Source organism: Aedes aegypti, chromosome 2 (assembly GCF_002204515.2).
Source record: "Aedes aegypti strain LVP_AGWG chromosome 2, AaegL5.0 Primary Assembly, whole genome shotgun sequence".
Classification (NCBI taxonomy): Eukaryota; Metazoa; Arthropoda; class Insecta; order Diptera; family Culicidae; genus Aedes; species Aedes aegypti.
The window spans coordinates 266323413-266395501 of record NC_035108.1 but is presented as its reverse complement, the minus strand read 5'-3'; the positions used below and the strand labels follow the sequence as shown (position 1 = coordinate 266395501).

General features: G+C 37.0%; 2 protein-coding genes across 4 annotated transcripts; one reads left to right on the top strand and one right to left on the bottom strand.

Moving 5' to 3' along the window:
* Nucleotides 1-23203: 23203 nt before the first annotated feature.
* LOC5574733 (cilia- and flagella-associated protein 251) lies at nt 23204-49662 on the top strand. Of its 2 annotated transcripts, none has more exons than XM_021845014.1 (13): nt 23204-23385; nt 33784-33939; nt 34000-34267; nt 34335-34847; nt 34907-35108; nt 40293-40432; nt 40489-40640; nt 40707-40841; nt 40901-41140; nt 41204-41409; nt 42465-42624; nt 47304-47378; nt 48454-49662. In XM_021845014.1, the coding sequence occupies exons 2-13, from the start codon at nt 33859-33861 to the stop codon at nt 48775-48777; spliced, it is 2496 nt and encodes an 831-aa protein (XP_021700706.1). In that variant the 5' UTR covers nt 23204-23385; nt 33784-33858; the 3' UTR covers nt 48778-49662. The 2 variants fall into 2 exon arrangements, with proteins under 2 accessions (XP_021700706.1, XP_021700705.1); XM_021845013.1 differs by lacking the exon at nt 23204-23385 and adding an exon at nt 33466-33728.
* Nucleotides 49208-66022, bottom strand: LOC5574737 (wee1-like protein kinase). 2 transcript variants are annotated; one of them, XM_021845015.1, is made up of 4 exons: nt 65582-66021; nt 63975-65513; nt 63765-63907; nt 49208-50090 (listed from the first exon to the last, which is right to left on the bottom strand). In XM_021845015.1, exons 2-4 carry the CDS (start codon nt 65507-65509, stop codon nt 49945-49947), a joined length of 1824 nt encoding a protein of 607 aa, XP_021700707.1. In that variant the 5' UTR covers nt 65510-65513; nt 65582-66021; the 3' UTR covers nt 49208-49944. The 2 variants fall into 2 exon arrangements, with proteins under 2 accessions (XP_021700707.1, XP_021700708.1); XM_021845016.1 differs by having other exon boundaries at nt 49480-50090; nt 63975-65509; nt 65582-66022.
* Nucleotides 66023-72089: the final 6067 nt, after the last annotated feature.

Here is a 72089-nt window from a genome sequence, read left to right as displayed (position 1 = left end):
CACGGGCTTTATTTTTCGTTTTCATTTGAAAATTTGTTCTTAGCTGTGCGGCTATTGGTACACTGACCCTTATTATTGAATGAGATAAAAATGTCCATATACAAATTTTGATTTTTTTGGAGAAACACGCTATATGTAAACGTTAACGTAAAAAAGGAGTTTTCCAAATTTTGTATGGAAGCCCGCCACTGTGCTACGGCGTGACTAACCACGAGAGCGATCATTGCCTTCTTGAAGTCACAGTCTTCGTCCATACACCGAGCGCTGTGGTATAGTGCCCGGCTCCAGTAGCATTGAATAAATGTCAGCGGCCATCTTTTGCGAGTTCGAGGTTACGTACGCGGAAAATGAGCGATCGTTGACTCCACTGTTGTTGTTGGCAGCACGAACGTTTGTGGTGCTAAGCCTCTGGTCTCTTCTCAACTACGCTACTCTCCGGAGATGCATGTTTCAGCTCGTGTACGCGATCAGCAATCGCGGATAAGCGAATGAGCGAGAGAGAATTGCGCGCTTTTTCGTTGGCGATCATTCACTACTGGCCGCGCTCCACTCGCAGGTTACATGTGGTCAGACGAGAGATGCAGGAAGCGATCGCACATGCGATGGAAATAAAAGCTGTCGTGGGTCTCTCTGTAGGTGGTTCGGAGCCAGGAACTGGCCGAAGAACTAAACCTTAGCGCGTAAGGTTCAAGTTCAAAACCGATTATACGGGTGCGCATCAGTTTAATTATGTACACTCAAAAACATATAAAATCTCAAAATTTTAGGGTTTATTTAGGTATGTCGCTTTGCTTTATATTATATCGCCATTTTCTCAACCTGCTAGAATTTATGTGAAATTTTTCTGGAATGGAATGACGCAATGATTAAAACCATTGGAAATTCTGGATACAATAGTGAACAGAATAAAACACGCATGAGCTGTTTTTCATAAAAAACTATCCAACTCCAAGGTTAATGGGATCTATTGGCGCACATAGATGAGTATATTTTGTTGAAATCGCACCACCATAAGCAGATATTGTTAGAAATAAAGGTTATTGAAATCCGTTTCCGTGAACATGATGAAAATCGTTTTGATACACAGTATACAAAAGAGCTAATTTTCTGACAAATATTGGATGTTTATTCACGTTATATATCTCCAGTCTCAAATATTCTTCGATACATATAGAATACTCAGTAGGGTGCCCAAGGACAAAGATATTACACATATTGGCGTATGAATAGGGGGAGGGAGGCAGGGAAAAAGGATTTTAGTATAATCAAATTCCTTAACAATACCGTAGGATGGTATCTGAATTGTTGCTCAAATCTCTCTGAAATGTTGCTCAAATAGGTCAAATCATATTGTAAGATTTACTCATATTTTCAACGTGAATTCCTCCTGGTGGATAATCATTCCGTTTATGTCTACTTTTTATCCACAAAATAAATCAATTAAAAAAAACAACCTTTCAAAAGTTTAAAGTATTTTCTCACAATTCCTCTAAAAATTAATTGATTCTGTAAAATCTCATACTGAGTTATTTTGCTCTAAATTCTACTAGAATCTTTTAGTAAATTCTTCAAATGGGTTTCTCAAAAAAAATATCCAACATCAACAGAGTTTCAGAGTTTTTTTTTTCCAAAGTACGTCACAAACACTTCTATGGTTTTTTTCTTTGAAATTCTGTTTTAAATCCTCGAATTATACAAGAAACATTTACGAAACGTGTTTTTGAAATGTCTCTTGGCTTAGAATTTTCAGAGGGAATTTATTACAAAGCCCCTATTATACTTTTGCTTCTGAAATTAGCAAAGCGGTTAAAAAAACCTGTGGAGAAACGTTTATAAAAATAACTGGAAAGGAATAAGAGGTTTATAAAGATATCGCTTGAAACTTTGGTTTGGAAATAGTTTTATAAATAGTTGACAGAATTCATTATACGATATTATTCTGCGATTGAATTCTTGTGAAATTCCAAAACGGAATTCCTAGAGGCTTTCTAAAATAATGCTGGGGAAACCAGAAGTCAAGGAAGGTACTCTGATAGATTTCAAGGATAATTTCTAAATAAAATTCTGAAGGGATTAACTGATATATTTTTGATGATTCATTAGATTTCATTCATTTGATTATGCTGTAATCATGCATTTCTAGGGGAAAGATTAACTATTATCACTCATCTTTTGTTGTCCCGTTGTCTTTCTCTAGCATCTACCGGTTTCAATATGTTGTTGTTTCCTTTTCCTTCGCATGACTAATTTTTACAAAAATAATGGACAAGGTCTTTTTACAAAAACATTTTCATACTCCAGAAAGCAATGGCTTGGAGCATCTAAAGAAATTATAGGAATTTCCAAAATTTTCAGAATTATTATACGTAATTACTGATAGTCCATTAAAAATTCCTCAATAAACTATAGAAGTTTTGCAAAAATTTCCTCCAAGGTTAAAATTTAGTAAAATCTTCTATCTTGACAATGATCTTGAAAAATACTGCCAATATTGTCGCATTTAACTTCTGCAGTTCTGCCACAATAATCAAAAATAGTTCCTCCTACAAAGATTGTATAAAATTTCTGCTAGTAGATATTTTTTTCTTCATTAACAATAGAAGAACAATAAAGTTTGTACTAAATCATATAAAAAACACTTGAGTTTTTCTGTGAGGTATATGGTCAGGAATTTCATCAAATGTTTCGGCAACGCTACGGTAGATTCTAGATCTTTCCGGCAGGTATTTTACCGAATTCAATTAAAGCTGATATTATCCAAAAAAATTTCATTGAAAGCTTTTCCAAAACTTTTGTGTCTGTTTTACTCTAGAAATCTGCATATGAACATAGATATTAGATATGGAGTGATTCGTTGAGTTATTTGTAAAAAAAACCCTTATAAAATTATTGAGATATTCTTGGAGTAGTTTAAGAACTTAAAATGAAAAATGATTAGATTTTCAAATTATACAACATTTAACAATTAACATTTAGGGAAATTTATGGAATTATATCCAGTCCCAAAAGAATACCTGATGGAATTTCTGCAGATTCAAGAAGTTCAAGAATGAATTGCTTAATCTTTAATTAAATCTATTGATATTTTAATATCCCCGGTACATCAGTAGTGCCGTTTCAAGAAAAAAAATCCCTACAAATACTGGGATAAATATGTGGTGATTTTTTCGTAAGAGTTCTAGGATGACATCCCAGGGAAAACAATAGTATAATTATCTAAAGAAATCCCTGGACAAACTACTCGATTTTTTTTTGAGTAATCTCGCGGAAAAGTTTTTGAATGAACTGTTGAAAGTATTCCACTAGAAACTTGATAGAAATGCTTGAATTTTTGACGATTTTCTCAAGTAGGAATTTTTTAACTTCAGAAAAAAAATCTGCTGAATAGTAATTACTAAACTCGGGAAAAAAATTCCATGGGTATCCCAGGAGAAACCCAAAGAAAACTGGTAAAGCAGTTCTTGGAGAAAACACTGAAAGAGTACGGAAATAATTGAAGAAGAAATCCCCAAGGGAATCGGAAGAGGAATCCCTTAAGGTGATTAAAGAACGCTCTTGAAAATTTTAGGTGTGGCTTCTCAAATTTTCAAGAGCGCAAGACTTGAGAATCAAACAGCGCTCGCGTTGAAAATCTATCCCATTGATCACCACCAGCAAGCAAGCAATTTGATTGGTTTTCAACGCGAACTTTTGTCAGATACTCTCGTCTTGTGCACACAAAATTCAAAGTTTGGCTTCATTTTTTAATCACCTTAAATGTCCATGGTTACCTGAATGATCGTGAAATAATAACAAAGGTATTCCTCGTGAGTTCTTTCCAAGAATTTTTGAAAGATTCTTTACTGGATTAGACAAGCAATGAATATTTTGCGTAGCGAATATTTATATTTACAAGTATTACTGATGTGCAGCAATATGAGACAAAATCACAAACAAATTAAATCAAATCTATGCCAACTGCGACTGAACATTTTGCAAATTTTTATTACTCATTTTAACTTAAATACATTTATACACCATACAGAGAGATGACCAAACCTTTTGCGCTATGACTCGAATGCCTATTTTATTTCAAATAGTTCTCAGATTTTTTCGTCAAAATGTGGAAAGTGTTTTTTTTTTTTAAAGAAAAGTAGATTTCGGTTCCAATGCAGCAATAATTTAAAATATTGGTCGATGAAATACTGAGAAAAGAACATATGTTTTTTCAGTGCACTTTTTGAAAAGTCACAACTACAAGCAAAAATTCCGTTGACAAAAAATTTCGGTCGAAATATTTACGAAGAATTCCAATTAGATGTGTTATCACAAAGATATGGACAAAACACATTTGTATGCTTTTAGGGGTGAACCAAAATATTTGTACCGGAGTGTATATGATAGGACCTACTACCCCAGTAAACACACCATCGTATATAATAGGATATAAGAGTACAAATGTGGAGGCGATATACGTACATATTGCATGCAGTCTTATGGCGCATGTACGTATATCGCCTCCACATTTGTACTCTTATATCCTATTATATACGATGGTGTGTTTACTGGGACACCTTTGCATAAAAAAATGAATAAGGTTTTATTTTTATTTTGTTCTATATTAAGGAAGTAAGATCGAATATCACAATTTTTGCCTCAAGAGAACAATAAGAAACCATAACTTTTCCAAATCCAAAATTTACCTTGAATTGAGCTAGAAACCTCTCAAAGAAATATTTGCTCCACTCTACATATATAAGGTACCCCGGGGCAAGTGGGACCAACAAAACGATAGTTCAAACAAATCGTTCAATAAAATTTTCAAATGTAAATATTTTTCAAATTCAACAACACAATCACATTTCGGCAACATATTTGCTGGTGTGTATGTGTGTGTGAATCTGATCGACTAATTTAGAAATTGTAAAAACCTTAGAAAAATAAGTATTAGATTGAACCATTAGACGCAGTTACCTCGCTAAACGGGGCAAGTGGTACACATCCAGTTTCATGCGTCAATCCACATCAATCAGTCAACCATTACAATAATAGGATTGATAAATCATAGATTTTCAATTTTGAGTACATTTTTGATGTACATAAACCATAAAATACGCAACGCTTTAGGAAGTAAACGTTTATTTAATACTATGTCACTTAATCGCATATAATTTTAACTGAAAATTTCTCAATAAAAGCTTAAAGAGGAATAAAAGAAATAGTTAATTGTTTGGAGAGGAACTCTTCAACAGTTCATCAAACACTTTCTTAAAACCCTGTTTTTCCATGGTATAATTATCTTCAAAATGAAACCAAAATTAGGGAAAATCGAGAGAAGCTACCAGATAATGCAACACAGGAATTTTGATAATTTAAATCAATTCATAGCTCTCTTGACAGACTACACATGCCCCGAATTACGGTAAGAATAATTGTGCATGCAAGACTATGAATTTTCCAGTACATTCTTATTTTAAATCATCAAATGTGTGTGTCAAATTTAACGCTGGAATAGTTAAAAAAATTATGAGGAAAGACATATTTTAAAAATAACACCCACAATTTCTATTTATTCAAGATTTATTGTGGGCAGAATTGTGACTTTATAATTTTTATTAACATCTCAAAAATTTGCTTTAGCATCTAGCATATAGCATAGCACTTGCATAAATCGTGGGTGAAATTGCAGACATAATAGTATCCTCTATTACAAATTGTGGATTTTGTCCTTACATTTAGATTAAAGTGGGGTAAAAGTTCGACCTTTAATTCATTCTAGAAAAAATAATATAACAGTTGAAACGGAATAAGTGTTCTACCAGTGGACCTTCAACATATTTGCTAAAATTTAGATAGACAAAGCTGTGTCAAAATATTTCTCTATTTTAAAATAATATTTGATAAAAAATTATAATTGATTGTTACCCTTTAACTAATCATAAAGTACTGTTTGCATCAAAATGCACAATACATGTTGACGAGAGATTTTCTCAAAATAGGGTTAATTGTAAAATACCCACAAATAACAGTTTTTTTTTTTTTTTTTTTTCAAACTAAGTTTAAGCGTAAAATTGTGGTGACTTTTTTTTGCACGATCAGGCAGGTTTCTTTAAAATTTAAGGGTAATTTGTTGCTTTTAAGCAATTTACAAATTCTTCCGTAAGAATATATATGGTTCAAACTTTTGCCTCGCTGATTCGAACTTCGCACCACTATGAAACAAGAATGTTTTTCTAAGATTCATGCAAAAAGCTTATAAACCTTAAAGCATCGTTACAATATACCTAACTACGTCCTTACATAAAAAGTTGGAGAAGCTTTAATTTTTATGTTGTTCCATGCGATAGAAGCTCGATCAAAAATTGCAATTATTACAACCAAAACAGCAAATAGTCATAACTTTTTCAAATCTCGATCGTTTCCTATGATATTTGGAGCGAAAATCTCTCACTTGAGTAGCATTCGTACCACCAAAATATTCTTTCATTAATTTAATGAAACTCTTAGAACCAAAACTAAATAAATGTTGAAACAAAGAGTAAACTACAGTCGGAGCTTGCTATAACGACATCGCAAGAGACCGTCGTTATATGGAGATATCGCTATAAGTGACGTGCAGTCGAAGCTCGTTATAACGACAACTTTTATAGCGACAAAAGCACTCTATACCAACATTTTTCGGTCCCTTGAAAAATATTTTGATGTTATAACTATTCTCTGTAATAACATTTCTCTATTACGACGGTCCCTTGCGATGTCGTTATAACTAGCTTTGACTGTAGTTACAAAGAAATTGAATGTCGTTATAAAGAGTGGAGTCATAATTCCTTGTTCAATTTCTTTACGTATGATTCAAATTTCAAATAGTTAAATTACAAAATATCAATTGAATATAACTTCAATTAAAACGTTAGAACTAGTAGACGTATCGTTAGAATTAGTAGACGTATCCTTGTGGGGCCCAGATAGCCGTGGCGGTAAACGCGCAGCTATTCAGAAAGACCAAACTGAGGGTCATGGGTTCGAATCCCACCGGTCGAGGATCATTTCAGGATTGGAAATTTCCTCGACTTCCCAGGGCATAGAGTATCTTCGTACCTGCCATACGATATACGCATGCAAAAATGGTCATTGGCATAGTAAGCTCTCAGTTAATAACTGTGGAAATGCTCATAAGAACACTAAGCTGAGAGGCAGGCTCTGTCCCAGTGGGGACGTAATGCCAGAAAGAAGAAGAATCCTTTTTCCAGCACATTTTAGCGTTGTGGCCATTAGGTCACAGTTGAATATGTTAAATGTTCGCATTGAATGCTGCTGATGCTATATTTATTGTTATAGTATTGTTATAGATTAAAAATATCTTGATATGTATAAACTTGAAGTATTTCTTGCTTTAAAGTTCAATCAGTGTTTGAATTTTGATCCGAATGAGCCAATCGAACTATATTCAGAGAGTTTAAAAATTCGTGAACCATAACAGTTCGCGGCACATCGCAATTGGTCGCTATAAAACCCAAGTAACCACTAGCCCGCTGATTCACCTTTTTGGTCTTATAGGGCTAATATACGGCTAATATAAGGCATATCATCAGTATAATAGTACTATATTAGCACGCAGGGTGAATTATAGTGCTATTTGTTTACTTGGGAAAATACATATAGTATGGGAATTTGAAGGGGCCGTAGGAAATGTCGTTATATAGAGAGCTTTGTCGAAATAAAAGTTGTCGCTATAACAAGCTTCAACTGTAATCATTCAATATTTTATTTAAAATCTTGAGGAGCCCAGATAGCCGTAGCGGTAAACGCGCCGCTATTCTGCAAGACCAAGCTGAGGGTCGTGGGTTCGAATCCCATCGGTCGAGGATCTTTTCGGGTTGGAAATTTTCTCGACTTCCCAAGGCATAGAGTATCTTCGTACCTGCCACACGATACACGCATGCAAAAATGGTCATTGGCACAGTAAGCTCTCAGTTAATAACTGTGGAAGTGCTCATAAGAACACTAAGCTGCGAGGCAGGCTCTGTCCCAGTGGGGACGTAATGCCAGAAAGAAGAAGAAGAATAAGAAGAAGATAAAATCTTCACAACTTTATTGGAACCTGGGAGGGAGGCACAGATACTACACACGAAATTATGACACAAACTTTTTTCTAACTGCAAGAAAACTAAAGCTTGGCAACGAAAATCAAGGCAGCCTTGTTGAAAATCGCTAGTTTTCTTTCGTTGTGTACCTTTGATTTTTTTGGACAAACATTGAAAAAGGGCCAAAGTTTTCTCTGCATTTAATTTTCGTTTTTGTTTGAAAAAGTAAAATGATGCTTGTTTGAATACTTTATATTCAATCAGAATAAAAGGGGCTTTCGTGGCATTACTTTTCAATAAGCATGTATAGATTCTCAATCGACTTTTTGTCAAATTTTATGAAATTCAAAAATATGTTTTGATCAATTAAGCGCTTTTCGCATGTTTGTCCATTCCTTAAAATCCGGGCTCACAGTGACAGTTCGTGACAGCAGAATCTCGACTCACCTTGATGTACATAAATTGCGTATCGGTTTCTCCCTCCCAGATTGGAACTATCTTATCAAATTAATTAACCACAAAGAACGATGTTTAGCAAATTTCTTATCCTGATCGACATTATTGGAGGGATTTTTCTTCCGGAAGCCACTTGTTCTCCGGAGAATATATTCTCATTCGGTTGCCATGGCAATCATTATTATAAACCGTTAAATAATCACTATCACCTACTACCACGTAGCATTTCTAACTAATACAAACTAACAATCATGTAAAACAATAACCTGAAAAGAAAGTTTTGTCACAGTTGGAATATAACATCAGGAATAAGCATTAAACTTAATTTTAATTTGATAAAATTTCTAGCTTCAGCTACTGAGCAGGATGAAAAAATACAATGATTCGTTCTGTGCCGCATTTGCTTTAAAGCCCACATTTGATAAGCATCGGTGTAATGAAATAAGACCAATATGAACCGGTCTTACGATTGTAAAAGCTGTTACTCATTCGGATTCATACGCTGAAGATCTTCTCTGCCCCTTCCCTAAGCCTTATGCACTTTCCATTCCATGTCAGTAGCGCGCTTCTTTTACTAGGTTAACCGGGCGGCTTGAGAGTGTCACTGTCATGTTCATGATCAAGACCACCGAATGCCGCTGGTTGTTAACTCTACCGGTGCTTGTGTGGTACCTACGCCGATCCCGACCGATGATGTTAATTCATTTTGTAATGCCTTGCTCACGAGCTTCAGCGGTAAATAGCTGAATGATGGTTCCATTCGAGGGGCGGAACGGGATGCTCTTCGGAATCGCGCAACCGACCATGATAAACACGAATCATAGTGAAAGAGGCAAATGGGGAACTGAGAGAATCGATGATAAAATAAAGCACCCGATTGCAAGCGGGAAAAAAGAAGAAAGTATGTGGGTCAGCTACATTATTTTTCCAACATAGTGCAGCATAAAAAAAACACAATCGGATGGAAAAAGAGAGTTGTTTATGTACAAATATCTGGTTTTCCTACGGTGAAAGTGTACCGCCTGATCCGGCATTCCTCCGTTGGGTACCTACCAATGTTTGGTGCAACAATTCAATGCGTAATGATGGAGCGTCGGTGTGAGAAATAATTATATTACTGTTGCATGAAAATTCCAAACACCAGTCAAATGTTGCATGATTTTGTTGTTGATTATAATGCATAGATGTTTATGAGATATGTATAAACAAATTTAAACAATATTGATATGTTTCATACTTGAGTACTGTAACATGAATCCTCGAATTTGCATAGAAGCGATTACAAATAAATTAGAAAATATCGAATAGAGGCATCATACAAACATTCTTGAAAAGACAACCATACGATAACATTAAAGGTAAAACGAAGGCAATTGTCACAATGACGACATTTAAAATTTGGCGGGAGAATACAGATTAAAAATACGATCTATTTTTTGCTATTATGTATTAATGTCTTGACATTTACAGTGAAACAAAATTGTCTGAGCAAATAAGATAAAATGACGTACTCATCATGAAAATTCCTCTTAACAATGGAAAAGTTTTTAGCTAATAGATATTGGATCAGAAATTACGTAATTCGTTTATGGATCTTTTTATTCAAAAACTGAACGACAGATTGAATCTAGTATCTAGAAGACGGCCTTACAGTTGAGGTCAAAATACGCGTATCTGTCAAAGGATACAAGCTCTAGTGGAACTAAATGGTATAGTACTAAATTCGGGTTTTCATCTACTTAGGTATTTCACTAAATAGCTCCAAGATTTATTATGAAAACAGTTGATGTCCAAAACTAAGATTTTGACAATCTATTTTTCCAGCATTATTCACCTGAATATTCAAATTTAGTTCCGAAAACAAATTAATAATAAATACATCAGTTTGGGTTTACAATTTAGCCATTGGTACTTTTTGTCAATGTTAGCTTCCACAAAGTCTAAATTTAGCAATAATTAACGAATGAAGAGGTTAAATATTCCAAAAATATCGAAAATCAGATTTTTGGCTTGAAATTTTGCGTTCAGTAAGCAAGCCAAGGTGAATGAAACCCATTCTTTACTAATGTACTTATAACAAAAAAAATGGAAGGAAAACGACCGCTAATTAGCCATTCTCAGCTTACCAGTTGCTTTAACTCTTTTTGGAAACATTTTAACTACGCTGTAGACCTTTTTTCTACGGGAGGGGCATATTGCTCGGGTTGTTTAAAAACGTCAAGATTTGAACCATTTACAAACGTCTTTACCCATTTTAAAAGCTACCTGTTAACAGAAAAATGAATGCAGAGCATAACCAACCTAATAAACAACACATTGACATAAAATTCTATAGAAGTAATGCCTTTGCAACTGCAAAAGAGCCGTTTTGCTCTAAGGGGGGCGGATTATGCCTTTTTACCTTGCTGCTCTTCTTATTTTCTCATTATTCTTTTTCTACTGATTCTACTTTTACTCTCTCTCTCTCTTTTTTGTGGCCTTACAACCTTGCTTTCGTTAGTGCCCCATGAAAATACCCCCAGTAAGAGTATTTCGACAATTTTTGGACAACTATAATACTCGTTATTTAACGAGCACGCCATAAGGAATACACAATAGGCAGTTCAACAATACGCGATATATTTGGTTGTTCAACAATAGACGAATAGGGTCCAACAATTTTTGATAAAAGCTTGTTTTTATTAAATAACACGATAGAGCGTGTTCTTTCTTCTACTTTCTTCGACGAAGCTTGACACTTTTGACCATGTTTGACGTTAACTAAGTCTAGAAAAACGCCACAGGGGCTCAACTTTTTTACACTGGGGTTGATCCTATTTGACATTTCGGAAGGGGCACGCTAAACAAAATACACCCAAAATTTGAGTTTAAAGCCAGGGATGTGACAAAATCTCAAAAATCAGAAAAAATGTTTTGTGGCCGTACACCAAAGAAAAGCATTTAAAAATTGAGTAAACATGTGTTTTTGGACAGAATTTAAGCGTATGGTACTAAAACTGAGACAGGGCTTTAGGACCATATTATCCCTATAGGCCAAGAAATTCATCGCCAATCGACTTTTTTTTTCGCATGTTTATCGTAAGGTAAATTCAAAGCAAAAACAATTCTTTATTTTTCTCGCAAATTCAATTGTATTTGCCATTTTTATTTTGTTTGCACATGATTTTTTTAAAATCTTTTACTGTTTTTCGCGGTCCGACAGGAAAAGTAGAAAGTGCCACATTTCTTATAAGCTACAAAACCTGTCAGAAACACATTCTGGAAAATGATGGTAACCTGGGATTGTTGGCTGGCCATTAATTACGTATGGCAATTTTCAGGTTTTTTAACCTTTTTTTCTCCCATGGTAAGTTTTTTTGTGTGAAAATTAAAAATAAATTGTATGGCGCTTAAGAAATCTCAAACCACAAACCACCAATTATCCCCTAATTAATGAACGGCTCCTAATGCTTTGTACGTGAAAACCTTGCTAAACTGGTTTGGTGTTCTCACTCTTTTTTGAGCTATTCCAAATCTTTATGTTTTCAGAAATCAGTCCGTATATCGAAGGATAAAATATCGAAATACAGGTAGATAGTTGACAAATGAGCGAAAATTTCAACAAAAATTTCCTTCTTCATTTCCTCTTAATTTATTGTCTATGATGTGCATAAATGATGTATGTGTTGCTCGTCGTTTCTGAGCAAATAAATGCATTTTAATTCTATAAATTCATTTAAATGAATAACCACACAAACTATCACTCTCCCTGAATCCAAATATGCATGCCAAATTCTCAACAATACTATGTTTATGAACATAAGAAGTAAATAAATTTCCATGTGAAACTTTTAAATGTAGGCAATTTCCAATGAGTTTTCCTAACATTTAATATAAATTCATCAATTTCAACAAATTGTGCTAATTGGTACAAATTTCGATGACAAAATCTGTTATTGGGTTATAGGGGATATATTTTATACATCCTCACAAACTTTCAGGCTGACACCATGCCTAAATATTTGATTATAACTAAAAATTTATTAATGTCTATTAATACTACCTTTTTTTCTTGAGAATCCTCAATCTTTGGATCGGAAGTGTTTGTAAAAAAGATAATTTTGAATTGGCTGCAGATAGTTTAGAGATTATTTTTAGGAACTGAATGATATATTTGTATCGTCCACAGTGACTCCCTCTATCCTATTGTAGGAAGAGGGCTTCAAGAATTTGAATAATACTTCACCACTCTCTGACACCAGGTCACTCCAGTGTTATCTGGTTATGATGTAAAATAAATCTAAAAATAATCCTGAGCAAGCTCTTCAGTTGCCGCAATGGCCCTGATATTTCTGTAATAAGTCATAGCCCTGCATCACATTGGCGTTAAACGTGACACCTTGCCGAATCAACGTGGATAATTAAAATAGAAGCAATATAATAGGTTCTCTACTGGAGTGGTTCGCTATATATGTACTAAAAGTGCATTACTGCTTCAACCACGTTCCTTCTACATGTGTTGTATTTCCGTTGTATTAAATAACCAGGCAGCAAGGAATCTCCTATTTATATTGTGTCATAAACAATCAATAAAAAGTAATTAACGTCGGCATACTTCCGTTTCGATTACTCTGGTCCGTTACGCATTATCAGTGAAAACACCACCGCGTGCAGCCGGTAAACACAGATTTTACAATACACGCGTACGTATGACAGCATCCCAGTGATTGTTGTTACGTTGGCTGTCGGTGAAAGTAGCAAGAAAATTGCCTCCGGATCGTGGAAAGTCGTGGAAGAAAATGTAACATCTGCCTGCACAAGCCGTGAAAGTGGAATTTCATTCCAACAAATCTCGGCAAAATTCAAACCTTCACCAGCGAGTGCCGCAACTCGTGCGCGTAGAAAACTACTATCGGAGCTGAAGCAATAGAGGCAGCGTTGCTTTCCGAGGAGTTGTATGCATTTCTCCTCAGCAGATTGGAAAGTGGAACAATTCGTTAATAGAAGCATATCTCCCCATCGAAGTTGTGGAAGCAACATGCAAATCCATCTGCGCGCACTAGGTGCTTTTCTCTTAGGTATGTGACAGTCTCTTTTGAAAACTTAAATACTGGAATGTTATGTTTCTGGGTAAGTTCTAGTCCTCTCAAATCGTATACTCCTAGGGGATGAGCACTAATTTTCGACTAGTTTTTGACCCATTCATACGATTTTCGCCTACCGTGTTGATTCGAATTGCCCGAACGCTTCGAATCCCGGACACCGCTCTCAATTCACCCAAGAATTATTATTTCGTCAACTTTAATTAAGAATGTAGAAATCATGGATCTTAAGCGAAAAAAACAGCATTTAGTCTAAAAACGCAATTAAAAATTAGAGTGTACGGCAATTCGAAGTAGCACGGTACTTTGTACTTTAAGGGTCGAAAATTAGTGCTTTTCTCCTATATGATCTTTCAAAATCATATAACGTATTTTGGGTTGCTCAATTTCTGGGATATCAATCATAAAATCATCTGGAAACTTAAATGTTACAAGTTTTACATTTTTAAAACAAGTACTGAAACCCACCACTCGTGACTATATAATGTATTTGCTTTATGGAAGTTTTAAGCATGTTCGATTTTTTTTAAGTTGATTTGCAGTAACAATGAATATCATAAATTAATGCTTATATTGAGCTGTTCGGTAATCGAATCTGCATGGTTATTAAATTAATTAACTCATTACGCGTGGTAAAGATGGACAAATTATGGGTGAAATTATGAAAAAAAAATCCACGTGCTCGGCTGGAATTTGAGCCCAGGACTCTTGTATGCTAGACGAGCGCTTTACCAACTAAACTACCGAGCCACTTGGTGACCCAATAATTGAGTTGGTTACAAGTTCAGAATTCAAATCCCCACAGATCACACAGACCCCTCCCAGACAACCAAAATGTACGTATAACGAAATCACCTAGAGGCTTCATATGTGCAAAATTTTACTTATAAGATGTCGCGAAAAGGCCTTCTACGTACAAAAGTGGAGGCGATATGCGTGCATATATTATGTGATGAATAATAACATACAATACGAGTGTATAAATATTCTACCGAACCAACCTGTGATCTTATGCGACTTAACTTATGATAACAAATGTTGATTTGACAGCTGCTACGGATTGATGCGACTTACTTTGTACGAGTGTACGAGACGAAACAAAATGTATAAATGAACTCAGAAAAGAAGTGTTTTATGCAAGGAAACTCATCAAACTGATGAGTTTATCCACGGTGTTTGGCGGGTTTGATGTAATTCATAACCCACATCCATCCATTTCATGTTACTACACACGCGGGTCTGTGGGGATTTGAATTCTAAACTTGTAACCAACTCAGTTATTGGGTCACCAAGTGGCTCGGTAGTTTAGTTGCTAAAGCGCTCGTCTAGCATACAAGAGTCCTGGGCTCAAATCCCAGCCGAGCACGTGGATTTACTACATAACTTCATCCATAATGTGCCCATCTTTACCACGCGTAATGAGTTAATTAAATTAATGAATACCAGTTTAAACAATGCACAATGATCCGAACCGACAATTAAGCAGGAAAAAAGTTTTCTCTGTACTTGTTAATTTTAGATTTAAGAAAATAGAGTCGACCATGTTTTGTTTTTAATTTTAAATAAAACTATGTTTGTTTGAATTTGCTGCAGACACTTTTTATGATACTCCTCTTCATATGAGCGTAGTGGATTGATTCTGGAAGATTTTACTTAATGATAACAAAAAAAATCAGATATTTTGTTATATCGTTTTTGTTTTTTTTTATGTGAATGTGGTCTTCAGAAAATTTGTAGAGGAAGTACTGATACAAATTTTTGTTGACCATTGCAAGTTTGTAATTCTTGTCATTTTGTTGATTTTGTTGGTATAACCAAATTTAGGTGAAGGGGGTTATTTTGATTATTTTTTCTTTTAGCGGCGTTCAATTGGCTATGTAAACACAAAAAAATTTTACCAAAATGACTACAGTCAACTCTCCATAACTCGATATTGAGGGAACCATCGAACTAGGAAGGTATCGAGTTGCAGAACTTAAAATTAGTGCAATTGCGCTCCAAAGAGAGCCATGAAAAACAATTTTTTACTATGGTTCTCTAAATCGATATCGAGATACGAAATCTCGAGTAAGGGACAGTTGACTGTATTTTTAGTTAAAACTTTCAGAATACATCAAAATCATTTTTGAGCTCAAATGAAGAGTTAGATAACAAGTGTCTACGGCAAAGTTGTTCAAAATAACGTTTTTTAAAAGCTTGCTAAAGAGCTCAACCACAAATTTCTTCAAACAAGAAAGTTTGATTCAAAACACTAAGATTTTTTTTCAATGGGCTTCAAAACTCAATTACGAACAACTTATCGGAAGCTGATGATCAAAGATGATCAAGGAGAACAATGACAACATTTTTTTCCTGCTAAATTGTCGACTCGGACCATTGTGATTTTTTTTTTGTATTATTGTCAATGCCGTTACTAACTAAATTCGTGGCTCCTGAAACCGAATATGAAGGTCAAACTCTTACAAGTCATTTGCAATATCCATATATGAATTAATCCATTCGAAAAAAAAGAACAAATTATAATCGACCATTAGCGATTTCATATAAATGCAAAAAAAGTCCTATTTATATGCCAATCAGTGCATCCCTCGATCTACGAGACCACCAGTGTTGCCAAAACAACGAAAAAAATTGTTTAAAAATTACATTCATTAGATTTCTATGAAACCTTGTACATGTTTTTCAAATTCTTTTTTTCATGATTTTTTTCTGAAATTCGTCAAGGAATGTGAGGAAATCTACAAACTCACTTATAAACGCAAGATAATCCGGAAACATAATCGCAAATTTCGAATAACAAATAAATACCTCGCTAAACATATGGTAAATGTATCGAGTAAGCTCAAAATAGTTTATTTATTGTAAGTTTTTTACAAGTTGATTTTGTTTTATTATTATTGCTATTGCCTTTCTTATCGAGGCTTTCAGCCCGTGGCTGATTCGCCTCGAATGATGTAGGTTATTCACGGTTGTGCAATAAAAACGATGTTTTTTTATAACCTGAGAAACTAATACATTTGTGTTCAGAATAATAGTAGTGAAAACCGATTTCCATACAGAATGCTCAACTTAAGCATGCTGTAACTGCAGAGAACTACAAATATACTCAATTTTATTACCACAAAATTTGGTTAAAAAGGTAAGCACCAGGTATAAATCGCTCAGAATAATAGTAGTTGTTCTTTTGAAAATTTTTATTCAGTGAACATTTTGTGGACTTTTCTATACATTTATAACATGGGTGAAAATTGATGAAACTATGAGTAAAGAAAAAATCAAACACCCAAAATACATTAAAATGAAAATTACTATTATTTTGTGCGATTTTACCTGGCGCTTAACTTTTGAATCGGTACTATGAAAAATTTCATATTTTGTGATAATCAAATTGAGGATCAGTGTAGTTCTCTACGGCAAAAAATCACTTAGACGCATCTATTACATTCAACATTGTTGATTGATTGACTCATTATTATGAGGAAATTGTGCCCGAGGCTGGTTCAACCCCGAAAATCCAACATTGTTAGTGAAGACTCCAGTATTGAGCGCAAAGAGAACACTCTTAAAGAAGGTTGCTAGCAAAACTACTCCCTTCAGATTATTTTACAAAAAAGAGCATTCTTGTTTGCAATTTTACTGTCAAGATTTAAGAAAGCATACAATATTGGCGAATGTTGGATTCAAGGACATGAAATGTTTGAGTTACGAAAAGCTCTAAACGATTTATTTGAGAACATGAATGTGCTACACAAAAAGTCTTCAACAAGCATGTTCATTTAGTCGAGATCTACAATTTTATTGAAAGTCTTAAAAAGCTATTTCTTCTATGTTTTAACTTTTCAAAAAATTCACTTTGGCCAAACCGTTATTTATTTTAAACTTGCGATTAAAATATATGTTTAAATTCAAATTATGTCTAACGTGCTGTTCATTTAAATCGGTCCATAAATAACTGAGATTTAGACCTCTAAAGCTGATCATTCTGTTTGAAAATTGAAAAGCTTTCAAATGTTTTATCAAATAATGTATTTATTTATGATAATTGTTCTTGAGCTGTAAATATTTCCATCAGCAATTTTCCTTTTAACTAACTTATGAATGATTATGTGGATACTACACGGGCATCCCGAAAAGTTCTAAGGCAGATCTTTCAACTGTTTTAGCGAATGTGGAAACTAGGTAAGGTAAACATATCTGACCAATACATATAAAAACATTTGAATATATATCAAACTCTTTGCTAGGTTATAATAAACTGAAAATCAACAAAAAATATTAATAGAGAAGGCAAAGGAAGTTTTCTTACAACACTAAATTGATGAGCTAGCACGAAATGGGAATGTACGTAAAGTACATCACCAGAAAACTACAGTTGAAGGCGGTATTGCAAATCAAGTTGATTGTTTGATTAAAATTTGCACGATATGTACAGAGAAATATAACACATATAAATGTAATTCACTCACGAATACGAATAGCACTTTGATTGAGCATCTCAAAAATAACTGACAATTCTTGAAAATGGGTCAAGAATACACTAGCGCAGAAAATAATCACTTTAAACACCCACCTACCCCTCCAAAACCGTTTTGTTAACCCGTATAGGCCTGAGTGAAGGCAAAAATTCTAAAACCCTCATCGCTCAGCGAATTCTCAATGGATTCAAATGATTTTTTTGTCATTGTACTGGCACACATATCTAGTTTCTAGCAGTGGACAGAGGAACGCGGAAATATTCCTGTGGCCGGAGTTATTCCGGTGGATCACTGGGTCAGGTCGGGTGAGAAGGGTACTGTGCTGTTGTGCCCCTGAAGGTAGGCAAATTTCAAATCACGGATAATTTCCAGAGTCGGCTATAATGTGACCACTACATGACGGAATTTTAAGAAAATTGCATCAGTGTAAACCTCTTATGAATCGATTTAATAAGATAACTATGAGCTTTGCATTTGATTAATCCTACAAATGAACATTTTCGGGTCCTGGAACGCCTCCAACTTACAATAAAGTGGCCAATTTGTATCTGGTTATCTGTGCCAAGCTTATAGGAACGCATTTTAATGCACAGTTATGTTTGATATCTACTTTTCGAGAATGAAAACGGTTTAGTATCCAACAAATCTATAGCCAGTTCTTCCGGGCATTACGTCCGAATTGTCACATCCGGTATATTTTGAACGGTGCAAAACTCTTCATTTATAATGTTGAATATCAGATCTTAATAAATTGTGCAAATTAAAATGATTGTCATTTCAAATAAATAAAGGTAACTTGACATGTCCCAAAAAATAGCCCTTTTTTACCCGACTTGACCCAGTGACCCACCGGTATAACTCCGGCCACAGGAATATTTCCGAATTCCTCTGGCTACTTCTAGAAACTAGAAATGTGGGCCAGTAAACTGACAAAAAATCATTTGAATCCGTCAAAAATTTGCTGAGCGGTAAGGGTTTCAGTATTTTTGCTTTCACTCAGGCCTATACGGACTAAAGCATGTTTCATTTTTTTTAATTACCAAGAACATCTTAAGAATACCTACTCACCTCTTTCAGCGTAATGTAATATGTCAATGAGCTCCAAATATTATTCGATCAAAAACTTGTCAAATGGCATACCGTCAAACGGGGTAACTTGCAACAGGGGTGAAACTTGCAACACTTCGACATGTTGTAGAATTGTCGTTTCGGTCAGCATTGAGTTAAATTATTTTAATTTATTCCACCATTTATGGACCTGAGATATACAACAGAAGATTTTGGCGAGGGTTTGGGTGTTGTTTGTTTCTTGGTTGGTTTGCTGGAGGTGAAAATCATATAACACGTTAGATTGTATGAAATTAATGCCGAAAAACGTTCCTCGTACAACACAAACGGTAGAAATATGGCATTCGAGGCATTTACTATCAGTTACAATACTTAGTAGTGTAAAAATTGACAATATAAAAGTTTTGATATTTTGGTGCTTAAATGCTTTAAAAATTCAAAAACGTTCTTGACTACCCTTGCGGGGTAACTTGCAACAACAGTTTTGATCTCAATTGTTCGATATTTCTTGCCGTTTGTCATCGAAAACACATGAAAAGGCAAAATTAAACATATATTTGTTGAGTACATTCGATTTTTTTTTTCAGCTCAATCAATTCAATACACCTTTGGTGCTAAGTATTAGAAAATTTACATAAATCACACTGTTATTATAAAAATCTCCATAGAAATAATTAATAATTCTGAAAATCTGTATAAAAAATAACTTGCAGATCTTCCTTTGAGAACTTTTTGCATTAAATATGATGAAAGTTATGTCAAAACACCAACAGACACAATTTCAAGGCATACATATGAATATGAGATACTTCACTTTGATTTAAATATGTATAAAAAATAAGTAATGTGAAGCATAACCTAAAATATCATTGTATTTGTGGAAAAGTTGCGTTAAAATGTTTCAATGGCTTTCCAAAAACTTCGAGTTTTATGATGCGTTTTATTTTCTTCGTAAGGACACCTTATGCAATGCTAATGGAGTTGATTTATTACTCATAATTCAAGCAATAATAATTAATTTTCTAAGAGTAGAGAAGCCTGCTTTTGATTAATGTCATGCTTTTAATGCAAAAAATATTAAAGGATCATAATAACACGATATAGATTAAGTTTTTAATAGTGTACTTTAGGTAGCACTGTGTGTTGCATGTTACCCCACATCAGGGGTAGCATTAAAAATGGATATTTTTCGTCTCTCCTGATCCCAGAAAACGAAATACTGACAAAATTAATACCGTGTGTTATTCTATACGTGGCGATTAGGGTATCAAATAGTTTTTGTCCCATCTGTATCCTCAAATTTTTCATCCATATAACTTTGAAGTTGAAAATTGTTGCAAGTTACCCCGCTTGACGGTACACAAAACATTTTATGCCTCCATTATGCCTAACGTACTTTCTGCCTAATGTTTTTATGCTTAACGTCCATTATGCCTAACATCCTTATGCCTAACGTCTTTATGCTACATTGGGTATACTCCTGTACCAGGACTAGCTGTTGTAATACCAGAAAGAAAGCCCTACAGAGGATTCAAAGTAACATTTTGAAAACGATTATGAGGATTCTTCCCTGGTAAAGAACTAGATAATTACGAAGAACATAAGCATGACGATGAGTATAGATGACCGTCCAATTCTTAGTTGCTACTAGACAACCGTTGTTACTAGAGACCGGGTATAGCTCTGCATCTCCACAGTTGTAATGAAAAGGATATTGGGTTAGTGGACTAAAGTAGAGATCTGGGAGCCACCAATGTTTGCTGATACGACCCGTGATATAATCACGCCTAACCGGATTCACGAAATAATTCGATAATCGCATTGTACGCCAAACAATCGTTCATCACTCGAGCAACACAAAACACCTACATATAATTGCTAAATGTAATAAACAAAATGAAATTAATCAAAATATAGAGAAAAAAAAAGATCAAAACATGATTTTCAACAGCCATATAAGAACGATAAAAGAAAGCATTCGTTTATGCACTGCAACACTAACCCATTTCACCGCTATAATGAAGTAGCGCTGAAGCCTACTAGACGGCCCACTGCCACACTCCGGGTCTGGTTCCACTCCACTGTTAGCTTCGCGAGGCATTTCTTTTCCAAGCAGCTTTGCTGGTTGGTGTAATGAGTGGAACCAATCACTCTCGCCTTGGCAATGAAAAAAGGAACAACGATTCTCATAAATAGCGTATGTAACAATCACGGTTGTTCATAAACTTTGTTGATTGATAATCGTGGGGACTCCTTTCTCCCTTCTGTTATTATCAATTCTTTACTTTTTTTTTTTTTTTTTTTTTTTTTTTTTTTTTTTTTTTTTTTTTTTTTTTTTTTTTTTTTTTTTTTTTTTTTTTAAAGGCACTCCGTGCTTGTGGCCACTACTGTGCCGGAATCAGTTCATCTGTATCTACTATACCGATACAGATCTATTTTTAACTAATCTATATTTACATCTGCTTTCACTCTCTTCTACTCTCACGCCGAGCAGGTAGGAGAGAGCTCTGCTGTTCAGTCCAATCGATTTCCATAAGCCATAGTCCTTTGCTCTTGCGGTGGTTCTTTTTGCCGTGTTCCTAAGTCGTTTGAGGCTAGCTGCCTACGAAGAGGGTCAGTTTGTCTCAGTCACCATCTGATGACACTGACGGAGGATGGATGTGCTCCCCCAAAGCACGGTCCTTCGTGCGGCGTCTTCTGGTGGCTGGACTGGTTTTTTTGTGGAGGGGCTGGAAATTGAACCCATGACCTTCCGCTTATGAAGCGAAAGCGTTACCTCAAGGCTACGGACCCCCCTATTATCAATTCTTACTTATATTGAATTTGATTGTGGTCTTGTGTCAGATCACCATCCGTCCCACTCATTCGAAAATCCCTCCTTTGCATCATTTTTTCACAAGTTTTCAAAAATATCATATTATTGAAGCCACACAGATATTTTTTTAATTCAATGTAGCGTAAAAAAAGAGTATAGTAAATTTTTTTTTTTTTTTTTTTTTTTTTTTTTTCAAGGCACTCCGTGCTCGTGGCCACTACTGTGCCGGACTCAGTTGATCTTGTAGCTTCTTTACCGATACAGATCTATTTTTAACTTATCTATATTTACATCTATTTTCACTCTTTCCTACTCTTTTACTCTCACACCGAGCAGGTAGGAGAGAGCTCTGCTATTAGTGAGGCTAGCTGCCTGCGAAGAGGGTCAGTTTGTCTCAGTCACCATCTGATACTGACGGAAGATGGATGTGCTCTCCAAAGCACGGTCTTCCGTGAGGCGTCTTCTGGTGGCTGGACGGTTTTTTTTTGTGGAGGGGCTGGGAATCGATCCCATGACCTTCCGCTTATGAAGCGAAAGCGTAACCTCAAGGCTACAGACCCCCCTTAGAGTATAGTAAATGTAAATCATATTCATCTATTGTTACAGCATAACGTTTAATTTTCAACTAAGGATGCTTAAATGTTACATGATCGTGTAAATTTAAAGTGCATTCGATTGGAAAATAAGCGATTCATCGTTGACATTTCAGTTTATCTTGATGCTCCAAATATGTGCATGAAATAAACTGAAATTTGCAACATATATTTAGCTGTGCAGTGTCAATGTTAATCATTGGTCATCTGGTTCTAGAAACGTTCCAAAGTTTCTTGGCGGAAAAACACTCAGCTATAACCCAAGTGCATATCTTATGCTACATATGTTTGGTTGTTCACTTTCTAAACAATACTTTGTCTTTTGTGCAAAAAATGAAGCAAATTTGTGCAACTGTCTCTTGAGTACTGTGGTTGAGATCACTGACCGTATAAAGATCTTGATTTTTTTTAGAAAATGCTTGTAATTTTCAGATTTCTTGGATACAATTCAACCGACTTCGACAAAATGCGTATATCTTTTCGCACTCACACAACTTGATTTCGTCGCTCACCCTACAGAAGCACGCAACGCAATCGAAAGATCAAACACTACTCTAACAATCTTATCATTGAGCTACAATATGGCACACAGGCATATAAGTCACATTTGCGATCAAAATAGATAGTTGATTTCTCTGCTCGTTGAAAAGAAAACCCAAAACTTGTGTTGCGCCTCTCGCACCCTCGTCTTGATAGCAAAAAAAACGACCGCAGTGGTGTTGGGCCCTCATTGTGATCGTGACCGTAACCTTAACGCTACCACCGAGTAGTCGTGGTTAGATAGACCCCGATGCGGACCAACTGTGGAGTTTAGTCTTCAACATTGGCTTAGAGGTTTGGAGGTTTTCTAGTGATGTTGTTTTGTTTTTTCATTCAAGTTTATTTATCTTTCTCCGGTTACCTTCGTTACCTTGTTAAATGTAGCACAACCAACCATGATGAAGTAAAAGTAGACCTTTCTCTTGGTGGTTGTTTTGATATTTGTTTTTAAGTGTGTTATTGATTAGCTCTCGAAGAAATTAAATTCAGGTTGGAGAAATATTGTTTAATATTATTTGGCTTGAGTTCTATTTATCACAAGCAGTCAACTGAATGATTGTAAACTAACATGTGAATGGACAGAACAACAAATGAAAGGAGAATTCAGACTATTTCTCGTAAAATTACTTCACTAAAGATTGAAGGTTTGCCAAAAATTAAATTTAAAACATTATGCGGACGACTCTCATACATTTATATTCGTTGACTTACATTTTTTCTCACAAAACCAAAAAATAAACTTAAAAAATTTTAAAATATTGTTAGAATAATAGAATGACATAAATTTAGCTTAGAATCATTGAAAAAATTGCTGACGGTATCTGTGTTCGATTCTCGGTTGGTGTAGGATCTTTTCGCAATCGAAATTTTCTTGATTTTCCAGGCCATACAGTATCTTCGTACCTGTCACACGATATACAAATGATAGACTACTAACTTGGGTGAAAAAAGCTTTCTGTTATTAACTTTAGAAGTATTGATAAGAATACTAAGTTGAGAAGCAGGCTCTATCTCCACAGGGATTTTTGGTTGGTCAATGTTTCCTTCAATAGAAGAATCATTAGTGTTATAAACAATAACTAGAAGAACACTCTCTTACGTTTAGTGCCTCCTGCTCGTTTACCATAGGATGTTTTATGTATTTTGGACAGAGCTTTACGCGTATATAATTTGGCCACCTCCATTTGATTTTGCCGTAAAGTGCCAAATTATATACGCGTAACGGTCTGTCTAAATTACTTTGATCGCCCTACAATATTTCTTGAATGAACTACTTGTTTCTGTAGATAGTAACATAATTATGATAGATTTGAGATAATGCATTGCAAATTTAGCTATTACTTTCTTGCCATTAAAACTAGAATAATTAGTTATAGGATTTGCTGATCAGTTTGGATTATATGAATTGTGTCCAATTGCAATAACCAGCACCAATCAACATAGTTAAGTACTAAATAGGACTGCAACAGTTAGAATAATTAATTACAATGATTAGAATTGCATGAATCTCCAATCACTACATTGGCTTTGCAAACTATTCACTTAATGCTATTAAACTTTGAACTAATTCAACATTAAACTTCGTGGAATGATTATTTCGCTTTGATGAGATTGCACATTTTCATCCGTTCTGACAGTTCATTTTGTACCTCAGTCGCTCTATTGTGCCGACGATCTACGAAGCAGGGTTGTGTAATGGTAGATGCGCATCGTCCGAGCGACGTCACAACATGGAAAACATAAAATTTTGATATAAAAGCACGAATCGCATCAATCCAAATTGGAACTTCAATTAGTAAACTATTGTACATATGTGTCATATTTACTCCGAATTGCATAAATATTGAAAGTACACCGTTCCGGAAACATTCTTTAAAAATCACAGAGACGTCTAAATATTATTGCAAAGAATTTAGTCAAATTTATATGGTGGTCCCAAGCGCCATCTACGCTTTTATTAAGCAAGACATCCTCAAAAGGTTTCACAGAAACATTAAACTAATTTTAACCAGTGTTGGACCAAATTACTCCACTGTGAGGCAGAATGTCGAATGTATTAACCCCTCTACCGGCAGCTTCATTTTTTACCGCAAAAAAATATTCAAATCACGATTTTTTTTGTTTCTTGGTATTTTTGCACCATTTTTTCACAAATTCTCGAAAAACTCTTCTAGTATAAGAATCCATTTTAATATTAATCATTGGTGATCTGGTTTTGAAGATATTCCAATGTTCTTTAGGGGACCGACATTCTCCATACAAAATGCCTTTGGCGGCCATTTTGTTTTTTGGTCAAATAATAAAAAAAATAAAATGTGGGCTATTCATTGCCAGGTAATGAGAAGCTACTCTGAAAAAATCATACAAATTGGTTCAGTATTGTTGGAGATATCTGAAAATAACGATATGAAGTTTTTTGAAGCTTTCAAAATCTTTATTTGGCCAGCGTGGTACCAGAAACATAAATGCTCATTACTCAAAGAGGGTTCCACCAAATTGCTTCATTTTTTCACAACATACTCTCATCATTGATTTCCGAAACCTGAAACATTACCGATTTTGTCAATAAAAAAATACCGCAAAACGGGGTAACTTTGATAGTTTTTTCGAAGAAAACTTCAATATTTATGCATGCTGTTTCAAAGAATTACAATTTATATTTTTAAAATAAGTACTGATATCCTAGCTATCGATTGCACTTGATAGATTGTCAAAAGATTTATTCTGAATGGATATATAATTTTTCATATAATCGAAAGTCGGTTTTCTGTTTTGGGGTAACTTTGATAATGGAGTATAAATCGAACAAGATTGAATGAATTACGGAACATTTATAGGGCGTTGCATACCTCTAGGCGTTTAACGCTATATGGAAATTTATGACTTAGATTACAAAAATGCTCCCAGTTTGTAAAAATAGTTTTCGCTAAGAGATTTGAGACCGAATTCATGTTCTACTATAACTAGGCTATCATGGGTAAGTGACGAACTCATTATGACTTTATCAAATAGTGGTCGTAGAACAGATTGTTTGTAAACGTTGCAAAAATGCCAAAATCTTGTAAATTTTTAATATATGCATAAAAATCCTCAAATGCACTTGATTCCAACGAAAATAGCTTTGACATGAAGTATCATATTAATACTCTTTACTTTTGCATTCGTTTTTCTTAACTAATTGACAGAAACTTCGTTATTTCGTTTAGTATGTTGGGGGTCTCGCACTATCAAAGTTACCCGCATTATCAAAGTTACCCCGTTTTACGGTACCGTAAAATGGGGTGTTCAGGGATGAAAAAAAAATTCAACTTGAATTTCAACCATCTTCTAGTATGTCAATAATTGAACAAAGTACAGCCCTACCATTCTCTCGTCGTGTATATCAAAAGCCAAATACAATTATGACGATCCCATGACAGATTTCTGAGATAATAATGAAAATGTGTGATTTTTGACGGAAATGCAAAATGGGGTGTTAAGGAATTTGAGTTTCGTAAATAAAACCATATTTTTCAAACAGCAAAGCATAATTTTTTTGGTGCTTTCATTCAATTTCATAAGCTATGTTCAACCTTAATCAGATACTATATCAATATTATTGCACTTGGAACTCCTGCAAACGCAAACCGTTTCATTTCAACTGCTAAATTTTTCATAGTTATTAATCCTATTTGGGAACTATCAAAACATCATAAAATTGTCAACAGGATTATAACCTTAACATTTGCAGTTTACGATCCTGTAAGCTATGCAGAGCAACTTCGTAAATAATCTATAATATAAGGATAATTTCAACAAGCTTTCAGTTTTAATAGGGGAAATGGTCAGTTTGTCCTGAAAATAAAACACTAAACTAAATAAAGTATTTGCATACAACACCCAGTGGCATAGTCGAGAAAATACCGAAGAAAAAAAGTATTGGAACGGAAATTTAACGCTCACTATATAACACGTTAAGTGCCCGACGAGGCCGCGAAGTTTCTCAAAAAGAGCTAAGAAATGACAGAATCTATGTACAGAGAGTTACGCGAAGAGGCTTCTTTGAATGATTGTTCTCCTTCGTCTTCGAAAGAAGCCCCTATTTGTTTTGCTGGTCTGTTTGATAGCTGGACGGTTTGAAAGCTCGATAGATTTGGTTTAACTCTTCGCGCAACTTTTCATTTATAGACTCTGAGAAATGACAAAATATTATTATTGTTTACTACTTCATAGGATTACCACTAAAAGAAACAACGGCTGCAAAATCATTTTGCATTTCCAAATAAAAGAATCATTCTAACTCCCCAAACATTTTACCAGTATGTTCGAACAAATTTTGGAAATAATATCTAGAAAAGTCCTACATTTACTTTAGTACGTAGTTAACAAGATTTTCCAACCCTTCTAACCAATTTTTGAGATTATATATTTTTGAAGATATTCAGTAACAAACAAAATAGGGCCCCTAACTGTTACAATGCAGTTCTACCTCACGGAGTAAGGCAAAAGTATATTACAGCATAAATCGAATGAGTTTAGTAACTTGGAAAAAGTAGAAAAGATAATCCCTCAACACCCCACGTATTTTCAAAAACAGACTTTTTCCATAAAAAATATTAAAAGTCGAAATCTAGATAAAATTTTCAAAACTTGTTGCCTGCATTGTGATCTCAATTAAATATACTTATCTTCCAAGTTACTCACATATTTTTCTTAATATTGTTTCATAGTTTAGTAGTTTAATGTATTTATCCTAAAAAATTTTAACAAAAAAAAATTAAGAATCGTTTTTAATATCTACAATCCACAATACTTTATTTTATTAGACATTATCTATCACATCCCGAGTAACACACATGTTATAATTGATGCATATTAACTCTTATATGACAAAATCTAGTCATATAAGAGTTAATATGCATCAATTATAACATGTGTGTTCCTTGGGATACTGCAATTCACAATCCTCCGAACAAATCAAGCATTTCAGATGACTGATATATCGACTTTCGACGTTTTTGTGACTTGTTAAACTTTATGGAGAAGTTTAATCCCTTAAAGCCCCACGAGTCCTTAACACCCCATTTTACGGTATGCTTTTTGCGTAACGCGACACCATTTGCAGAACCCTGTTGAAAGATAAACTTAATGCAATGCTCATAAAATGAAATCAATGAAATTCTACAATTATTCTACATTTCCTTCCAGTTTGAAGTCACAATCTGGTTTTAATCAATACATATAAACAGGCCCGGATTTGAGGGGGTGCAAAGGGGGCAAATGGCCCCCCGAGAAGTTAAAAAAAGTGAAACACAATTCAATGATTTTAAATTTAAATTACAAATCTGATACTATTTCCTGCAGAGATATTATGGCATGAGATTTTGTTATTTTATTCTATTCGCCAATAAAAACTAGCAAGGTTATATCAACAATTTTAAAATTTTCTCGATTGAATATGCAGCAAACTGTTACAGCTTTATGGAAAGATACTATCAAAATAACTGTGCTCTATGTCCTGGAGTGATGTTGAAAAGCCGAAGATACTCGGTAATTCACACATTATCGTCATTTTAGGAAGGCTCATATATCTAATACTGGAAATTTTTAGTTGACCGAGAATAAAGCTCATGAAAGTGAAGCTTCTGAAATAAATTGCTCCATGTATACAAACAGTAGTTGAATATCTGATTAAAGCAACGCTTTAATCAAATTGAGTGTTTCAGAGCATATTGTTTAATCCGATGGATCACTTTCTCAATAATAAAAGTAGGGAATCAAAAAAATTGTACATAAAAATAAAAAAAAATATATCAATATGCTTATTGTTTTAATAACGAATATTGAACGGTATTGATAATGTCTGCAACCAAATTTAGAAAAAAAATGGTAATATAAACTTTGCTTTTGTAATCCAAGCCTCGATGAATCACATAGTCTTGATTTCAATTGACACATTTTTAATTTTGGATTTGGTTGAGAACGATTTAGTCGAAATTCAATACCATCATCTTTTATGTAAGATTTTTCATATATTTAATACAGATTATTTATTTTACGCAACATTCACGATATCAAGTGTGTATAGCCAAATTCGAGTAAAATTACAACTTTTTGGAGTTTTCCGGATATTTTATTTTCATAAGATATGTTTCGCGTTTTCCGCTCATTTTGTACCAAAGGCCCCCATCAAGAGATTTGACCCGGGCCCCCCAAAGCCCAAATCCGACACTGCATAGAAGGATTGCCTAGAACAATCCCGGATTCTAAAAATTATAGGCCATTATAGAGTGTTGTTTGAAAAAATGCATTTCAGCGATGGTGTCGCGTTACGACATGCAGCTGCTTTTAGTTACCATATTACCTTCCAAAACATCAGGATCCAGAGATATCATATGTGTTACAAAGTTTTTTTTCTTTGCTTTCTTTAGAGCTCAGACCTAGTTGATTATGTTACAAAGTTTGCATTCTTACCTCTCAAAGCATATAGTGCAAATCAGAAAAAGCGCCCCTTGCGGCCAAGTTCTCAACAAAAGGATGATCCGCAACTCCTAAAGGTACAGTATCGGACATATAAAATGCACCAAAACCGTTTTCCCATATGAGTATGTACAAAATGGTCAACTTCAGAGAGCTATATCTCCGCTGTTTCTCAACCGATTTTCCTCATTTTTTCTTTGACGAACTACCAATTACTTCAATTTTTGATAACTATTGAAAAAGTTGTGTAAACATTATTGGTTTAAAAGTTACAGATAGGTTGAATTTTGACATAAAAAATGCACCAAGATGAAAAGTAATGTATCAGACAAACTATGCGTCGTATCCTTTCGGTGTCTTAAGCGCATTTGGTCCTTTTCACGCAATGAACAAATGCGCTGAAGACACCATGATGCTACGACGCGTAGTTTTTCTGCTACATCACTTTGTGTCTTGGTGCATTTTTTATATCAAAATTCAACCTATCTGTAACTTTTGAATCAATAGTTTTCGCACAATTTTTACAATAGTTATCACAAATTGAGGGAATTGGTAGTTCGTCACAGAAAAAATAAAAAGAATCGGTTGAGAAACGGCGGAGATATAGCTCTCTGAAGTTGACCATTTTGTATGGGAAAACGACTTTGGTGCATTTTATATTTCCGATACTGTAGATCGTACTTAGCACTGAAGCTTTGCCGAAGACAGTACTGTGATATCTCTTATGGCATACGAGATATTCAACAACACCCCAAAGTGATGAAATCCCATAAACCCTGGGTCTCCTATAAAGCCCCCAACCATCTGTCTAATATGTAGAAGACCTCACTGTAATTTCGCAACTAAACAAGTAATCTGAACCGACGGTAGCTGATTAGGTATTCACGTAGACTGTGAATAGACATTCTCAAATCATTTACATATTCATACCCGGTTCTGTGAACTCAGTACATCCGAAAAATAAGTTTCCATCCCAGTTTTGTTTATATGTAATTCACATCGGTACTATTCGGTTCATGGATATTTTGGCATAAAATTTATCTGTAATAAAGAACCAATTACCGGAGCACATCCCCTGAAAAATGCGGTCCAGTATGGTCCATGCGGAACCGGTTCCTAGAGTCTCGAAAGGTGGCCAATCTGGACAATTCGATGAAGATACTCGGATTAATGCAATTAACCCGTAACGCGGGTAGATCACCTTTTCGTGGTGCGTTACGGGGTAAGATCTACCAATTTGAACCCTAGTCTTATCTTGTTTGTCGGGCTAGGGTAATATGTTTTAGTAATTCAAGGATTCGCGGTACAAAGTCCTTGTTACTGGCAACAGTTTCTGAAAATCAATCTATTTTACCTAGCAGATAGTCAAAGACTCGGAGTTGGTCAGTCCCGAGACTACACTTGAAGCCAGGATAACAATCATGAGTATTAACTCAACAAGGACTGTAAGTACTGGTAATTCAAGGACTCACGTGAATTCTGATTACTAAACAAATTTTCTAGCTTCATTCGGTTTTGCTGCTAGCATAAAGCCCCTTTTTCTAGTATTTTCTGGGACTAAACTAAAAGCGAAACAAGGATGGGACTAGAGTTCCGTTGCATGGTCAAATATCAGTAGTACCGATTTGGTTTCTCAAAAATTTAATCGATTATGTTTGCTAAGGGGCGCGCCTTCGCTGAGATGTAAATTTCTATGAAGGGTGTAAATAACAGGACCTTTTCATCATAGTCGATTTGTATCAATATCTGAGAAATCAAAACAAGAACTGCACAGAAATCGATGCTTCATTACCTATCAATGGAAATGGAGTAATGCGACACGCACTATATACTAAGGATAAAGGTAATGCCACAATAGATCTAAATACTGGTCGCAGTGGCGCATCCGAACAGAGAAAAAAAAATAATGCAATTATGTACGTTTTTTTTATATTATCTTTGGATGTATTTGGCCAAAAGGATGAACGGATGGTTATTCTAGTCCTTTTGGACAGACATCATGTATTCTTCTTCTTCTTTCTGGCGTTACGTCCCCACTGAGACAGAGCCTGCTTCTCAGCTTAGTGTTCTTATGGGCACTTCCACAGTTATTAACTGAGAGCTTACTATGCCAATGACCATTTTTGCATGTGTATATCGTGTGGCAGGTACGAAGATACTCTATGCCCTGGGAAGTCGAGACAATTTCCAACCCGAAAAGATCCTCGACCGGGGGGATTCGAACCCACGACCCTCATCTTGGTCTTGCTGAATAGCTGCGCGTTTACCGCTACGGCTATCTGGGCCCCTGGGACTTCATGTATACGCGCTTCATATCAAGAGCTTGAGATCAGCTTGCCATGAGCGCACAAAAATAATCGCGCGCTTGAGCACGTGCTGTGGTGAGACACATTTTTTTAGATCTCTTGTAGCAATGTACTAGCTCAAACGATCGCATCTGCACTGGCTCATGCGCCGTCTCATGAGAAAATCTCAATGTGACAATGCATTTGAGCCTCGCAGGTGAAGTTTTCAGAAGCAAGGAGAAGGGATTAAATTATGGATTAAACTACCCGTAGGCAAAGAAAAAAAGTTTGAAAGGACTGACGTGGTTCAACGGCGGTTGAGATTCTAGCATTTGAATTGAAGAACTTGTGCTGGCCATCGAAGAAGCATAGACATAGACCAAAGTCGTTTGCTTCCGTGTGGTTATTGTACTAGTATACTCCTAGTAAGCGCATGTGACGAGCCTCACGAGATGTCTCATGAGACTCGCTCACTAAGATATATTTTGAACGTATCCGCATCTCGTGTCTCACATAATCTGTGAGCTGCGATATGAAAAATCGCATGGCACATTAGCTCATTTAGGTATACATGAGAAACACGACACTCTGCTTTTGGAGCACCGTAATATGGGACCACTAAGTTTCAGTACTAACACTAGGCATGCAACGGCTCAATATTCATGATTTTGAATCCTCTTACAGTCAGAGCTCGTTATAACGTCAACTTTTATAATGACAAAAGCTCTCTATAGTGACATTTTTCGGTCCCAGAAGAACATTTCGATGTTATAACTGTTATAACTGTTATACTATTCTCTATAACGACTTTTCTCTATTGCGACGGTCCCTTGCGATGTCGTTATAACGCGCTTCGACTGTAGTTCAATTATAGTTAAATGACTGCTTTGGTTCTTCTGGACCACCAAACTAACCCAGGAATGACCACCAGAGATACTCGTATCGTGGGACATTTCAGTTTTTCTACCAAAACTAGGCACGCGACCAAATTTCATGGGTATTCTCCGTCCATTGAAAATCCAAGTGATTTGCATGGTGCCGTTTATATTACAACATCCTACTTTATGGAAGCTTTTGAAGAAGCATGTCCTCTGCGGTCTGTGAAGACTACAAGAGGGACCCCATGGTGGAATTCCGGTCGGACTAGACTCAGGAAACAATGTAGACGAGCATTTATTATAACAATTGTTTTATGTCATGTTAACGGCAATTATTATAGAAAATGGCTATATAATGATATTTTTGTAACACCAATTCAACATTTGTCAAAAAGACCATTGTTTCACGATTTTATGTTATGCTTAACATTACAAATGATAGAAAACAAATATTATGACTTGGCAAAAATATATTTAACGTCAACGTGTTTTAAGCAAGTGATCTGATTTTGCTAACGTGATCCATATCTGCGTATGATCCGTAACTGTGAGCATGATATTTTTCGTTCTGAGCAAGCAAAAACGGAATTCGTCTTTCGAGCAACTAAAAAGAATAAACCCGACACAGAATGAATGTCATTGTCATGGACGCCATTGAAAATTTCCCCCATTCCAACCCTAACCTTGCTCACCAAAACCAAATGCAGCAGAACAAAGTGATGAAAACAAGAAACGATTGGATCACCTACCCGTGAACCCGGAACATGGGACCATAAACGTAGGATACCCGGTATACCGTTCCACGGGCATGCGCTTATTTCCCATCAACTAGGACTCCGCACTCATAGCAACCATTGAAAACAGTTTATTATTTCGACTTGTTCTGGATTCTCGTACCTACAAGAACAAATTATTCAGTTAAGAAAATTATTTGTTGAAACAAATGGGTGAAATAGTGCCTTACACCAAAAACAATGAGTCTTTCGAAGATCTTCAACATCGATGTCAGCCATTTGTAAAGTTGAACTGAATTGATAACGTTATCTGCTTATCAAGATTTTATATTTCAGAAACTGGAATGGATCTTTGGATTCAACCCACGAATCCCCGTGGTCAACCTAACATGCAGCCGCCAGGTCAGAGAAATGATCATGTCTTCAGGCAATGCAATCATTTTCTACAGATTTGAAAATCAAGTTGAGTCTACTCAAACTTTGATCGGTCACGTGAGTTTCTGTTCATGCTTATATGTTAATGTTAAGGCATTAAGTATCACTCATTTACAGAAAGATTCCATCAACACCATAGTTGTTGATGGTAGCGGTCGTTTCGTGGTTTCGTCCGACAGCTCCTACTGTATCAACGTATGGGACCGGGAAGCGTTTCCTGATGGACCCCCCGTAGCCATTCGAACTATATACGAACCATTCAAAGCGAACGAGATCAATACCGTGGGACTGAGTCACGACGCCAGATATCTGATAGCGGCTTGCAGCGGAACCGAACAGCTTCTGAAGTTATGGCAGTGGACAATTGGGAACGATAGTCCAGATGGTAGCGATCAATTGATTTGGTTTTTCCAATGGATAGGTATCTAGCTATCTGATCAATTTCTTTCCAGACTGCATTTCACTGCCACCACGATTAGGGAGAACAAAAGGCATCCGATTTTGCACCGATATCGGCAGGAAGAATCATTTCGTAGTCACGATGGAAAACGCGGTAATTTTTGGATACTTTGATCCAAAACAACAAAAGCTTCACATTGAGGTACCGAAGAAGCACGGATTCCAAGATTACAACGATTCGGTGTTTGTCGATGACACCTCGAGGGCTGTATCAGTTACGGCAGCTGGTATGGCCATCATCTGGAGCGATGACAAAAAAGTATCGACTCCTATCAAAAAGCAGTTTCTTAAGTATCTGCACCTGAAATATGCATCGATCAATGTGATCAGGTGCTGCGATCAGAAGCTTGTAACAGGCGATGATGATGGGGAAATCCGGTTCTATGATATCCACATGAGGATATTGTATTGGTTCAAACAGGAAGGTCCGGAACCAATTCGAACGATTTCGTTCAACATTCTACCGAGGAAATATGTTTTGGATAATGAGCAAGCTCATTCGTCCGGTAGAATGTATGATTTTTTAAGCAATTTATCTATATTAACCTATTTTTCAATATTTTAGATGACACTGATGAAGAAGTGCTTTCCTATGATACATTACCTAGGGATGTATCACTTGAGGGGAATCCAGTTATTATAAGAAATTTCATTATGGCTACAAAAACAGGCCATCTGTTTGATGTGGATATAGTCCAGAACAAGATTCAGGAGCTGTACTATTCTTCAGGAAGCATCATTACTTCGTTTGATGTTCACCCAATCGAGTAAGTAAAAATTAGTGAACTTAACGACTAAAACAATGAAAGTGAATACGTGGTTAAAGGTGAATACAGTATGTAGTGTCCGAAGGAAACCAGCATATGCAATGGCTCAATCAACCGAATTGCAACAGGAGCAATAGGATCCTAATTTTTTTTTAATGAAATCTTGTTTTCATTGCATAACACCAAAGGGCATGTTCTTGCAACCACTTTAGCAATTTTTCCCGCTCAATTAATGGCTACATTATATTAAAACTATAATTTTCAAAATGAATCCAAATATTCACCTTGACACTTTTGATCATGTTTGACGTTCACTTAGTCGTCAAAAACGCCATAGGGCTTATACTATTAACACTGGGGTTGTTCCTATCTGACAATTCGGAAAGGACACGGAAAACAAAATACACCAAAAATTTAAGTTTAAACCAAGAGGTTTGACAAAATCTTAAAAACCATAAAAAGAGACGTAATCCAACGAAAAACATTTAAAAATTGAGTAAACATGTGTTTATGACCTAAACTTAAGCGTTTGGTACTAAAATTGGAACAGAGCTCCAGCGCAACTTCATCGTTCGAAACACTTTACAAGACTGACGTGTCATTCGTCTCTTCCCGTTTACTTACACGGAGAAAATAAAGTACTCAAAACTAAGTTCATCCCACTCAACTTGGAGTGTTCGTGTGTTAACCTAATTTTGAGTTGATGGGGTAGAAGTTGTTTTCATTTGCAGCCATGCGAAAAAATACCTACTGGCTGAGTCATTTTCATTCAACCGGCAGATCGAATAACTCAACTTCCAGAACTATGCGACTAACTCGAAATTGAGGTAACGCACAAAGGTTCGGTTTTTGGGTTGTTTTGCTATTCGCTTTTTGACAACAATAGAAGGAACGAATGAAATAGGGAGAGAAAAATAAGTTTAAAAATACTCAAATATGGATTTCCCGTTTTCTCCGTGTAGGTTTTCCTTGTTACTCAAACTATATGCCCTTCTGCTTAGTTTATAGCTTCTCTAGTACCCCTCTTAATCCCTACATTCTCCTCCTGATCTACTCTCATAATAATAAGATCGTTTCTTCTACAGTGATATCTCCATGAGTCGATGTTCCATGACTCGATATCGACTCATGGAACCATACTAAAAACAAAATTTCATGGTTACTATGATAGTCCCTAAAAGCAGCTTTCCAAAGGATTGCTGTTCCATGACTCGATATTTCCATGAGTCGATGGTCCCTTCAATATCGACTCATGGAGGTTTCACTGTATTATATTTCAATGAAAAAATAAATTCATATCACAGTCGCCTCTCCACATCTCGATATCGAAGGTACCATCGAGATAGGGAGAGATGGAGAAAAAGAACATTAATTTAATGAACACTAGATTGAAAATCACTCCGTTACTTGGAAAATAATAAACAAACTTCATTTCGAGTTTCCAAATTGATCTGAATCACTTAAATCTGGTCTAGTAACCTTAGATAATGTTCATATTGACAAATAGAGAAAAAATTGGGAACACATCATCATTCCTCATTACTCGTTTCTCACTCCAAATTCTTCATTCCTTATTCCTCATTTCTCATTCCTCCCTCATCACACCTCACTCTTCATTCCTCATTTTTCACTCCTCACTCATCATTCTTTATTCGTCACTCCTCATCCCTCATCTTTAATTTTTCATTTCTTACTCCTCATTGCTCATTCTTCACTCTTCATTCCTCACTTCTAACTCCTCATTTCTAACCTCTCACTCTTCATATCTCATTCCTCTTTCTTCACTCCTCCTTTCTGGTTCCTTATTACGTACTCCTCACTCTCATTTCTTATAAGTTACTCTTCACTCCTCATATCTCACTCATTCTTCCCTCCCCTTCCTAATGTTGTGAAAAAATCATTTTCTCATAACTTACGCTTGAGATGTTTCATGCGTGAGTTATCAATCACACAACTCAGCAGTCAAAAAATCATGGATGAGTTGGCTCACCTTTTTGATCCATTGTCTCGTATTTCCACAGTTGACTCACACACGGCAATAATTTCTTGTGAGTCTGGTAAAATTATCGTAATCCTTTCTAACGTAAACAACAAAATTCGGGTTTCACGAGTTTTTTACGGGTTTTGCGACTGATTCATTTTTTACGGTTTGAGTTGATTAAGTGATTTTGCTTCAAAATCTCAAGCGTGAGAATTGCGAAGCAGATCTCTAATGACTTTGCTCTCACGGGAGAGCGTATTGATTGAGATTTGAGTGTGAGTCTATCAACACTGCTCAAGCTACAGACATCACTCCTCATTCTTCACTCCTTATGCCTCACATCTCACACACTCATTTTTTTCACGATCTCGGCTGTGCAAATCTCGGTTTCCCGATTTTAACTGAGACTCAGCTAACAAATTGTCCGGTTGCTTAGCAACGAAGCACGATTTACTGATACTCGGTTTTTATTTGCTGAGATCCCAGGCAATTAGTTTGCCGACTACTCGGCTGTGTGGATCTCGGTTAAAATTAGCCGAGATTCGGCATTCTGAATTAAGTGTGCACTCTTTATTCCTCATTCTTCACTCCTCTTTCCACATTCTTCATTCCTTATTCCTGATTACTTACTCCTCACTCCCCATTTCTCACTCTACAAACATCACTCCTCATTCCTCACTCTTCATTTTTCACATCTCACTCCTCATCACTCATTCTTAATTTATTACTCCTCATTGCTCATTCTTCACTCCTCATTCCACATTCCTCACTTTTTATTCATCATCTCTCATTACTTACACCCCATTTCTCTCTTTTTATTCCTCATCTCTCATTCCTCATTTCTCACTCCTCTTTCTTTATTCTACACTTGTCTTTCCTCATTCCTAACTCCTTATTTATCATTCCTAACTTCCCACTCTTCATTCCTCATTCCTCGTTCTCCACAGCTCCTAACTCCATATTCCTTGCTTCTCGTTACTTCTCACCCTTCACACCTCACTCCGCATTCCGCACTCCTCATTCTATATTCCCCAATCCTCATTCTTCACTTCTCATCTCATCTCACTTCTTCGTCTCTCATTCCTAATTTATCACTCCTCATTGCTCATTCTTCACTCCTCATCCCTCATTCATCACTTTTCATTCATCATCGCTCATTTCTCATTCCTCATTCCTCATTCTTCACTTTTCTTTCCTCAATTCTCACTCTTCACTTCTCTTTTCACTACTTTGAATTCAGGAATTATAAATAAATGAATTCAATAAATGAAAACCATCTAAAACCATTTATTGGAATAAACAAAAAAAAATAACCATGTGTAATATTGTTCATTGAATGAAGTAACGTTGGGACATTAATAAGTCTTGTGGTGATATCTGTAGTTTTATTGTAAAACTTTGCCAAAAGTGCATTTATTTACAGAGGAAATAATAAGTTTTTGAGCTACAAAATTCCTTGATTTTGTGTGCCATAAGTATTGTTTTAACTGCCGCCTAACATACATGTGAAAAAATAGAAAAATTGAACAGATGAGAGGCATGCTTTGTCCCAATGTGGGCGTAATGCCAATACTCAGAAGTATCATTTTGAATTTGGTTTTAAGCTGTTGAATGTTTTTTACCATCTTAGAACTCATCATTTTGAATTATGAGGCTTCCATTGAAAAAAAAAATAGTCAGATTATTTTATTCTTATTTTATCTCAATGAATTCAATCAATGGTTTTAAACCAAATAAATGAAATAATGGACGCTATTCCTAAACTTGAAGATATGCCGAAGAATCGTTCTGGTACCAAACATGCATTATAAAAGAAAATTTCTATTCAGATACCTATTTTTATACACGAATTAAGCTGACAAACAGGCTCCATTCCAGTAAGGACGTAACGACAGGAAATTAAGAACAACAAGGGTAAGCGATACGATAGCCTGAAAATTCAACAAGTGATAACAAGGTGAAAAACTGATTCTACTACTTAAAATTAAGATGGCGTCAAAATCCAAAATGGCCGCCATATTTTTTTTAAATTCAATCAATACACTTATTCTTCACTTCCCTCGAATAAAACCGCAACGATTGAAAACTTGCTTCTTTGTTGTACGAAAAATAATGTTTTTATTGATTACACTCGCCATATACGTCAAAATCGTAGAACATGATCTAGAAAATAGTTCATTTCATAGGGTAAATACCATTGCTTACCTAGCTTTTGTGGCCTCACTCAGTTTTTTCTCAGCTTCCTGATGGTGACCTCAGAATTCTAAACGGGTTTTCTAACAAAATCCAAGATGGTGGCCAAATTCAATTGGCCGCCATTTTTTTTAGTCTCAGATGAAAGGTATATCCTTTTTTCTATACGCTGCCATCAAGTTTGATACATGAGACATATCACGATAAGAACTACCGAAAATTTATCAAAAAATTGGCTTTTTCAAAAACTGTTCAGCTAGCTTGCGTACGAGTGGTCCACCAATTTGAGAAACCCGAAAGGACCACCCTTTAGTTTGAGCGTATACTAGCGGTCAGTGACATAAAATTGGAATTTTAACGATGGATACCGATGGCGGCCTGGTTTCAGTGAGAATTGCTCTCCTGTTAAAATATTTGGAAAAATTCGGGAAATAAATAAAATTCATAAACAAATTTAAGACAACTTCAAAAAAACAATTCTATATATTTAAAAAAAATACATATATCTTTGGTAAAATCCTATAGAATTGCATTGAAAATATCCTGAATGAATCACTTTAATTTATAAAGAATCCAAGAAGAAATGCTAAATATAGTATACGAAGAAAATCAAATATTCTGAAGATTCTTCCTAGAAAATTTCCAGATAGCATTCCAGTAACAATTCCTACGGTAGAAACCTTCAACACAGTCTGTAATCTGTAACCTATAACTTTTTATCAGTCCCATATTTGATAGATTTCATAAAAAAAAATATGGATAGGTAATTGTATGATTATCGGCAATGTTCACAAAAGTTATGCATTTAAATGTAAGGAAACATTCTATCTGAACATTGCATTGAGGAATTCCATGCCGATTTGAAATTTGCCTAGTTTGAGAGTCTCAAGCAAGTAGGATTTGCTAGTTTGAACTTATGTTTTCAGAAACTGAAGTCATGATATGACACAGTTATGTGCAATAATGCATTTTTGAACGACTTTATAACTTTTTGAAATAAACTTTTATAGGCCTCAGCTTTGCTCCTGTGATGGAAATGGTAAAATGACATTGTACAACCTTGAAGACAGGCAGGCCATTATGAGTTTGAATGTGCCCATCCAAAGAACCCGTCGGGGAAGAATCACCGTCCTCAAATATTCACCATGTGGTAAGGAATACTATTTTCACATTTTTATGTCTCATTTCTTCAAATCTTGCACACAGGAACGTATCTTGTCGGAGGCGCTGAAAACGGTTATATTTGGGTCATCAATCCTGCAACGATGATCATCAGTTCGGATAGTCCACTACAATATACTATAGAGAAAATAATTTTCTTAAATTTCACACCGGATTCCAAATATATAATTTTTGTTGTAAGATACCTATAATAAGCGTATGAGTGTACATAGATAGTTTTTTTTAATTAATACTGCTTTCAGGACGATGAAGGTTCTATAGGTTTGCTCAACCGTGAATATGAATGCTGGAAACTAATAGGCAGATGTTTATCCCACAAAGTGGTGGACCTTTTATTTATGTCAAACGAAAAATTTCTTACAATTGGAGACGACAGGGTTTGTTTCTTTTGTTCAAATACATCACAAACTTCTGATATTCTGATACTTATTTACAGCATTTGATTCAGTATAAAATTGAGACCAGCGATATGGCTTCCATTGAAAAGTTGATGGTGGATGACCGATTTCAAATGGAACAATCGGCCCAAAGTACATCGTTTTTGTTACTCCCAGAAGATCGGCTTTTGGTGGCTAACAATCAATTCAAATTCAAAATATTTAATCTCAACTCTTCTTGTACCATCATGCATACATTCTTGGCGCCCTTCAACGACGGACCTATAAGAAAACTAACTGTTCGTATCTAAAACGTGTGATTTTACAGTAAAGTTCAGTCTGTAATCGTTTTAATTTTACAGCTTTTACCCGGAGACCACTTCTTCACATTCATGACCGATAAGAACATCTACATTCATCAACTGCCAATCGATGGAAATCCATTCAAATATTTGGGAACCTTTTCTCATCCAAAGAAGTTGAAAGCTATGTGTAACATGCGAGATCATTTCGTATTCTGCCACGGAGAGGGAGATCACGGCATCGGCATGTGGAGGATCAATGCAATGTAGGGGCAATGGGGGCGATATGAACATACGGGGCATTATGGGCCACCCCGGATTTTACCTCATTAACAGTGTTTTAATGTATAGTGTCATTATGATCTGCTAGAGAATGCTTCAAATAGCCACCACAATAAAAACTGTAAGAATATTCGTTTCAACACTTGAAATATTCACATAAATGTACAAATTTCCCTCTTGTTATAAAAAGATTATAAGTTTGGTAGTTTTCAATTAAGGCTATACGACAATTATATTTATCATTGCGGTAAAATTTACCAATCCATAGAAACTTCTGATAATACTGATCATTTTGTGAGCGAAATTAGATTTGTTCGTGAACAAAATTATTGGAAAACAGAATATTATTTAAAAAATGAAGGAGCGGGGCAATATGAGCCCCCTAGATTTAAACAAAGAAAAGAGTGTTTTGAACATTTAAATGCATTGTCTAAATATACTAGTTTATTATATTACTACATAGTCATCTTGTTGCACCATTACAAATGGAAAACTTTGCTAGAAAATTGGTTGAACCAAGTGTTGCAATTTAATACTAGAATTACATGGTCTGTTTACTATGTGTTATGTATCTATCAAAAATAAGCCGCTAGAATTGACAATTTCAAGCAAAGCTAATAAAATTTCCTTTCCAATATCGTACACTCTATCATCTACTCTGCTCTATATTGTTTTAAATAAAAATCATACGATTGAATGAGGTGGCTCATAATGCCCCATATGGTTGGTGAACACGCAGGAAAACATGGTTTTCAAAAACGTTCATAAAATAATTTTCAAGTTGATGTTAACATTAATTATCGACATAACATGGAAGAAGACATGTTATAGTACAAGTCACTAGCATTTAAACAATAGTTTTTGCTGTTTTTCTATGCATTCCATGACGTTTTCCTTAGGTGGCCCATATTGCCCCGATCACCCCTATGTATCAAAAAGCAAATAGTTACAGCGTTCCTACGGAATATGTTGAATGATACCAACCATAACGGCACAGATGGTCCTGATCATCATCATTCACGTCTTACTTTCATTCTAGACCGCTAATCGAAAATCAAAAATATTGTGGATCCGGGTTGGATCCTTACTGTTCGCTTCTCCCTGGAGGAAAAAGTGGTTGCTACGTGAAAGAGATGCTGAGTTTATTCTTCTACAACCAAATTTCGCCAAAGCACAATGAAGAGGATACGGACATATCGGTAGGTATTGTGGGTCCTTCAAATGAGCATTCAATGATTTTCACAACCATGTACAGTTGAACACAGCCCAACTAGGGTTGTTCCACAGTTGTTCTCTCAACTAGCGCCTACTTCCTTCCATTATATAGTTTTTGACCTACGTGGATCGTGGTTCATGACCCGAATATAACATTCAAGACCTAAACGCAGACAAATAGACGTAACTCTTAGAACAAATCACGATTGAAATCATAGTCACGAGGACAGGTACGCCCAATCCCAAAATCACTGTGTTTGGCCGATGGGCAACAGGTGGCGGTAGTGTGGATTGGCCACCTACCATATATTTGAATCGGTCGTTAAAAAGTTGGTCGATGGATATCGGTGAGAGTGTGACATCTTGTTGTCTGTGGTGAAACGCTAGTTGCGCCCAATAACCCAAAATTGGGCTCGTCATGATTTGAACGAGTCAGTTTTAAGATGGTTTAAGAACGAAGCCACACCTCAAATTTTCAAGAGCACAAGACTTGAGAACCAAACAGCGTTCCGCGTTGAAAATTTATCCCATTGGTCATCACCAGCAAGCAAGTAATTTGATTGATTTTCAACGCGAATTGTTGTCAGATTCTCCAGTCTTGTGCACTTGAAAATTCAAAGTTTGGCTTCGTTTTATAATCACCTTAAGCTTTTATCTTGCTGAATAGCTATGTCTTCTTCTTTCTGGTGTAACGTCCCAACTGGGACGGAGCCTGCTTCTCAGCTTAGTGTTCTTATAAGAACTCCCATAGTTATTAACTGTGAGCTTTCTTTGCCAAATGACCATTTTTGCATATGTATATCGTGTGGCAGGTGCGAATATATCTACCGTATGCTACCGTGAACGTACCATATTTGACGCGGGTCCAAACTTGACGCATTTTCTCATTAATTGTATCATAAATTAATTCTCATTCAGACTAGCACTCGAAAATTTATTACTTAATCTTCATTTACATGTTATTGAAGGATTCCAATCGAAAAAAGTTTATCTTTGATTAATAATTGGCAAAAAATAAAAAAAAATTGAAAATGTATCCGACAAGTGCGTCAATTTTTTCATTCCTTAGTGAATGTGCTAAATATTGTTAAACAATTTTCGTGAAAATATTATGCTGTTTTACAGCAATATAATCAACAACAGTCAGTAATATTATTTTATTCGTGAATTGACGTCGAATTTTTTCTATTTTTAAGCTTACAGACATATTTTTGTATGAAAATCTTGTGCGTCAAGTTAGGAACTCAATGTTCCTTATTATTTGCTATTTCGTTTAGCATGTTTTGTTGGATCGAAAACAGGAAAAAAAAAAAATATCGTGCTTGCCTTCAAAAAATCCGTCCGCGAAACAACCCAATGATTTATGTAATCGCATGTAAAAAGTCATCCATATATTACGTAACGTTTTTAGGGAGATGAGGGGGTTCAGAGAAACGCAACGATTCGTACAAAATATTCGCACTTTTCATTGAAAAAAAATTGGCCGAGGTTAAGAGAGGTTGAAAATTGTGCAATTCCTCGCGGTTTATGGACGTCCCCTAATGTTTTAAGGAAGCTTCAATAAATTCGTCAGGAGGTGAGGTGTAGGTTCAATGGTTTGTTTCGTATAATTTATAATAGGGGGTGTCCATGAGATACGTGTCACAAAAACATACCACTTTCTACAACAACCCCGCCCATCCGCCCTACGTACCACTTTTTATATGGAACCTTCAAAAAACTTGTATGATTCGTCACATCTTGCAGAACACCTCCTTCCCCCTAATAACATGACGTACTTAATGTATGACCCATATATGGTTCGCGATCTATTCCGAGGCCCATACTGCCGTTGGTTCTACGCATATTTGTCCCGCGGTCCATTAGGGTTACATAGAACATGAGACAAGTATGCGTAGTTCACGTGTTATAAGTAATAAAGATTCGACGACCATTTTTGGAACCGGCTTCGTTCTAGTTTTTGACCAATTTATCCTTATTTTAGCAACTACCTTTTCCGTTTCAGCACAACGTAGTTTTCAAACCTTTCCCTTGTTTGATATCACGGCGAAAATACATTAAACTAAACAATAATGCTTGACTATGGATTGAACTCAATCGCCGGTTTTATTTTCTACACTTTAACTAAACGCATATGCGAGAGTACTACCAGATGACGTCATTCAAAACTTTTTCCAAAGGTTCTAACTTTTATGTCCACTCTAAAGCGTTTTTTTCAATTAATTGAACTATTGAATACTGCAGTTCTTGTATATTTTAAAATTTAGCAATTATTTTTTAGTGCGTCAAATAAGGAACATAGTGCGTCAAATTAGGCACATTGAAGAATTGATGCGTCAATTAAGGAACCTAATGTGTTCCACAAAAAGTCAATCAAACATAAAGAAAAAAACGTTTAATATTTTTTTACTGATTTTTCCCTAATTCTATAATAGTTGAGCTAGCATAGGTTCAAATTTCAACAAAATCGGACAGGTTTTGACGATTTGACAAATGTTTGAATTTAGAATTTTCTTAACCGCGTCAAATATGGTACGTCCACGGTATTGGAAATCGAGCAAATTTCCATTCCGAAAAGATCCACGACCGGTGGGATTTTAACCCACGAGGCTCAGCTTGGTCTTGCTGATTACTCTTCGGAACACGCTTTTGTCTCAAGCATCAAAATACCACTATTTACTTAATTAGGGATTGCTGAATCCATTGCCGTTTTCAGAAATATGCACGTCTAGTTTTTGAGATATTCCCGGTTGAAAATGCAAAATTTGGCCATATCAGCCAACTTGCATGCAAGTTTGCTTGATGCTTAATTTGCCACAGAAATGTGTTAAACAACCCTTATCATAAGAGTTCATAATATTGTCGGTGCTCAAAAGTTCCCTCCCCTTGGTTATGCGACCTTGCCGCGATGGGAGGGCATAATCCATTAGCCCATATGATGGAAACCAAAGGCGTAACCTGTAGTGGTGGTACCACATTTTGGAACTTTTTGCTTAAAGCCGCGTCATAATTCATATGGCATAGACGCAATAATATCTCGGATGTGATCCAACGGACATTCTGCGTCATTGATAGAATTGATGCCCATTTCAAATAATTAATCTATTCGAAGTGGACATTGATACTATTGGTGACGTTCAGTTTGCCTTTTGCTAACCAGAATGATCCGTAGCCACTCTTACTATTAGCTAGTTAGATACATCGTTATCATATACGACGTAGGAAATACATAGGAACTCTTAGGAAAATGACTAGTAGATTCACTGAGTAGAAATAAGTGGCGACAATCTTATTTTAATATGGTTTTTACATTGCCATAATAAGAAATACCTCTTTTGTAACAGCGGTATAAATAATCTAATTCCAGCTTCATTTTCGCAAAATTTACAAGTAGAAAGTAGGCGTTGTGAAGCATTGCATTTGCCACCGAAAAGTGAATCATGTAGGAGACTTTAATAGAAGCCTAAGGTAACTTTACTCTTTAATATTTACTATAAAATGACTATGGAAAGTAAGACGCTGAGATCGATCATTAGGGTACACTTGCTAGTTTCGAAAAATTGTTGAACAGACAAGGAAAGCGACTTTTTTCTTTAAGGATATATGAACGTAATGACCAATAAACACTTTTAACAACAAAAAATAAAATTAACTAGAACTACTACTAAACAGCCTAATTTTGTTAAAACTTGACGACAATTGACATTTAAGACTCTAATCTTACGTAAAAGACAGGAGTAATCAGAATAGCACTTGAATGACAAATTATTCAAAACCATTTCGACTAGACAGTATTAGTAATGACACTACTACACAACTATTTCAAACAAATTCTGATGGAGCTGCTGATTTTCACAATGCTTCCTTTTCTCAGAAGCAAGGGAATATGGGCACTTTTCAAAAACTACCACGTCACAATACTAATAACAGTGTTCATGTGGGCGCCATTGCCTAGTCCGTCTGAGTATTGATCCTGGTAGAGGGGAAACTTGGCAAAAGCCAGACCGAGGGTTCAGCCTTGACAAGTTAAGCTGTCAGGCAGCTCCAACTGAATACCATACAAAAAAAAATAATAATAATATTGTCGGTGCTCAAAAGTTATTTTTTAAAGGTTTAGAAAAGTATTGTATTTTGCCATATAAGAGAAACGAAGAATTTTGTATGGAGACTGCAAGCATGTTGAAAAAAAAACGATTGAATCTAAATTTTATCGGTCAATTTCAACCAAATTATTTTTGAAATGGAAGTTCAAGCCCTATTATGCATGCTTGGTGGATAAAATTTCAAAAAAGTTTGATAAATCATACTTTAAATTTTATGTAAACATCAATAAAACCAGTGTTTTATACAACTTTATCGACCTGTAACTAAAAATTGTGACATGCTGGAGCATTTCTGAGACCGACATCAGATTCAGCAACCCCAAATCTACTAGAGACACATAATTTGGTTCTTGAGACACGAAAAGATGTCATTTTTGTTACGCTGTGTTAGCAATGCGTTATATGCTACGTTATATGCCTTCCTCAATCCAATTGTACTATGTTAGATTTATTTCGGTCGATGTAAGAATAAAGATATGACAGAATGGCATCAACTTGAACACGATTTCAATATCACAGTTTCAAAAACTAGCTGAATTAAACTAAATATTCTTTTTCAGATACGCGATGCAATGGACGTTAGAGATGTACCAAATTATATGAGAAGCATTGGATTTCACATGACACAATTTGAGGTAAGTTGCTCTAAATTGCAAGTCAATACCCTACTCGCAACCGCGATACTACCTTATTTACCTCAAGGGAAACGTCAATGGCACATGCAACAAGTTTTCCAAGTTAAACAAAATCCCATCAAACACTACCGCAACGCATAGAGGTGGACGAATACTTTGTTTTTGTAAAATTATTGATACTTATCCTGCCCTTCTATGCCTACTTGTCCCATGTTCTATGTAAACCTTATGGATCGCGGGACAAATTACATATATGCGTAAGACGGCAGTATCCTTGATGTCTCCTTCTTCAACGAATCAGCCTAATTAATTTCACCGGAAAACCATGTTTAGATAATCTACCATAGATGCTTCATTTTCACTGGCTGGTTAGCTGCCTTGAATGAGCATACAGTAGAACCTTCATGTGTCGAATTTCTATGATGGTCTCTTCAAAAAGTTTTACAAAGAATAGGGAGCCGGATCCTATTCTTGGCACTTTTGATTCACTTCGGCAGTGGGGTTTTTTGAAAGCTACTAAGCTCATATTTGGCCACAATATGCGTCATGTCTAAGTGCTCCTTATTGCATAGTATCAGACGATTTGGTCGAGAAAAAACCCCCATGCCAAAGTGAATCATGGAAGTGCCCTATCTGTTTCATGTTTCGATATTTTTATGTCGATGGTCCATTCAATATCGACTAATGGATGTTTGTAGGTTTATAAGTCAGGGTCTGGTAGTTACCAGATTCGCGATACTTGGGTTTATTCTACGAGTGACGTGAGGTGAGAATTGTCGGTGTCGTATGGCGCGGTGATAATTCTCGACTCGAGTGGAGTTACTCTCTATTTGGTTTACACGGAGAGTCACTTCACTCGTGTCGAGAATGGCCACCTTGCTAAACAAGACCGACAATTCTCACCTCACACCACTTGTAGAATAAACCCAACTATTCGATCTCTGCATGCATTGCACGCCGAACGAGTGTGATCCCAATTCTACAGACAAACAGACCAAACACTACTCTTTTCCTGTTAAATAACGCTATTTTGTACAAACCTGACTTAAATCTTCCTTCGTTTTCTCACTTCTAGGAAGACAACCTGATCAAAGAAATCGACCAGATGGGAACGTTGTTCCTTACATTCGAGGAAGTCGTGAAGCTTTTTCTGAACCACAGAACACTAGCAAACCCTGATTGCGAAGAAATTCGAGCTGCGTTGACAATGGTCACGAAAGGAGTCTTTGACCCGATCGATTTGCAATCATTCAACGAACAGTTGGCGGACCTCGGAGAGAAGGTTAACACGAAAGCCTTGGATTTCTATTGCAGAGCATTATTTCCAGAGTACACGCCCGACGCAGATGAGGATAAGTTTCTCGTTCCTTTGGACGCATTTGCGGAAAAGCTTTGCTAAAAAGATTGCGTATTTCGGTTTGGCATATCTCTTTATTTAAATTCTTTTTTCTCTTGGTTTTACATTTTCATTAGATATCTATAGGAAAATCACTTATCAAAAATATACCTTTTTGGAATATTTCTCTTATCGGCTACTTTAGACAAGTAACGACTAACACAAATGGTTGAAACAACTCAACCACTACCCGATTAGACAATAAAGATCAATTCTATGGCAATGGAGCAAATGGAGGGAGAACTGACGAAATCGATAGCGATCCGTCGTTAAAACCTAAGACTTGCAGTGACGGCAAACATTGGAAGAAACTTAACGCACTATTTACAAACTACATTGAAACCTGCTCATATCCTAGTCAACCTACTAAGAGGGATTTCTGAGCAAAACAAATCAGAATACTAACTTTTAGAATAAAGATACATTCGATGACTTTACGTTTCCTACGTTATGATGGTCCTTATATTTATAAATCACAAATTTTCGTCGTTTTGTTTAGTTTTGTTCAACATTGATTTGTTTTGCAGTTCACACCGCAATTCCTATATTACTATCCCAGAGTGGATTCATGTCTTCTCCAGATATTCATTTGATTGAAATGTAGGTACATCAATATTGACTGATTCTTTTTTTTCACATTCTGTCGTATCTCGATGGTTCACATCTCGAAAGGCACGCTTCGCATTAACAAGTCTCACAGCTTAGTTTTTGTTTAATTGTTTTGAAATTCTTTGCGTTATTTTTAGATTATCTTTAACAATTTTGTGAAACTTAAAATTTACGTTTAATTTAGTTCAACTTTTGCCCAAAACAATGTAACTTTATAACACTTTTTAATCCTGACAAACCTAAATACATAATCCTTTTTTTTAACCAGTTCAAGACAATTATAAAACAAAATACTAAAAATAATTTAGAAAGAAGTTCGAAAAAATAATCCGAAATGAAAATTAAATTTTGAATGATAAGACGATTCCAAATTAAAAAAATACAACCAAAATAAAAAAAATATATAAAACAAATTCGATGTCCGCTTCCGGTTCTGCTTCTGTGTGATATTCGATATCGTAATGCTGTTCTCTCATTCTGCTGCTATCCTCTGCACGATGATTTGTTCGTTCGGCTGCCTTTCAGTGTACGGATCGATCGATGATATCCGCTTCCCCATGCTTAGTAATCCTTTCCCTTGCTGTTGTCTCGGATGCCTCGGCGCGTTGTGATGAGGTTCGTGGACCGTTTCTTGCGTGAATAGGAACGCAACTTGCGATCAGATACCGTCAATTCGCGGGTAGCCGAACTTCGACATTTGCGTGTACCTGGGATGGAGGCAGAAGATTTGAACATTAGCAGGGTGGTCACCAAATTTCCATTCTAAAATTTACGCTTTTTCCGGTTCTCACGGCCCCGAAAGTGGAATATATATATAAATATATATATTCAGTTTGTATTTGTTCGTTGAGTAATTTATAGTAATTTATAGCATTGAGTGTTTTGTAAAGCCCAAACAAGACGCTTCGTTTTCGGGACGCCGGGAGTTTGGTTTTCGGTTCGCGGGTTTTGCTGGACAGTGTTTTGGAAAGCCCAAACAAGACGCTTCGTTTTCGGGACGCCGGGAGTTTGGTTTTCAGTTCGCGGGTTTTGCTGGGCAGTGTTTTGTAAAGCCCAAGCAAGACGCTTCGTTTTCGGGACGCCGGGAGTTCGGTTTTCGGTTCGTGGGTTTTGCTGGGCAGTGTTTTGGAAAGCCCAAACAAGGCGCTTCGTTTTCGGGACGCCAGGAGTTTGGTTTTCGGTACGCGTTTGGAAAGCCCAAGCAAGACGGTTCGTTTTCGAAGCGCCGAGAAGTTTTGCTGTTCGCGCTGTGTGAGTGCGAAAAGATATTCGTGTTCAGTCGAGGATGGATTACCAACTGGTGAGCTCGTTTCATGCTTATGATAACACATTTTTTCATGTAAACGTTACTTTTTTGTAATATTCAACAGAGGCGTCGCGTCCGCATGTGCAACATGTGCACTGCACAGGTGGCAATTCGTTCATCCAAACCACCTACAATATGTACTGCTTTTATAATAATTCTTCCAACAAAATTTATCCCATTTCATGTTTTTTCTATTGCTGATAGGTTGCAACACAATTTTCACCTATCAATTATTAAATTTTGGCTAAGCAAATGAAATGCAATAGCTGGTTCATGCGATCTGAGACCTAATTTTTCTAACGCGCTTCGCGCGATGTATGCTTCGCAACATTTTGTTCCATGCTACACTTTGCTGCTGTGACGATGGAAACCAACGCGTGCACTCTCATCGGGAAACGCGCTGCCTTGTATCGTACACGCAATCCTGCATATGTGGTAGACAGCTTTTTGAACTACAAATGCCAGTGTGTTGGTAGCCAAAGCGCCAACTCTGGCCGGTGCACAGTTTTGCTACATCAACAAATTTGATCAGTTCGAGCGTGCGGATGGCGAGACAAGAGAGAAATCAGTCCACGAGAGAGATCCATTTTGCTTGCTCTCACGCTTGTGGTGTGAAGTGCAAGCGTGATTTTTCCGGCGGCTGGCGGTAGGAAGTTTTTGCTAGTTGGCTTTGCACTCAGTACTCACGCTGTTGCTTTTTGTTGTTTACTGGTTAAAACCCGCGCTGATAACATGCAGCATTAGCACGGTGGTACTTACGGTGGCCAATCAGATGACAACAAGAAAACTAACTCAAGAGCGGTGGCGTCCTTCGTCAACCCCAGCATATTCACGCTTGTAGTATGTTTTAAAAGCCAGCATATTTCATGATGCGTGCACTAAGTAGGGTAAAGAGGGGCAATATGGTCTTACGGGGTATATGAGCCACCTTTCATTTGAACTTAAAAACCTGATTGTGATCCTGATAACTTCAGTACCTCTTAAAGTATACGTTGATGCTACTACGAAAATCTTATATGATTTTGGATGTATAAATAAGCTTTGTATAAAGTTTATAACTCAACAACCCAAATAGCATACGTTATCTTGAACGTTTTCAAACAACTGAAAAAATAGAAGAAAATTATATTTGAACACACATTTTTAATAAAAACTAGTGGTCCCGGCAAACTTCGTCTTGCCATCAAGTAGGCTGTTGGATTACGTCAAGAAATCCCCCATACAAAATTATACCTTTGTCTTCTCCCATTTTCCCGATTATACCAGAGACTTTCCCGAACGAACACGTCGCATCCCTTGCGGAGTGCAACAGTGTAAAACTTGCGTTAATCCGTTGACCCGTTCTCAAGCCATTTCGTGACATACAAATACCACTTCATTTTTATTTATATAGATAGATAGTTTCAATCCAAGGTATACCTAATAATGACAAAAAATAAATGATACTGATTTAGAAGTGCACAGGATGACTATGAGGCCACGCGACGCCTCTGATATTCAATCAAACTTTGTATGGTTCGTCACTACAAGTGTCGGCATTATGCCTGTTTTATACAATTCTAATAAACATAGAAACTTTTTGACATTACTTAAAATATTTTTTGAATTGTTCGACATTATGAATGTCGACGTTTATTTTGAAACTTCTACCGAAGACTTTTCTTCTTGAGGCATAAATGTTCAGTAATACTTTTATGAAATTTTCATACAAACTATGTATGGTCCTTCACTACAAGCACAGATAACAGATGTTTATGTCCGATCGTAAAACTGTGTAAGACAATTAATGATGATTTTAAGTGGCAACACAAGTAGCAATATCGTGGTGGCGCTGTTATCGCTAAGTTCCCATGGTAATGTCTGTGGTGAATATGAAACATTTCAAGATACTTATATTCACCACTGATTGCAGCAATACGTTGTGTGGCGGCGCTAGTGTTTGCAACGTGTTTTAGTTTGAATATTTACACAAGTTTTCAGAAGATTTTTGTTCTAGCATAAACATCTGTTATCTGTGGCACAACGTTCAACCGCTAAATAGCGGTGTATTTGACAAATGCTTAGTTGGTACCACACAGCTATCATTATATGTTCGTTTTCTGTAAGAAGTGCCGTCAGCATTCATAAGCTCCCACAGCTGTGTACAGGTGGTAAAATTCAAATGTTATAGCATAAAACATACTCATTCGTTCCGATTGAGTATGAATTCATCTTTGGAAAACATTTTTCTCGATTGTTGATTCTAAATATCGAATATTAGCACTTCTAACTAGTGATCCATAATATGGATCAGGAAATGATTGTTTACCACGGTTATGAATCACTTCCAAAGAATCTAGATTTCTGCCATTTTAAGCATTGGATTCGACATTTTCATACAATAGCACTAAGGATAAAACTAATAAAACATTGTAAATTTCATTTTTTAGCCGACAAAAATGGGTGAATAACTTGGTGTGGAGCGAAAACAGTTCATGTCTCAGTTATTACAATGCAGCATCACAAACAAAAGGCATTTTACTCTTGTTTCCAGCTCGAACACTGCTATTTTTTGCAGTAATATATGATGCATTGTTAACTTTCGTCAAAACATGCAATACATATGCATTGAGTTGAAAATCTCTTGATTTTGCGCACTGATCCGTAATATGTCACAATTTGATCCATAATATAAACGTTGATCCATAATATGGTTTTTAGAAACCGATACAATTTTCAATTTTTATGCAATCCTACGTAAATATTATACTCAAAATAGTTTACTATCCGAAGTTCCAATTTGAAACGATTCGATTCGTGCTTTTAAATTACCATTTTACGTTTTCCATGTTGTTTTATTGAGTTTTATAGGTTAGACTCCACACTATTTGATCCATAACTGTGGGGTCATGGTAATTCTTAAAATAACCGTTTAGATACCTTCAAGAATTCAATCTCGATTTTTCTACGAAAAACGACACTTTTTCATTAAAACTACACTCCTGCATCTACCACGGCTGGTTTGCTTGATACAAACCATGGTTTTATTTTAAAAGATCATCATATTGGTTGGTTCTTTATCATGGCAAAGAAATTACTTCGGAGATTCCATCAGGAATCTCTCCGAAGATCATTTCGGACATCTTTCAAGAAAGTCCCAAGTTCTACAGCAAATTATCCATTGACTTCCCAAGGACTTAGGGGGGAATCCTTTATTGCCGGACAGCCTCTATGCCCGGCAGTTTGATTTTTTAAAAACGAATAATGATATTGATATTTTGGTATTCCAGGATTATATTAAAATGCATTTTTGCAGTGTATACAAACTATGACAGTAGCTGTCAAAAGTTTCACCCTGATTCGATCTATTGGAAAAATGTGAAGCGAGAAAATTTCACAGAAGTGTAGCCACAAATGATTCTTATAATTTAAGCTGAATTGTCTCCGTACGTCGACTTCAGTAAGTTTTGCATCAATCACAATGCAAAACTTATAAGAAAATGTAGAATTTCAAAGAAAATGATCCTTTTGTAAAACCATTGCAAGTCCTCTATGACCGGACAGTGAAACCGGACAGAGGACCGACCATCGAGTAGGCAGAACATTAATCCAGTGCAAATGTGATTCAAGGGACCATAGAGGCATGAACGCCAACTTTTACTATGGTTCTATCAGGCTTCTGGCACCACAATACTACCCCATGGGAAAAAACGAGCCACCATCTCCGGTTCCCACTGAGAAGTGGTTCCCCAAGACAGTTCAATGTTAGTAAACAAATAATCGTTTCGGGACAAACAACCTATAATGACGAAAAAATGAGGGAAATGTGTTTAATACAAGGTTTTATACTACTTTATGCTGTTTTAAACAGACACACAGTCATTCCTTGCTGTGCGCTTGAACAAGCCAGTTCAGTTTTTGGCAGTCGGTAGTGTTTTGGTTTTTTCTTCCACCGCCCGTGTGGTTTTTACCAGTGCAGTATTGTACCGTAGTGCTTTAAACCGCGCATCGTGAAGGAAGCGAACCAGATTGACAAGGGTCAACTGGTATCGTGCCACAATAAAACATTGTCACCTTCATCCCCCGGTGATTGGTTCCCCCCGTGCAAATCAACAGCGAAGACGGCGATACGATTTTTTGCCTACCTACGACGTGGAAGGCTAGCTGCTTTGCGGTCATCGAACGGGAACGGATAAGTAGCAAATTTCTATACCTATCCATACTCTATTGAACTGCTTTCGCATCTCCCAGAACAAACAGTGTTGAGTTCAAAGTTGTTTTTCGCTTCGCCTCTGTCTCTCTCCCGGAGCTATTTTGCTGGCTCTGTTAGGGGAAGTGTGTACAAAATAGTCCACTGACTTTTTTTTTCTCTTCGAAAGTTTTTTTTTTTTTTTTTTAATTATTTTTATTTTTTTTTTGCCCTTATAGGGGAGGTGTGTACAAAATAGCTCACTAATTGATTAGTTTTTCTGCTCATTTTTTTTTCTCCGCATTTTTTTTTAATTTTTGTTGATTCGGTTGCGGTTGGATTTTTCCCGCATGGACGAATCGGATGGAGGCGATACGCCTCCTAAAGATCTCGTTGCTCGAACGCGGTTTTATCAACCGTCTTCGGCTGGGCCTTGGGTTGTCTATTTCCGGCGCAAAAATAAGATTTTGAATGTGCTCTCGATTTCCAGAGAGCTGACGCGTAAATATCCTGGGACCGTTATTCACCAAGTGAAGCAATCCAAGCTGCGTGTAACTGCACCTAGTTACAAAGCAGCGAACGAAATTGCTCAGCATGAGGCTTTTACTGTGGAATACTTTATCTACATTCCTGCACGAGAAGTCGAGGTGGAAGGGAAAATCATCGACGCGAGTCTGACATGTGAAGACATAAAGACTGGCAAAGGCGTTTTTGAGAACCGGTCAATTCCTGATGTGGCTATACTGGATTGCAAACAGTTGCAATCAGTTTCCATGGAAGGAAATAAGAAAGTTTTTTCGCCGTCCGCCTCGTTTCGAGTGACTTTTCCTGGTTCCGTCCTCCCGAAATTTGTTTGCATTGATAGTGTTTTTTACCCAGTGCGTCTTTACGTGCCGAAGGTATTCAATTGTACCAACTGCAAGCAGCTTGGCCACAGTGCTAGCTTTTGCGACAACAAGCCCCGTTGTGGCAAATGCAACCAAGCTCATTTAGAAGATGCCTGCACACAGGAAGCTGAAAAATGCAGCTACTGTAGCAAGGATCTGCATGACTTGCAGAAATGCCCGGCATACGCATTCGAAATGAGAGTCGCTCAATTGTGAAGCGCTCCAAGAAGACGTATGCGGAGATGGTGAAAGCTCTAAATCCGCCTGCAAAAGAGTCTTCATCAGCCATCCCAGTTGGTAACTCTTTTCAAGAGTTGTCTTCCGATGAAGCGAACGACGACGAAACCGATGGGGGAGATTCTTCGGAGGTACACGCACCCGGTAAAAGAAAGTCTCCATCTTCTCCGGGATTGCGCCGTAAGGTATTAAAATCTTCCCTCAGAAGTTTGCCTAATTCCAAAGGTGGTGGGGCAAATTTGAAAATCCCGAAGAAACAGGTCTTTGATGCTTCCGTTCCGTGCTGCAGCAAAGATCTGCCGCCCCCGCCTCCACAGATAAAATACACTTCGAAAAGAAGCTCTAGACAAGAAAGCAAAAGAAATGCTACTGAAGCTCCTCGCTCTTCCTCAAAAACCCCCAGGGCCAAGCGAGGTCTGATAACTTTTACGGCCCTTGTGGATCGCATATGTAATGCTCTCGGAGTTTCAGACTCATTCAGAGGCATACTCGACCTTTTTCTCCCCGCAATAGAAGAGTATCTCAAGGAATTGACTATTTCATGGCCCCTCCTAGCTTCGATCATATCTTTCGATGGCTAATTCATCAAGTGAGGTACAAGATATGATCACTGTGCTACAGTGGAACTGTCATAGTCTAAAACCTAAATTAGACACATTTAAGTTTTTACTTCACAATTCCGATTGTGATATATTTGCACTCTGTGAAACATGGCTTTCTTCTGAAGATGATCTTAACTTCTACGATTTTAACATTATACGCCAGGATCGAGATGATAATTACGGGGGTGTGCTTTTAGGGATCAAAAAGTGCCATTCATTCTACAGAATCCCCATCCCGACTCATCCAGGCATAGAAATCGTTGCTTGCCAAATAAACGTAAAGGGTACAGATCTTTGCGTAGCTTCTGTTTATATTCCTCCAAGAGTTTCAATAAACCGCCGTCATCTCTGGAATGCAGTCTCTATGCTCTCATTCCCGGTTTTAATACTGGGTGATATGAACTCCCATGGTACTGGATGGGGCGAATCTTATGACGATTATAGAGCGGCTATTTTCTATGATTTATGCGACGATTTCAACTTGAACATTTTGAACACAGGTGAAGTGACACGTATTTCATCCGACGGCAAAGAAAGCCGTCTTGACCTGTCTTTGGGATCAAGTTCACTATCATTCGATTGCATGTGGAAGGTGATCGATGATCCCCATGGTAGTGATCACTTGCCCATAATAACCTCTATCAGAAATAATTGTGAAAGGTCAGAACAGTCAATTCAGGTTCCTTTTGACCTCACTAGGAATATCGATTGGCAAAAATTTGCATCAGCGGTAACTTTTGGTATCGAATCATTCAACACTCTCCCACCGTTGGATGAGTATCGATTCCTAACAGAATTGATTTATAAAAGTGCATTAGAATCCCAAAAGCAACGAGTTCCAAGTGCATCCTTCAAAAGACGACCAGCCACACCTGGTTGGGATGATGAATGCACTCTGTTGCATCGAGAAAAATCTAATGCCTTTAAAGCTTTTCGCAGATATGGTACCTCAGAACTTTATTTAGAGTACTCGAAGCTCGAAAAAAGACTGAAGAATCTTGTAAAAGCGAAGAAGCGTAGCTATTGGCGACGTTTCATCGATGGTCTCTCACGAGAAACTTCAATGACGACGCTTTGGAGAGTGGCTCGCAACATGCGAAACCGCTCATCCTCAAATGAGAGTGACGAATACTCCAATCGTTGGATATTCAACTTCGCAAAAAAGGTCTGTCCAGACTCAGTTCCAGCTCAACCGCCATTCTGGGAAACCCAGAGTGACGATGCGTTGGACAGACCATTCACTATGCTGGATTTTTCTATGGCTCTTCTTTCATCAAACAATTCCTCTCCGGGACGCGATATGATTAAGTTTAATCTTCTTAAAAATCTCCCTGATATCGCTAAAAGACGGTTGCTTGACCTGTTCAACTCATTCATAGAGCATAACATTGTTCCACTTGAATGGAGACAGGTCAAAGTAATAGCTATTCAAAAGCCTGGGAAACCAGCGTCCGATCACAATTCATACCGCCCGATTGCTATGTTATCATGTTTAAGGAAATTGTTAGAAAAAATGATCCTTTTGCGACTTGACCACTGGGTCGAATCAAACAATATGCTTTCCAGTACTCAATTTGGCTTTCGCAAGGGTAAAGGAACAAACGATTGTCTAGCGTTGCTTTCATCAGATATTCAACTAGCCTTTGCGGACAAGGAGCAATTGGCTTCAGTTTTCTTGGATATCAAGGGCGCTTTTGATTCAGTTTCCATAGAAATATTGTCAGAAAACTTGCACAATAGTGGACTACCTGGAATATTGAATAATTTTTTGTACAATCTGTTGTCAGAAAAACACATGAGCTTCACTCTCGGTCAACTGACAACTTCCAGAATTAGCTATATGGGTCTGCCCCAAGGCTCATGTCTAAGTCCCTTGCTTTATAATTTTTATGTTAAAGATATTGACAACTGTTTGGAAGAACCATGCACGCTTAGACAACTTGCAGATGATGCTGTGGTCTCTATGAAGGGCCCACGAGCGGAAATCTTGCAAAGACCATTGCAAAATTCCCTTGATAATCTATCCACATGGGCTAGAAATTTAGGGATCGAGTTTGCTCCGCAAAAAACTCAACTGGTCGTATTTTCAAGGAAGCGGAATCCAGCCCAACTAAAGCTTAAGCTATTGGGAACAGACATCGATCAGTCTTTGACTTCAAAATACCTTGGGGTCTGGTTTGATTCAAAAGGCACTTGGCGAACCCATATTAGATATTTAACGGAAAAATGCCAACAAAGGATCAATTTTCTACGAACAATTACCGGAACATGGTGGGGTGCTCACCCGGAAGACCTCATAAAACTCTATAAAACAACCATTCTATCTGTTCTAGAGTATGGCTCTTTCTGTTTTCTCTCAGCAGCAAACTGCCACCTGATTAAATTGGAACGAATTCAATATCGTTGTTTGCGTATCGCCTTAGGGTGTATGCACTCAACACATAATGCGAGCCTAGAGGTTCTGGCAGGGGTTTTACCGCTACAGAACCGATTCTGGGAGCTCTCGCTAAGAATACTTATTAAGTGTGGAGTGAGCAACACACTCGTTATCGAAAACTTCGAAGAAATGCTCAAACTGAATACTCAGTCGAAATTCATGAGAGTTTATCTCTACTACATGTCATCTGACATTAGCCTTCCATGTTATAACCCTCCACGTGTACGCTTCACCAATGACAGTTCCTCTGTTGAATATGATCTGTCCATGAAACAAGCTATTCATGGAATTCCAGATCAACTTCGATGTATAACTATCCCACGTGTTTTTAACGCAAAGTACCAGAATGTCGATTCCTACAGGAGATATTTCACTGACGGGTCCCGTATAAATGGATCCACTGGCTTCGGTGTCTTCAATGAAAACTATTCCGCCTTCCGAAAACTTCAGGAACCTTGCACGGTTTATGTTGCTGAGCTGGCAGCAATCAACTTCGCTTTGGGGATGATCTCAAACATGCCCGCAGACCACTTCTTCATCTTCTCGGATAGTCTCAGTTCTATTGAGGCACTCCGATCGATGAAACCTGTTAAGCATGCATCTTACTTTCTTACAAAAATAAGAGAGCAGATGTGTGCACTGGTCGAAAGATCATATAAGATTACCTTTGTATGGGTCCCCTCACATTGCCTAATTTATGGCAATGAGAAGGCGGACTCTCTCGCAAAGGTGGGCGCTGAGGAAGGTGAGATTTATGATAGACGAATTTCACACGATGAATTTTTTCATTTAGTACGTCAAAGTTCTCTTCGCGGTTGGCAAAGCGATTGGCTAAATGGCCAACTGGGACGGTGGTTACATTCCATAATTCCTAGAGTTTCCTTGCGAGCGTGGTGGAAAGGTTTGGAGGTAAGTCGAGATTTCATTCGCGTGATGTCAAGACTTATGTCCAACCATTACTCGCTAGATGCACATTTGCACAGGATTAACCTCGCGGTGAGCAATATTTGTAATAGGTGTGGTTCCGGTTATGATGACATCGATCACGTAGTTTGGCAGTGCCCGGATATGGACGCCTCCAGAGCGCAACTTTTGGATACCCTCGCGGCCCGAGGTAGACAACCCTATGTTTCAGTTAGAGATGTGTTGGGAACCCGTGATTACATGTATATGGTCGCAATTTACGATTTCCTTCGCTTGTGTGGTATAAAAGTTTAATTCTCTTGTATTTTCTTCCCCAGTTTTTTTTTTTCTCTGTGTTGTCCCCTTTGTGTTGGATTGAGGATCCTGGCCATCCGGCAGACGAATACCGACAAGAAATTGGTACCAACGCCATGAGACGAAAGTTACGATATACCTCCCGGATGAGCTGCAGAGAACCCTAAACCCAATCCTTACCATGTCCTTCCTTCAACAATTGTGACCACTAACCTCGAGTTGCCACGAGTACCCTGGCTCCATCCCGTACTAATTTTGGCACTCAAAAAGTCAATACATTGTAAAAAATACAAAAGATGAATTTCGGCTCCGTAAAGCGTTAAACGCGATTGAGCCACAAATAAATGAACTAGATAAAAAAAAAAAAACAGACACACAGTTGCAAACGCTAAAAATGTTTGATTCTCGACGAAAGCGTTCCTGAGTAAGCCTCGAAAATAGTTTGATCTCGCTAATATGCTTTATACGCTGTACATCATGCAAATATTGAACCCACAAGGCATTTTTAGGGAGTTGTATCGATTGAACTTTTGATCCACTTCATATTTAAACAAATAGGGTAATAAGTCGACTATTTCTGAAAACACTTTATATAAATTGGAGCAAATAGACCGCAGACCACTGACACGCATAATAAAGGAAGAACGTGATCAGTAGGTGTCGCAAACAATAGCGAATGTATGGAAAACCCTGATAGTTTATGAGCTATATTTTTTTAAAGGCATCAAAATAGCCAAGCCTCATATTTTTGAATATTTGGTATCAAACATGCAACCACGGAATCCATGAAAAAGAAAATGCGATCATTACACTTCGTGTGAAACTCAATGTTTTATTTCAATTCAGTTTATTTTTAAATTATTCGGTCACTATTTGGCCGAATAATGGATTTCATTATTCGGCAGACCGAATATTCGGCAAAATCAAAATAATCGAGATATTCGGCCGGCCGAATATTCGGTACATCTCTATAACCGATCGCGCAGAAATTTTGCATGGTTGTTATGAGACCTAAATGCAATCCAAAAAGTGGACTGGAGCTGGAATCTAAATTTTGTCCACACAATTTTGTTTGTTTCATTCATCTATTATTATAGGTTAGGGTGTGAAGATTCCAGTAAGGAAAAAATACAATTCGATTTGTATATAAGAAGATGGTGGTACTTTCTTTAGGTGATTCATGTTGACCATCTTACAGTAATGTGCACAAAATGCCAATCGGTAGCTGAAGAACGAACAGCTAATAAAATAATTAATAGGGGAAGCTGGTCCAATTCGGACCACCCTGTTCTAATTCGGACCATGAAGCATTTCTCAATACTGGCGCTATTGTAAAGATCATGTGTACCGTTTTTCTACCCACCGTCTGGCTAGGATCTAACACAATAATTTGACGCCATTCAGTTAATTCGTTTGATTTTTATATTAGTTTGTTGTTTTGAAGGGCTCTAGTGTGCTATCGGTTAGCATTATTTCCAAGCTTCTGTAATTGAAAATAATTTTCCAATCTTTCTGTGTTATTTTATAATCGAATTCCCTAAGCCTAAGCTTTCATTTGACAATATGGTTTTGATATGTCTATGCACTGTTCGTGCTCAGCTAGTTTGAAAATCTCAAAATGTGTGTTGGTCCAATTTGGACCTTTTAATATGGTTCAATACGGACCTCCATATTTTCAAAGAGCAGTAACTCTATTTCATAAGCTCCACCCCGTGAATTTCTTCTCGGCTTGCTAGAAAATCACAGAAGTTGTAATATTGATGGATGGTACCTTTGTTTCTGTTGCAGTCAAGAAATAGTCTTCGAAAAAAAAAAAATAAATACGACAGACTACCCAAAAAAGAAATCAGCTACTTGAAAAGCATCTCCATTAATACCACAGTCTATTTTGAATACAGCTTTGAAAATTTGTTTGACAATATGGTACAAAAAAAACGATTACGAGTGCTGAGAACAATACAATCAACTTTTCCTTACCTGATATAATGTGTTTGGCATATAAAAATTTGAAGTTTGGCTTAATTTTAAAATCACTTTAATATAGCGTACTTTGACCCTAAAATGTATGTCAATACTACTCCAACTTGTTGTCCCGAGACTCGATGCAGTCTCTTTTAGTTTCCCGAACAAGTTTACCTTTTAAACCCGATATTTTCATGACATGATTCAATATGTTGAAATTTAACTATATGTATTCTAAGCAAAAATGGCTTTTCCAATGAATTTTAGCAATATAACAAAAAGCTCCAGAATTTAAAAAAAAAAGTTCTTTATCTTTTATCTTCCATGCACGATGGTCAGTTTAAAATCGAGTTAGAGAAAGTTTACTATATTAAATTTTGAGCAAGGTTCGGATTTCACCCATGTTTTTTATAATGAAATTCAAATTTTACTTGAGCTAGTCCTGATTCGAATTAAATTGAATTTTTTCACACATTGAGTTAATTTTTTATGCTTGCGCTTATGGAAGAAGTTCAACAAGCTCTGATACCAAACAAATCGGAGTTATATTCAATAACTACCATAGCATAAAACGATTAAATATAGGGTGGTCCGAATTAGAACAGGGTTGGTCCAATTCGAACCTTTTGGAGAATTTTGTACAAACATGTCTAGTCATGTCCTGGTAAGAGATATCACAAAACTCTCTGAGAGAAAAATGCTCGCGCTAAATCAGGCTTTCAAGAAAACATAAAACTTTTCATGCCGTTCATCATGCTGAAAAGATATGGCCAAAAACTGTTACTAGATCCGAATTGGACCATGTCCTCCTACAATAAAAACAATATTTGAAAAGATTAATTTAAATTCAAAATCTCATAAAACTTTCATAAGAACAGAACATATTTATATTTCATGATTACCTATATGAAATACAATATCATATGATGCCATGTTCTTTACGATGGAGGCAATTTGAAGCATCTTCTAAGGGCCCTAAGCAGTGTTGTGAAAAACTCAATTTCTCACAACTCACGCTTGAGATTTTTCATGCGTGAGTTGTCAATCACGCAACTCAGCAGTCAAAAAATCACGGATGAGTTGGCTCACCTTTTTGACTCATTGTCTCGTATTTCCACAGTTTACTCACACACTGCGATAATTTCATGTTAGTCTGGTAAAATTATAGTAATCCTTTCTAACGTAAACAACAATATTCGGGTTTCACGAGTTTTGGCCGGGTTTTGCGACTGAATCATTGTTTACGGTTTGAGTTGATTGAGTTGATTTTGCATCAAAATGTCAAGCGTGAGATTTGCGAAGCAAATCTCTAATGAGTTTGCTCTCTCGGGAGAGCGTATTGATTGACATTTGAGTGCGAGTCTATCAACACTGGCCCTAAGGACGTATGCGTCCAAATCTGTTTTCAAGCTCAAATCAAAGGTGACCCATGTTGTCCCGCCTATCTCTAGCTTCCCAGCATATGTTATACAACTCTGAAGTTAAAGTCTAATCTGCACCAGTTATTCTGGGCCCAGAATTGTGCGAAGTGCGAACAAGAAACCGTTGATAAAAAGTTACTCACTTGGTGTCTGCGCTTGCTCGTACGATTTAAGCATTTTGCTCTGCTCCTTCAGCTTCCGCATCAGAACTTCGTTCTTCTGCCGTTCCATGCTGAGTTCGAGACAAAGTTGCGCCTTGCTCTTGGAGTCGATGGGCGACAGCACCCTAAAATCAACGAACAGGTGTGTGAGATTCAAGCTTCAAGCCATTGAACCAATGGGGATATACTTACGGGTGATTGAAAATGGTTGTCGAAGATGGTCGCTTTTCCGGATCCGGGTGCATCATCACCTTAATTAGCTCATTGAACTCCCGGCTAATATTGGGGAGATCGGGGAAGGATCCACCTCGTAGCTGATGCCATTTGGGACCATTCTTTGGCAGGGGACCACCACCTCCCGCCTCATACAACGTTATTCCCAAGGAGAAGATGTCCGCCTTCGGCAAGTTGGAAAAGTCCTCCTGGAGGATTTCGTTTGGCAGGTATCGACAGTCGCCTTCCTCCACTTGGGGATCATTCACCGACGTGACATGACCGAGATCGCCGATTTTGTACGTTATTAGGAACTCGTTTTCAAGATCTTCGAAGATGTCTTCGAAACCATCGTCGGCATTGTCCGGATGGTGGGATGATCCGGAGCAGACCGGACGGATTGGCACTTTGGTGAGGAATATGTTTCCAGCTTTCAGATCCATATGGACGAGATCGTTCGAGTGAATGTATTTCAAACCCTCGGCAATGTGAAGCAACAGCATCCGGAGTTCGGATTCCTTGAGGCTTCTCTCCTGCAGCAAAGTCTGCAAACTCCCACCGTTGCAGAACTCGTTCTGAATCAACATGTGATTGTTTTCGGCCCACGCAGAATAGTATCGGACTACGTTATCGTGCTTGCCGAGGACAGCATGGGCGTAAACTTCGTTCAGTGCCGTCTTCTCGAAAGAACTTCCCGCCACGGGTTTGATGCTCTTCTTAATTGCGTAAACACAGCCATCCAATCGGTTTATGCACTGATAAACCAATCCGAACTCGCCCACGCCAAGCAGGGTCAGTTCGAGGAACTCTTTCTCGTACCGTGAAATGTTGGAGTCTTGTAAAGCTAGCCGCTTGGGAGCCTGTCGAACTTCCGCGTAATCGTCCTCCAAGAGGGAGGAAGTCTTCAGGCTGTCATTGCAGGACTTTTGGAAATAGCCGAAACTTTGCCGCACAGATGGCTGCTGGTTCACTTTGTTGCAAGGGAAAACGGTGGGGAAACTTGAATTCAGCACAGTTTCACTGCCATCCATTCCGGATCGCATTCGCTTTTTGGTCCGCATAAACATTCCCGGCGGAGTAAATGGATTAACATTGGCAGATGGGATCAGATTTTCGTAATTCCGATGCAAAGGAACGGCTCGAGGTTTCTCGTTGATAACAACTCCGTTGGTATCGATTGGTTTTGCGAGATCAGACTCTTTGGAAGGAACGTTGCCCAGGGCTTTCATGAATTTACTTGTCGACTTCTGAATTATCGTCTTTGGAGTGGCTGGGGAATCAAACAACCGGAGGGCTCGAACCTTCCTGTAGGGAGGAGAGATCGACGGTTGCTTTCGGGGACTGACCGCCAATGCTGCTCGGCGGTAATCACTTCCCAGGGGATCATTCTCGGGAGACAATCCAAACGTTAGCTTCCGAGGCATTACAATCGACCGATCCGGAGATGGCAATTCGACACTGGAATTCAAGTCCGGAGACGAATCAACTCCACTGCTTTCCGTGTAGTTATCCATCTACCTACCCGGAGAATAACACTATAATTATTTACCTACGCCCATCCGAAAAAAAAAACTATAAATACTCACAATTTCATGCAAAATCAATCACTACTGCTCAGGAATCTTATGCTGACTTTCCGGCATAACAAAACATAATCAACCGTCAGCCGGACAAAAATCGCTTCACTCTCTCCTCTCACTCTCAAGGACGGCGGCTTCCAACAGAGAAACGGCAAAAACAGAAAACGAAAACAACCACCGATCGAAACTTTTTACGCAATTTTCCCCAAGATTTAGGTAAACTTCAATAGAAACTTCACTTTCCACGGATGCAATTCACTTTAATCAGCACTTTACCGGTAAATTTACAAACTTTTACGCACTTGAACTACTGAAAAATCACTTTACAAAACTCCGTAGTCGGTTGCACAGGCAGCAGAAGAAAAAATCCGTTTGAGAGTTTAGCAGCCGATGGGTTTCTTGCTCTTCTTTGCACACGCGTTTCGCTTGTGCGGTCGTGTTTGCCAACCGTTTTTGTATCTCTTTTTCTCGCACTTTTCGCCGTTTGGATTTCAAACCGAGCGAAATGCAGCTGATGGTTGTCAAAATAATGGATGAAACGGCACTTCCGGGCGCAAGCAAATTTTTAGTGGGGGAATCGATTCAAGAGCAACGTTGTGCGGTGACACCTGGCGTTGGGAATGATAAACTCGGGTTTGAATGATCCGTTTGCGGAACACGGTAAAATAGGACAAGGAATTAAATGGTAATAAACTCTAATAATGAATGAACCGACGAAATTTTTATTTATTTTGTTTATATTTTTAATGAATTATTGTAAAATCGGGTGTTAAGGACTCGTGGGGTTTTAAGGGATTGAACTTCTCCATTAAGTTTGACAAGTCACAAACACGTCGAGTAGCGAATCAAGGCATGCATGTAACCCATTCATATACTGCCGTTATACGCATAATTGTCCCATGTTACTTTTGATGCATTTTGGCTTCTTATCATCAAACAGTTTATTTTTACATATAGTGTTAGAAAACACTTACCAAAAATTAACTTTGTTCGGAAACTCAATGAAAAGCAAGCCAAGTCAGTTTGTCCCATTGTTGAATTTCCATGCATAACTGTCCCACTACTGCATTTCTACGCATAACTATGTCACTCTTTTGACTGTTTAACGATAAACTTGCGACGATCGACGCGCCACCATATTTCATATAACGGAGGGTATTAGAACTAACTTGCAAGTGATGCTTTGGAAGTTATTTGGCAATTTGGAGGTTAAAATCCCCTTCAAATACTAGCGATTTTGCGGTGTGATGTTGACGTTTGATGACGAATACAATTTGCTGTGCTGATCTCGAACAAAATATTCAGTAGGTAGTTTTAAATTAGCTGGTATTTGGGAAAATCGTTTGAACATCTTCTTACGTTGGCTTTACATCCCATGTGGAACACAACCTGTTTTATGTGTTTGTATTATAGGGATGCATTCATCATTCATGCGTGCCTGGCGTCAAATTTGATAGAAATTTTCAATATCAAAATAATATTTTCCATTCGTTTTTCAATGAATTTCAGTTGAATTTTCAGGGTCGATCACATATTTCATCTAGTTTCGGAACCACGGTCATCGATTAGAAATGTATCGAATTTTGGATTCATCACGTGAAGTACTGAAAAGTAATCGCACTTGAAGAATCATAGTTATCACTTTAATATCGAGTCCATGGCTTGCGACAAATCAACTTCATGATTTAGCAAACCAAGTCTAAATAAAAATATTTCGCCCGTTTTTGGATGACTTGGCCACATGCTGGGTTGTTCCGAATACCGGTTCACTGGTGGAAGTGGCCATTATATTGACGAATCTGAAACCTGGCTTGCGATTAGGTCTGAAGGTGGTTCAAATGTATTTGAATGATTTGACCACATGTTGGATTGTTCCGAATTCCCGATTCTCTGGGGGAAATGGCCACTAAGCTGTCAGTTCTAAAACCAAGCTAGCAACATCAAACTTCATAAATTCCCAAATAATCCCCCATGTCATTTGAGCCTTCATTAGGTGCCTTAACATAGTCTTGTGGATATACGTCCTCTACATTTGGTATAATCTATACGTAAGAACGGTCCAGTATGCTTAGCACATTGTTGATCATTACTATCAGTGGGACTGTTATGCGTAGAAATTCACCAAAAACCTCGAATTTCTAGGCATAACAGTCCCACTTTGAATTCCGTAGCTTAATATACTTTATTCCCATAATACAAACTCTTGACTCTAATCATCATGTTATTCTTTATACTATCGTAAAGATTTTAATTTGATTTACCACACACCTGGTCAATCCAGCTTTTTACGCTAGCCATGCTATAAAATCTTTGACGGAAGCTGACTATCACCACTGAACTGAAACTTGAAAATAAATTCTTAGTAACCCATCACTCATTGAAATAGTTTTCGTTGCTTTTCTGTCACTCAAACTTAAATCTAATTTCGATTTCCATAGATAATGCTTTATTCGTTTTTATTTTTAGGTTTCATTTAGATTATGGTTGCTGCATTTGAGCTGCAGGCCGAATAGGGTCCTAAAGCCCTGTCCCAATAGACCATTTCCGTCAGATCTAACCCCCAGTTTTTGTATTTTTCTTCGGAAGACAATCATTTTTAATGAATATTAACGCTTTCAGATTTTGTTTATATGCACTCCTGATTTTCTTACAAATTTTTGAAAACATGGATACTCACCACATTTTGAAAAATAATTCGAGATGCGGCACAGTTTGTTCAACCCTATGGGTATCAGCGTGGTGATTTTGCAACAGTTTTTCGATTCCACCCCTGCATTGGGATGCTTGTTTACATTTGCAAACGTCAAATCAGGTGCGCGCTCAAATTGACCGTGATCCCGGTCAGGGCGCCCCAAACAGGAGCGCCACCGAAACTACTCAAACAAACGTTTTTAAACCAGGTTGGAACTGGCGCAATCCGTTCTGAATCACAGTTCCAACTCCAACCCGATTCAAGTCTTCTTTTAGGAAAATATATTTTCCTCCACAGATTCAAAATTGAAAACCACCCCCTAACAACAAATCTCTCATCCACCCAGCAGTTACGGTACTGCTAGTTCTATTAGAGACTATTTTTTTTACTATTCATGCCGACAAATGCCTTAATCTATCTGTTGGCTGTTGATCCGGAAGATTTCCGCCTAGAGGCAGCATCAGCCGCGCAAGGAAATTTTGAGCGGCTGTTGCTGCCTCTAGGCGGGAATCTTCCGGCATATTCAATCCCTTCAATCCTCGTCGTCACAAAGCAGAGAGATCAGGCATCTATCGACTACAATCCTTGCGTTACAGAACCGTGTAGTGTTCACCGGGTGCGGTCATAACCGGCCGCAGCGGAGAAGGTGATTTCCGCGGTGATTACGGAGACTTCAGGAGCCGTGAAGGAAGGAGGGAGCGAAACCACAACGGAGCCCATTATGCTGAATGAAAACATAAACAAAAATCATCTGGCCATGCCAGCTGATCGTAAATTCACCACAACGTGGTAGCAAATCCATAGGGGAAAAAGGGGTATGCATTTTTTCGAGGTGAAACAAATTGTAGGGGACCGAGGGGTGAACTAACGTGCCGCAAGTTTTTCATTGTTTTCTACTAGTTAAAGGCTCCAAAACATATCGGTTCCTTAGGAAAGTTTGTTCAGTAAATTGACAGAAATCATATAGGCCAATAAAATAAAAATCACGGAAATGGTCTATTTTAGTGCCAAACGCTTAAGTTTAGGCCAAAAACACATGTTTACTCAATTTTCTAATGTTTTCCGTTGGTTTAAGCCCAAAAAACATTTTTTTTAGATTTTGTCACATCCTTTGGCTTAAACTCAAATTTTGGGTGTATTTTGTTTTCCGTGTCCCTTACGAAATGTCAGATAGGAACAACCCCAGTGGTCGAACTAAAACCCCTGTGGTGTTTTTGTCGACTAAGCGAACGTCAAACATGATCAAAAGTGTCAAGGTTCATTTATGGACCAAATTTTTAAATTAAAGTTTAAACATGTTATAGCCATTATTTGAGCGGGAAAAATTGCTTAAGTAGTTACAGTAACATGCTTTTTCGTGTTATTAAATAAAAACAAGATTTCATTAAAAATTTTAGGACCCAAATTGAAACAATATAGTACGGTACAACATTTCCGTAAATCGAATGAAAATCACTCAAGGGATTGTTGTCTGGAAAATTGAGATCTCTGCTACTGTAAAATTTCAACAAGGTTTTGTGAAAACATCTCCCAGGAATAATATTACCCACAGTTAAAATCGTGCTCAATATTACACCATGGAGTCTGCCGACTCCAGCTCTGAATTCAAAGAAAATTCTTGCCATGAAATCGGTGAGAATGATGTCCAGGTTTGCAGAAGAAAAATGAAAAGCAAACCCCCTCCCTTCTCTGTCAGCATATGATCAAAGTTCCCACCGGGGGCTGGTTACCCGATCTTTCTCTAGGTTACTCGTACCCCAGTCAGTACCACGAGGAAATAGGGATAGGAGTTGCTGGGCAAGAGGCAAAGGAGCACCACACAAAGGGGTCTATTTTATTCCTGCAGGTACGCGAAGTACCAATGCATTGGTACTGTGCACTGGTTTATCCCAGGGCCGGATTTGGGCTTCGGGGGGCTCGGGTCAAATATCGTAAAGGGGACCCCTATATACAAAATACAGCACGTTTTGAGATTCCACAAACTAACGTACCGTCGTTGGGGGGTGACAATGGGTCAAAAAGGGATATGTGCGATTTATTTTTTGAATAACTATCGCAATTTAACTCCAATTAACTTCAAATTTGGTGTGTATGTACTTTGATGGTACGATAACAACTGTTCAAAAAATTAGAGACAAATATTTATTCACAGTGGCACCACATGTGATTGAAAAATGACCCAATCTCACCCCATAGAGGGGGTGACATTGGGTCACTGTAATTGAAATAATTTGTTTTTGAGAATATGATTTCAAAACCATTCACAACTGAAAAATATTGACATAAAACGATGCAAACAAGACAAAAAGATATCTAAGATGTTTCACAAGTATGCAGAGCCGTAGCGTGGTCTCATGGCGCCCTTGGCGAACCTCCATTTCAGCGCCCCTTAAGGTGAAGATGAATCGAAGCCAAACCTCAAATTTTCAAGAGCACAAATCTGGAGAACCGAACACCTGTTTGAGCTGAAAACTTAATCGATTGGTCACCACCAGCGAGTGACTAATCGATTAAGTTATCAGCTTAAACGGATGTTTGGTTCTCCAGATCCGTGCTCTTGAAAAATTGAGGTTTGGCTTTGATTCATCCTCACCTTAAATAAATCTTATCAACAATCTTTTTTTTTTAATTTGAGCGATTTCCACAAGAATTTCTATGAAAATCATCAAAAGTGTCATAAATACCTAGTTAAAATATTTTCTTAAGTTCAGAACACATTGATTTATTGGGTAAGCTCCTGCAAAAAAATATGTATGTTCTTGTTTTATGAAAATTGTTCGAGTACTTCTGAATGTTATCTAAAATATGCTTTCCAAAACTCCGAAGCAATTTACAGTTCATATGGATAGAAACAAATCTACAGATAATACATCTTCGAGCTGTTTAGTGGAATACCTATAAGTAAATGAAAACCCGAATTTAGTACAATACCATTTAATTCCATTTAAATGTTTCGTTGCGTGTTTTAGCAAAATACAAATTTTAAAAGAAATTCTCCTAAACATCCTTGAACCATTTGTTTTCATGCATTGTTTTAAAACGTTTTGCCTTGAAGAACTGGGATGAATTTAAGAGCTTATCGCTGAAATTCGAAATTCACAGCAAATCCTTACAAAATAAAGAATGTTTTACAAAGACGAACCTCATAATTGTAATTTTAAAGGATAGGATAGCATGGTTTAGATTCTTTAGAAATTAATAAATATTTCATTTTTCAGGTAATTCATAGAGAAATCAAAAAACATTGTTAAAGATTAGAAAGGATATTTTTTGGAAATATCGCTTACTTACCAAGATGTTCTTCAGAGGTTTTATTGCCAAACAGCAATGTTGAAATTGTATCATTATTTAAAAAAATGATTAATTTCCAAGGAATTGCTATTAACATTGAAATTGAAACCATTATTCACAGTAGGATACCAGAAAATGGAAATGTCTACAAAAAAATGTTTTTTTCAAGAAATTTGAAATTGATTTTAATTTCACGGTAGGAGAGAAGGTTCATCAAAGATCTATGAGAAGTAAGTTTACCATACATATTTTCGTTGGACTATACTTACATGGTATATTGAATGAACAAGGAAAATCTCAACCAAGCACATGTTTTGAAAGCTGATCAAATTTTAAAAACAATGTTGAAGAGGTCTAAATAGTTACATTAAACCTTTCAACTACATATTTTAAAACAACAGATTTTCAGCTAGTGTAGAACATTATTTATGTTATTAAAAAAGTTTTACAGATTCTAAAGTTATGTCTGATGTGAAAATTTTCGAATAAATTTAAAGCAGTCTTAAAAATGATCAAAAAAAAATTTCTGTT

Coding starts and splice junctions, on each gene's coding strand:
- LOC5574733 (XM_021845013.1), top strand. CDS start 33,657: ATGGGTGAAATAGTGCCTTACACCAAAAACAATGAGTCTTTCGAAGAT. Junction 40,641..40,706: donor CCAAATATATAATTTTTGTT/GTAAGATACCTA, acceptor TACTGCTTTCAG/GACGATGAAGGTTCTATAGG. Junction 47,379..48,453: donor TTCACATGACACAATTTGAG/GTAAGTTGCTCT, acceptor TCTCACTTCTAG/GAAGACAACCTGATCAAAGA.
- LOC5574737 (XM_021845016.1), bottom strand. CDS start 65,509: ATGGATAACTACACGGAAAGCAGTGGAGTTGATTCGTCTCCGGACTTG. Junction 63,908..63,974: donor ACAACCATTTTCAATCACCC/GTAAGTATATCC, acceptor CGTTGATTTTAG/GGTGCTGTCGCCCATCGACT. Junction 50,091..63,764: donor CGAGCAAGCGCAGACACCAA/GTGAGTAACTTT, acceptor CCTCCATCCCAG/GTACACGCAAATGTCGAAGT.